Source organism: Rosa rugosa, chromosome 1, assembly GCF_958449725.1.
Source record: "Rosa rugosa chromosome 1, drRosRugo1.1, whole genome shotgun sequence".
Lineage (NCBI taxonomy): Eukaryota > Viridiplantae > Streptophyta > Magnoliopsida > Rosales > Rosaceae > Rosa > Rosa rugosa.
The window spans coordinates 20169235-20236873 of record NC_084820.1 but is presented as its reverse complement, the minus strand read 5'-3'; the positions used below and the strand labels follow the sequence as shown (position 1 = coordinate 20236873).

At 40.2% G+C, this 67639-nt stretch overlaps 3 protein-coding genes, 1 long non-coding RNA gene and 2 pseudogenes across 8 annotated transcripts; 3 read left to right on the top strand and 3 right to left on the bottom strand.

Annotated features, from left to right (window-relative positions):
- Nucleotides 1-24522: 24522 nt before the first annotated feature.
- Nucleotides 24523-30040, bottom strand: LOC133723003 (putative clathrin assembly protein At2g01600; annotated as a pseudogene).
- Nucleotides 30041-30869: 829 nt separating this feature from the next.
- On the top strand, nucleotides 30870-32455 carry LOC133722924 (putative UDP-rhamnose:rhamnosyltransferase 1; annotated as a pseudogene).
- Nucleotides 32456-44710: 12255 nt separating this feature from the next.
- On the top strand, nucleotides 44711-48303 carry LOC133727528 (uncharacterized). Of its 5 annotated transcripts, none has more exons than XM_062155123.1 (9): nucleotides 44711-44978; nucleotides 45058-45179; nucleotides 45766-45930; nucleotides 46458-46736; nucleotides 46901-47058; nucleotides 47134-47220; nucleotides 47319-47477; nucleotides 47892-48018; nucleotides 48105-48303. In XM_062155123.1, exons 1-5 carry the CDS (start codon nucleotides 44942-44944, stop codon nucleotides 46964-46966), a joined length of 669 nt encoding a protein of 222 aa, XP_062011107.1. In that variant the 5' UTR covers nucleotides 44711-44941; the 3' UTR covers nucleotides 46967-47058; nucleotides 47134-47220; nucleotides 47319-47477; nucleotides 47892-48018; nucleotides 48105-48303. The 5 variants fall into 5 exon arrangements, with proteins under 5 accessions (XP_062011107.1, XP_062011106.1, XP_062011105.1 ...); XM_062155122.1 differs by having other exon boundaries at nucleotides 45763-45930; XM_062155121.1 differs by having other exon boundaries at nucleotides 45733-45930; nucleotides 47436-47477.
- A 4252-nt stretch (nucleotides 48304-52555) lies between these two features.
- Nucleotides 52556-54874, top strand: LOC133727527 (uncharacterized). The gene is made up of 3 exons (XR_009855222.1): nucleotides 52556-53348; nucleotides 53452-53555; nucleotides 53734-54874. It is a non-coding gene; the product is annotated as an uncharacterized LOC133727527 (long non-coding RNA).
- Nucleotides 54875-57109: 2235 nt separating this feature from the next.
- LOC133722847 (putative UDP-rhamnose:rhamnosyltransferase 1) lies at nucleotides 57110-59695 on the bottom strand. The gene is made up of 2 exons (XM_062149733.1): nucleotides 59684-59695; nucleotides 57110-58777 (listed from the first exon to the last, which is right to left on the bottom strand). The coding sequence occupies exons 1-2, from the start codon at nucleotides 59693-59695 to the stop codon at nucleotides 57320-57322; spliced, it is 1470 nt and encodes a 489-aa protein (XP_062005717.1). The 3' UTR covers nucleotides 57110-57319.
- A 5255-nt stretch (nucleotides 59696-64950) lies between these two features.
- On the bottom strand, nucleotides 64951-65385 carry LOC133722767 (uncharacterized). Its single transcript, XM_062149663.1, has one exon. The coding sequence runs from the start codon at nucleotides 65383-65385 to the stop codon at nucleotides 64951-64953; it is 435 nt and encodes a 144-aa protein (XP_062005647.1).
- Nucleotides 65386-67639: the final 2254 nt, after the last annotated feature.

Genomic DNA, 67639 nt, shown 5'->3' with positions numbered 1-67639 from the left:
GTATATTCCACACCTCAAGCTTTGCTTTAGCTCTTATACTATGCTCTCAATCTCTCCGATTTGATTAGCCTCGCTTGAATTTGAGGTTGTGAGTTTTTGAGTTCATATTGTGGCTATGTTGTTGTAGATTCGGTACGGATTTTTGTGTTGTAGTTCATATTGAATGCATGCGTGGATGGTTGGAATTTTCTGTGATTTGAAGTAGGTGTGACTTTTTTGTTTGGTTGGTGAATTTTGTGGAAAGTTAAGGAGCAATGTTGGTGGGAAATTGAGGGGAATTTGGTTTAGGGATTGGATTCAAGAGCTTGAGGTGTGTGAAAATGCCAAGAGGGCGAAGGAGAATGATACAATTCAGTAAATTGTACTCGTTTTCGTGTATTCTGTCTTCTTTCGAAGATGTTCATGCCAAAATTGGGGATAGGGGGTACTCTAGGGTTGTGTATTGTAATGATCCCGATAATTCTGAGGCGCTGCAATTGATATTCATGGCACATTATAAATTAGTGCCAAAAACTTAGAGGGGAAATTAGGTCTCAAGTTTATAATTTTTTGTGTATTCAAGCTGTGGTGCAACATTTGATGTGTTGCAGGTGTTTGGCTCCAATTTTGCTGCAGCTGGTCAACAGTCTCTTTTCTTGCGCGGGCGTGCCAGCACCGTTCGGGTGCGGTCGTCGGGGGTGTCCCTTGACCTGACTTCTATCAAGCGATTGTAGACGAGGAGAGCACCAACCTCGTCGTGGGATTCTTTGTGCCTCGTGGTGAGGACTTTGCTGAAGTTTCTTCTTGTTCACAAGTCGATACTCAATATTGCAGATTGAGCAGAGCGAAATCACCGGGAAGTATTGAGATCTTGCTAAAGCGTGACTTTAGCTTGGCTGGGTCGCTAGGGCGTTACCCTTGCTTGACTGGTTCTGTAACCGTTGTGGTCGCGACACTACCGTCGGCTCCCGAGGAGACTAGGACCGAAGCACGTTGACAGAGGGTTTGGTGGCACTGAAAGTCGGCTTCTGAGAAGACTAGGACTAGGAGTGTGATCACCGCTAAGAGAAAGAGAAGGAGAGGAGTTGCTCTTAGAGAGGTTGCTCTAGAGAGAACTTAGATCATCTTAGAGATGTTTTGATGTTGTGTTGTGAAAATGTGTTTTAGAATGAGAGGAGAAGGTGTTTATATAGGGAAGAAAAAGAAGAGTGAAATGATGAGTGGAAGAAAAATAATGAAAGTAGATCTAAGTTCACTTGTAAAATATGGAAAAGATAGAGAAACGATGAAATGAAAGCAAAGCATGAAGGTGCAGCAACATGGAAGTGGTGATGATCTATTAAAGAGATTGTAGAAGAAAAATATATCCAAGGAAAAAGAGAAAAGCATCTAGCTTTCTTCATGTGGGTAGGAAACATGAACATGTGAATATTGAGCTGGTTTTAGGTCAGTTTCTGCCCCTTTATTCCTTCAATTATTTCTCCAACAAGACTTCATTATATGCCTTTGCCTTTTTCATATGAAATGTTCCACTATGAGTGTAGATCATCCTGACAAATTTTCAGATTTTTATTCCATGTGGTTGGGCCGAAAATGCTGCTGGACCTCTTACAGGTCCAGTTTTCCAGTTTTGCTTCTGTAGAAAATTGGGCTGATTGTTTGAAGGCCTTCCACTCAAAAAAAGCTCTTGCACTCTTCATAAGAAATGATCCTTGGGCTGTCTAGAATGGATCTGGAAAGTTTTAGCACATTTCGATTTCATTTGGTTAGTCTGCCACCCCTCCTTCCTTGTCTAGCTCGGTTTTTCCTAGCCGAAGTAGGAAAATATGCTAAAGTTGACTTGTCATACTTCCATAGTAGGCTTTATTTAGCCTCTAAATATATATTTCGAGCTTGTCGACAATATATAGCTTGAGCCACTGATATTGGCTCAATTTCTCCAAGACGTGCCTTGTCAGGCCAAAATGTTCATTTTGGGTCCAAACAGCAGGCTTTGGATGCTTGAGGAAATTGTTGTTGTAGTTCATGTTTCGATGGGTTGATTTGTGATAGGAATAGGTTATGTTAGTTTTGATATGTTCTTGCTCTGCTAATAGTTAAAGTGAGCTTGTTGATAAAGCTTCCCAAAAGGCCAGCGGGACCATTGTATTTGTTCTGATTAGTAGGCTCTCTGAAGTAAGAAGGCAGGATTCAAATTACTACTGGGTAACTGTTCACATCTCTTTCTATTGTTGGGTTTCCTTGTTATTTCAATGATGATCCTTCTCCTTAATTTCTGCACTAGTAGTAAATAGCTTATAGTTGATCAATTAGTTTCTTAATGTTATGGAAGATGCTGTAGGAATTTTATTTTTGCTTTGTGAACACTACTATAGTTTCTACTTCCCTTTTCTGATGAAATTATAGTTTTTTTTTTTATCTATCATAATTAAATTGTTAATTTGTTTCCCTATAATAAATTTAATGAGCTAATTTGTGTCTGTAGGTGTCCGTTTGAGTCCAGCAACTCTTGCAACTCAAGAGCTCAAAATCCATGTCACATTCATGGTATGTTAAATAAGTTTGTATACATGAAAAGGTTTCTTCTTTCAAGTATCTGGGTATTCTGATGAATGAATAATTTTATTAGTTAGGGTGGGGAGAGATTTTGTCAAGTAATAAAAAACTCAGGAGGATCTAATATTTCTTGCATTTTTGGATGGTTTGCAGTAGTAATGCAAAGAGTCAAACCTAACTGCTCAGTAACCTAATCTTTTATAAAAACAAGTAAACTACGTTTGCTCTTTCTGGTTTCCTCATCATATGGCCTGGTGATGCAATTTAGCTCCTTTTGGCAGTTTTTACAACAGACCACAAAAAATCACAATCCGCACCAAAGTTTATATGCTTTTATGCCATTGTACGTGCTAAGTAGAATCTAAAGTTTACTTTTGTAATGATGCTATCTATGGCATCAGTCTCTTTTGGGTTATAGTATATTTCCATTTCTCGGCAGTAGAGTGTTTTTCCATTTGAGTTAAATTGGCTCGCTTGAATTGGATGTTTAGGATTGAAGGAAGACCTCCAGTTATTACGAAGACATGTTCTGAGAAGATCACATTTGATATAAAGCTTGAGAAGTTTGACGCGGCGGCAAAGATCAAAATCATAAATGAGGGTAGGATTTTCACTGTTTGGAAGTAGAGGACGCTAAAGACTTGGTGGAAAAAGCTCATGTTGTGCTGAAGAAGGGTGTGACCAAAGAGGTGGCAGGCCTATTGTTGACAAGCTCAAGAAGTTGGGTGCTATACTGCTATGTGGTATTGAAATGAAATCAATTGTCTTTTCTTTTACTCTTTTTATTTTATTTTTTAGGTTCATGTAAAATAGTGATCGATAAGTCTAATGATAAATGGAGTGATTCTTTATTTCGTTCAGTTAGGAGTTAGGAGTTGGGACTCCTTTTGTTTTTATGTTAATTGGAAATTGGCTTTTGAATGAATTATACAGTGCATGCCTAACGTTTCAGAGGTTAGGATCGTTCCTAAATGTTCCCTTTAATTGTATTTTTTGGGTCCATTTCCACGTGATTCACCCTTGTTCTTATTGTATGCTTTTTATGCAACTAGTGGGAAAAGATTATTCTCAGAAACTTGTTATAGCCATGCTTGTTGATGGGTTTTTGTAGGTTCAAAAACCGACACGAGGTATATGTTCAAAAACCTACGTTGCATGTCACTGGCTATGACATTGACAATAACCTGGCTAGTGACATATCCAATAACTTGAGATTAACAGTGACTTGACCAGTAACATAGCAGTTAACAGTAACTTGAGATTAACAGTGACTTGAACAGTAACATAGCAGGTAACTTGAGGTTAACAGTGACTTGGTCAGGGATTGACAATGACATGACCAGTGACTTTGCCAATGACTTGAGGTTAATAGTGACCTGGCCTAGACAATGACGTGTATAACAGTTACTTGGTCAGTGATTTGACAGTTACTTGGTCAGTGACTTGACAGTTACTTGGTCAGTTACTTGGTCAGTGACATGTGTATAACCTTACAAACTGTAACCTGACCGGCCAGTAACTTGGCCAATGACCTAACCAGTGCCTTGAGGTTAACAGTAACCTGGCCAATAACCTTACAAACTAAGGACCTGGCCTAGACAATGACGTGTATAACAGTTACTTGGTCAGTGACTTGACAGTTACTTGATCAGTTATTTGGTCAGTGACTTAGTCAGTGACATGTGTATAACCTTACAAACTGTAACCTGACCAGTAACTTAGCCAATGACATAACTAGTGCCTTGAGGCTAACAGTGACCTGGCCAATAACCTTACAAACTAAGGACTTGGCCTAGCCAATGACGTGTATAACAGCTACTAATCTGGCCAGTAACTTGATTTTAATAGTGACTTGGCCATGAATTAACAGTGACATGCTCAGTGACTTTGCATCAAATGAAAAGGTTGTTAAGGAAATTAGAATTCTTCCCGTCAAGGCTCACAGAGTAGACTGATAGAAAAACAACAAACCACAAGACAAGCAACAAGAGAACACCGAGATTTAACGAGGTTCAGCATAAATCTATGCCTACGTCCTCCCGAGAGATATCCGTTCTTCACTATGAGAATAATTACAGTACAAGATACATTGAGCTAAATCACCATAACCCAAACCCATAACCCTTGTACACCCACACTCATAGAATTTCCCAAGAACTCACTCTCACCCAAGAGCTGTATTCACTCTTGACATCTCTGCTCCCTTACCCAAGAGATATACACTCTCTTGTTGATGATCGCATGCACCGACCATGCCTTGGTTTACTACCCATGCCCTCTATATATAGGCACCCCAATTATAATCCAATTGGTAGTAGGAAAACCAAACCTTCTTGTACAGGAGAAAGATCCTATTCCTTATAGGAATAAACTTTGACATCAACCATGTCCAATTAGGAAGACTAACCAAGTCCAACTAGGACTTGCCTTTCCTAATTAATTCTCATCACATCCTAACAATCTCCACCTTGATGAGAATGCCATGCAAAATTCCCTTGCACCATCTTTAACCATTGGCCTTTTTTTTTGTACCAGCAACACATAGCCTGAATCAATTGTGGTCCTCCCTGATTCGTAACGGCCAATCCTATGTGTAAATGCACCGAGTCAACAATCAACAGCTGACTTTGAAGAGGGACCTCAAAACAACCCCTTCCCTAGCAAGATTTCCTTCTCACCATCATCTGAACTAGGAAACTTGTCAACGACGTCTCTGCTGTACCCCTAAACGAGACTCGCCTATGCGCACTCTTGTTTCCCATTATCCATTGAGGTCTGACATACCAGATGATACCTACCACACTGTTCTCCCTGTATGAGGACCGTACCGCCATGTGTGATTTTTTCGGCTCCACCTGCTATAAACACTTATAGCCTTTGGAAACCAACTAGCTCCTGAATATCAAATTCCTCTGTAACTTTGGGACATTGTCACACCACCCAAAGTACGCCAATCCCAAATCTAATATCCAGTCAAAGAACATATGTCACCTATGAAAATTGTGAGAGCATCTCCATATGAAAATCAGTTTCTGCTACAGCAATGCCATCCAAGCCTTTCGCTTCATATGACCCTAGTCACGACTCTTGTAGCATCCCTGCCTCTGGATTTAGACCTGCTATGATCACTAAATCCCCGACAGTTTTCCGTGCATTATACGCTGTCTTCTCCGGTTTCACATCCTTTCCCTTCAACACTTTACTAACCCCCGTTGAACTAGGATGTCTTTCACTCACTTATACCCATGCAAAGAGTGAAACTTCCTTTTCTGTCAAACTACTCCACCTCAAACTATGAGGCAATACTTGAAGCCATGATGAACAACCACGATCAACATGCAAACCTTCGGCGAACGAATTCCACGAACGACGAACAAGCACGATCGCTGACACCATGAACCACCTTAGTGAGATATACACTCTCACCAACCATCATTCCCTTGAGTCATATCCTGGTCTCTTGCAACTCCACCTTTGATTAGGATTTTTCCTGAGTCTAGCTCGCACCACCTAGCCTCCGAGTCACTCCACCTATCGACTACCTTCGATTAGGACTTTCTTGAGTTTTTGACCCGCTCCACGTTGCCAGAAATTTTCCCCGAGCTGGCTCCACCTAAGGCACTTTGAGTTAACACCTTAACCATCTAATTGACTCCACCTTGAATGATGAGGTGTCCCAGCCGAACCTTCGGCTCTGATACCACTTGTTAAGGAAATTAGAATCCTTCCTGTCAAAGCTCACAGAGTAGACTGATAGAAAAACAACAAACCACAAGACAAGCAACAAGAGAACACCGAGATTTAACGAGGTTCAGCATAAATCTATGCCTACGTCCTCCCGAGAGATATCCGTTCTTCACTATGAGAATAATTACAGTACAAGATACATTGAGCTAAATCACCATAACCCAAACCCATAACCCTTGTACACCCACACTCATAGAATTTCCCAAGAACTCACTCTCACCCAAGAGCTGTATTCACTCTTGACATCTCTGCTCCCTTACCCAAGAGATATACACTCTCTTGTTGATGATCGCATGCACCGACCATGCCTTGGTTTACTACCCATGCCCTCTATATATAGGCACCCCAATTATAATCCAATTGGTAGTAGGAAAACCAAACCTTCTTGTACAGGAGAAAGATCCTATTCCTTACAGGAATAAACTTTGACATCAACCATGTCCAATTAGGAAGACTAACCAATTCCAACTAGGACTTGCCTTTCCTAATTAATTCTCATCACATCCTAACAAAGGCTACTTTATCTGTCAAGCAACCCTAATCAAAATGGAAACACGAACCAAAATAAAACTTATCCATTTCCATTGCATATACTATCGGCAAACACAAAGTACCAAGCAGTCAAATGGAATCAATAGATAACTAGACATTCAGCATTAATCCAACAAAACTTATGACTTGAGTAAACTAGAATGTATTTTTAAAAATAACACAAAAAGAGCAACTACATGACATGCTCCCAAATAGCCAAAATATGTTCATCAACGCTTCTTGGACACTCCAACAGTCTTTCCCCTGTGGCCAATGGTCTTGCTGTGCTGTCCAACCACACAAAGGCCCTAGTAGTGTCGAACACCACGGTGATTCCTGCACAAACAGAAAATAGCATCAGTCATGATATTCATAGAAACTCACCATGCAGATGCCTCAAAATAGAGTAAAACATGATGAGAAACCAGCAAGACTTGACTCAAACATTCAATGTTCAAAGCATGTAGCACGTAGTCATAGAATCTGCGTTCTCAGTAGCATGTAAAAGCTTTAAATCAACATAAACAACTGACGATTTATAGCAAAAAAATGATAAAACCCACAGATTCTTCTTATCAGGTAAAGAGCTTTGAACCAGTTTAAGGAAGGGGGAAAAAAAAGGTCTCTACATAGACAAGCCAAAATATATGACTAGCATAACAAACTGTAATAGGCAGCTAAATTTCTTCAAGTCAAAACCTGTTTGAGACTTTCAGAACAGCCATAACATACAATTGAACAGTAACCCTTACATCTCTCTTTCTGTGAAGTTGTAACACTCAGGTCAACGCAACTACACTGTTCCCAAATACTAAACAAAGGATAATAGACAACAGCCTTTTTATAATCTAGGGCAGCCTTTCTAAAGCTATTATTTCACATCTTACAACATTATAAACCAATTACAGAATACACTAAACTCTAAGCTTTTAAAACAAAGCCCAAATCAACACTGACACAAATTTTCAGAACACAGACCAACAGGATAAGAAAAAAGAAAGCTCATAGCAATAAGTGATTGAAGAATCCTTCTTTAAACCAGCAGGAGCTCAATTTTTAAAAAAATTATTTAAAGACCAAATACTTGCCAGAATCATTCAGCAAAACAATTAATAATAAAAACAACAATATCAAACTCATAGCAATAAGCGAAGCAGCATCAATATACAAGAAGCAAAAAACAATCAGCTTATGACTTCAAAATAAATTCAGACCTGATCTTCTTGAGCCTCTCGAGATCATCCTTGAGCTTCATATCCAAGCCATTGGCAACCACCTAAGAATATGTACCATCCTTGTAATCCTTCTTTGTGTTGAGAAACCAGTCAGGGATCTTGAACTGACGAGGATTTCCCACAATGTACATCAGGTTATTAATTTTGGCAGCAGTTAGCTCACCAGCCCTGCAGGCCCAATCAAAGCCATAATTTCAGCAATCAATTAGCTCACAACTTCAACAGTGAAATCCCAAACTCAACCAAAAACGAAAGGAAAGAATCGAGAAGAGTACCTTCCTGAACTTCCTCGTCGGCGGTCTATTCTCCAAAAACCTGAGAAAATTTCCAGTCGAGCGGCTCCATCGCAGGAGCCGCGAGCCCCTCTCAGCCACGTTCATTCTCTCACCACTACTTACAATCGCGAAAAAATTTGCCGAATGGTGAAAAGCATGAATCGGAAATCTTTCATGCGTCGATCTACAAACGAAATCGGACCTCCTGAGGATCTCCGAAGCAATTCCCGAAAATCGGCGCCGCCTCTACCAGATCTCTCCATCTCTACAGGGCCGATTTGAAGCTCCCTCTTCGGCGAACTAGACGCCATTGGAGAGAGAGAGAGATGAATGAGTTTGAATGGATAAGGGTTCACTGAACCCGGGCTTGGGTAATGGGAGGAAGAGAGAGATGTCAATGGCAGTTTTTGTAATTATTGTTATTTTTAGTGGCAGGTTGTAAGAAGGTGACCTTAATTATCATGAGGACATTTGTGTGTCCTGAATTATAATAAGACACTTCAAAATGACCTCTTTTATCATTGGCCCAAAAAAAAAAAAGCATTTCCCATCATTTAATGGAAGAGATAAATGCATTAATCAGATAAAGAGAAGATTTTTTATTTTGCATTAATGTGATGCTGAACATATAAATGAGTGTGGGAGTGCGGGAAATGTAGTGTTTGCAGTCTTGTATTTTCTGTACCTTGTGTAATGGTTAGACTATATCATGTACTTCTGCAATGTTACGAGCCCCTCTTTCTATCAAGATTTTACCTTCTGTTTTTAGCTAGTCGTGGATAGACTTTTGCATACAGCTATTTTCCCTTTTGCAAGATATATAGCTGGTATATGGTCAAACAGGGTAAGACGACTACATCAGGCGTGATTGGATTTTTTAAGTACGAGCATCTCTCCAAGGAAATCCTTAAACAACATTATCATCTACAATTGATTATACATATAGAATACAATAATGTTCTACAAACGAGGACACGTACTCCTATACAAAGATACTCAAAAATGGCATGGTGTTGCCCAAATCACTCTGGGATTGGATCTAGATCTATTTTCCTGTGTTGAATCTAAACCCAAGAAACGAACTCATTATTAAAACCGCGATTCGTTGCCAGCTGTTTGAGCCGAAACCCTCATTAATTGGTTCTTAAACTCGCGTTTTTTTTCCCCATCTCTATTTATTTGAAAATACACATATCACAAAATAGGAAAACATTCGGTATGCATGATTCTTAATTGGTGAGTTCTCATCTCACAACCCTCTGTACCTAGTGCGGTTGAATTCCAGTGATGAAGTCTTCTTTTGTTGATTGCCATACCCAAAACGACAGCTTCCTTTTCCGGTTGTGTATATTTTTTTTTTTTAGGGAAATGGTGTTTGGCTCCAATTTTGCTGCAGCTAGTCAACAGTCTCTTTTCTGCGCGAGCGTGCCAGCACCGTTCGGGTGCGGTCGTCGGGGGTGTCCCTTGACCTGACTTCTATCAAGCGATTGTAGACGAGGAGAGCACCAACCTCGTCGTGGGATTCTTTATGCCTCGTGGCGAGGACTTTTGCTGAGCTTCTTGAAAATCACAATCGATACTCGATGTTGTAGATCGAGCAGAGCGAGAACCACTGGGAAGTAGAGAGAACTTGCTAAAGCGTGACTTTCGCTTGGCTGGTTTGCGAGGGCGTTACCCTTGCTTGGCTGGTTTCGTAACCGTTGTGGTCGTGGTACTACAATCGGCTCCCAAGGAGACTAGGACCGAAGTACGTTGACAGAGGGTTTGGTGGCACTGAAAGTCGGCTTCTGAGAAGACTGGGACTAGGAGTGTGATCACCGGTAAGAGAAAGAGAAGGAGAGGAGTTGCTCTTAGAGAGGTTGCTCTAGAGAGAACTTAGATCATCTTAGAGATGTTTTGGTGAATGAATTGTTGTGTATGATACTTGTTGTAGCCTCTAAATATAGGCTACCAAGCAACACTATTTGGCTTTAAACAACTCATAATGGGTTAGGTTTTAGCACTTAAACATTTAATGGAATGTTAGGTTTGAATACTTAAACACTTAATGGAATTTGTTAGGTTTAAGTCATTTTCTGCTCCCTTATCCTTCAATTTTTATCTCCACTAAGAACTCAGATTCAACCTTTTATTTCTTCATTTGAAATGATCCACTATGAATGTAGATTATTGTGGTAAAATTTCAGAATTTATTTTCAAGTGGTTGGGCCGGAAATGCTGCTGGACCTCTTATAGGTCCAGTTTTCCAGTTTTGCTTCTGCAGAAAATTGGATTGATTGTTTGAAGGCCTTCCACTCAAAACTAGCTCTGGCACTTTTCATAAGAAATGTTCCTTGGGCTGTCTAGAATGGATCTGAAGAGTTTTAGCTCATTTAGTGTTCATTTGGTCAGGCGGCCGCTCCTTCTGTTTAGCTCAGTTTCTCCTAGCCGAAGTAGGAAAATGTGCTATAGTTGACTTTTCATGCTTCCATGGTAGGCTTTATTTAGCCTCTAAATATATATTTTGAACTTGTCGACAATATATAGCTTGAGCCACTGACATTGGCTCAATTTCTCCAAGACGTGCCTTGTCAGGCCAAAATGCTCATTTTGGGCCCAAACAAATGGAATCAGGTTCCAATATATTACGACGTCACAGCGTCAAGTTAGAGGATTTCAAGAAACCACTCATAGTACAAGACTACAAGTACAAACACAATACAGACTGCGCAAAGCAGCCAATCTCCTAACCAAACTGCCCAAAGCAGCCAAATTATTACTAGCCAAATCTAGAAAAAGAAAAAGCAACAAGTAAATAAACCCAACACCTATCTAACCCTAAATCAAAGCAACTAACATAACAAGCATGGACGCCTAAAACCTTCATGGTGTACATCGACACTCATCAAATCAGCACACAGCAACGATCAAGGGCAAAATAGGAGATGAGCCGAGCCTAGCTCAATTATTCAGAACAAGAAAATTGAAAAGCTACCACTCTACCAAAAACCTAAATAGACCTGATCCAAGAAAAGAAAAGTAATAAGAGAATGTGCTTGCCTAGCCGGACCACTAGGAGCGGCCCAGGCAGGCGGAGGCCCACTGGCCAAGGCCCATCTCCTATCCCTCTCCTTCCCAGACCCGCCCGCGTCGGGCTTCGGGAGAGCAGCCTCCATTCACCAGTCCGGTGGCCGGCTGTGGACCTCCACCATGGCCATGGTCAAGTCTGGACCAAACCAGTACTCCGACTTGGATCAAACGATCTGTACTCCGATCGCACAGACCGCCGCTTCCTTACCGCTGAGCCTGGCTGGACGGATCAAATCATGAACCCGGATCCAACCGTTAACTGGAACAGAGGCCGACACACCTGAAGCGAACAACGTAGTCGACCGCCCCAGCCCTCGTAACGATCAAAGTCAGACACCGTCTGAAATTGAAACCCCACCAGCACGATCTGAGAAGCTTCCAGACTAGGAAACCCCTCGCCGCACCCACGATCGCCACAGAGAACCTGCCCTGCGTCGCCGCCATCCACGATTGCCGCCTTGCCTGAAGGAAAGCGTCGCCGCCAGTCGAAACCTAGGTTTCGAAAATCAAGGTCACTCGTGATACATCTTCTTTTCCGCTTGTGTATTGTTTTTGAAAGTTAGAGCAAAATACAATGTAACTTGACATTTCAATTGCACAAAAGGTAGTAACAAATTTATAAACATAAAGTAACATATTTATAAAGGTATTTCGTAAATTTTAATGTACATACTTAGATAAAAATTAATTTGTTGTAAAACTTTCTTGATTCCCCATTTATAGGTCAAACAATACTCTTTTATGTTTATGATTAATTAAACATTATTGAGAATCAAATGACTATCTTTTAACTTCTTCTTCTTTTTTTTTTCTTTTTTTTTTTTTTTTTTTGAGAAAATAACTATCTTCACATCAAATCTTTTCTCTTGGTGTCTGAATTTCCAAGTCAGGGAAGTTCATGGATGGAGACGAGTTGGCCGGGAGTCGGACCATATTTCCCAAGTCATCAACTCGCATATAGCACAAACTATGATAAACATGTCTTACCATCAGGTTTCCTCCGCAATCTCAATTTAAGATATCATGTCTTGCAATCTATCAAATTGTACATACTATTGTCTCAGATATGTGTCAATGTGTTAAATGCTCATGGTAGGCTTTATATATACTAGAAATTGCCTACACACCTGATTTGTGTAGGAGTTGTGGGTGGTTATACTTATGTGAGTGAGTAGTTTGAGATAAATTTTTTAATTAATAATTAATTTTTTATTTTTTCTTTTGTTTTGACTTTTTAGTCCCTAATGTTTAAAATGTTATCCATAATTTTTTAGTCATTGAAGGTTAGAGAGGTAAAAAAAAAAATCGTTTATGGCTAAAAATATCACCTTCTCTTAGATATAATATAGATAACTCATGCATTTCGCTAGTCAAGAGAAAATTGTGCCTCTGCACATGATATAGATTGAGTCATAATATTGGTATTGAGAATAATGACACCCGGCAAGTATCTTAATTATGAGTCTTCTTAAATGTAACTTACAAATATCTAAATACACCTAACAAATCAATTTTGTATGAAAAACAGTTGTATCCCTATAAGAAATGACATTAAAAGTCATGCATGTGACAAAGAGAAATTTTATTCACACACCTCTAAATACTAAATACACATCCATTTTTTCACACACCCAACATCACATTTTATGGGTAAGTTAAATTACCAAAAGAGATATTTATATTAACAATTAATAAAGAAACATAGTTGGACTTAAGAAATATATGCAGTTTTTTTTTTTTTTTTGTTTCCAAGTCTACCGCAGATGGATATCATAAATTTGATTCTCAATAATTTAGCATGCATGGAATCGAGCCTTCTTATCAATCTAGTTTCGAAAATGTATTAACTGTCCAAATGATATGGTACAAGAGCAAGTGAAAACCGTTGAAAAATTCCACAAGAACTCTTGTGATGTATTGTTTTGTTTCGCTCCAATTTCATCATCAGTAGTTCACAAATCTCAACAATTGGCATATGAATATTTTCTTGGTCAAGTCCTCAATGACAAGCAATTCCCCATTGGCATTTGAGTATGTTCAACCCAACAAGCGAAAAGCAATTAAAACATTCTTTAGGTGCTATTGTATTAACTTTAGTGATGACCATGTGATTTACGGAAACTCTCACATTGAGCCATTGAGGAATTGATGCTCATGAGTCTTCTAGTGTAATATGCCATTCTTTGGGTCTCGGTTTTTTTTTTTTCAACTGTAGCAATGCAATAGGTAGTCTCTCTTATATAAGAAAAAAAAATAGGTAGTCTCTTACCAGATATTTATCTCAATTTATTTCAGCAAAAAAAAAAAAAAGGACATGTATTTAATGAAAAGATATTGTGTATTGTGAATGAGGGTAGTTTAGGAAGTTTGGGGTTGTATTTCTAGTAAAATATTAAAATAAAAAAGTTAATAGGTTGTGTATTAAGTAAGAGATGTGTATCTATCATTTAGCAATGTGTGAATAAAATTTCTCCATGATAAATTAAGATAATAACAAAAAAATCATAAAATTTAAAATTGTGTTTCTATTTGTAATTTTGCAATTTGAGACTAGGATTGAAACTTTGAAATAATGTCAATTGTAGTAGTACTACAAAACTTTTACCTATACAACAAATGAACTCTTCTACTAGCGCACTTGTCATTAATGTTTGTTTGAGGCATGGTGCAAAATTTGTGAGTTATTGTTGCTTTTCCTTCTTGTTCCTTTTGTTTCTTGGCTGGGTTCACCTACCTTGATGGTTTTGGAAAACTGATTCTTATGAAGTAGCTTTGCTGCATTGGTCAAAGATTCAATGTTTGCTTTGGACCCTTTAGGAAAAATATAGTCAAGCATCATGATCTTAGGGTGTTGCTGACATTTTGGAGTGTCCTGATCTTACGTACTTGAGGAGCCGAGAATGGCTCATGGCTCAACGACCTTGACAATAGGGTTTGACATGCATACACTTCAATACTAGGAGATAAAAACAACTCAGTGGAGAATGACCATGCAACACAAACTTAAAATTCAAGACTACAGATGGAGAAACTCATGAGTTTGGGACTAGATATTCATTCATCTCACTGGATGGACTTCTTTTTGGATTGAGTGTGATTCAGCGGTAGCAATTCACTTTCTTGTCAATAAAAATTGCTCAGTCCCTTGGCGTCTAAGTATTGATTGGGTCAATTGTTGTACTGCTCTCTCCTCTATGCAGATTCGATTTTCACATATTTATCGAGAAAGGAAGCAAGTGGCTGACTGCTTAGCTAACTATAAGGTGGATCATGAGGGGCATTATTGGTGGGACTCTTGTCCTCCTTGTGCTTTGGCTACTTTTGTTCACAATCTGCAAGGTTTACCGAATTTCCATATTAGCTAATTCTGATGTGCTTGATAGATTTGATGCAAAGGTGGGCTTGGGTTATGGTGGTTTTTGCTGCATGGTTGCTGAGGCACGATATGTGTGTTCTATATAAGTGGTTGCTGCGTGGTCACATACATATGCACTTCTTCTATTCATCAGCTTGTAACTATTTTAGCCTAATGCTCACCTTGAATGCTTTATTTCATTTTGTTCTCAAAGAGGTTTTGGTTCTTGTCCCCCTCTCTCTTCTTGTTCTTTATTTTCTTTTATTAATAAAATAACATAGAGGGATGGGCGGTGGGTTCCCGGTTGCAATGACCCCTTTTTTTTCGAGATTGTGGGTGGGTGCCAGTCACCCCAAATCGGCTATCGCAGAGGAACTAATATCGCCTAATCCTCTATTTAATTTATGAAAAAAGAAGAAGATCGAGGTGACATTAACAAAGCTTGGTATTTTTCATCTTAAAAGAACGAGGGACTCTGCTGGGTGTTTGGTACTCTTCGTCAGGGTGTGTGATTTATCGATCCAAAAGATCTTTCCATTCTAAAGTTCTGATGTTAATCTGTTCACATTCCATTTTCCATAGCTTTTCATGTTCTTGAACAACAGTTGTTCAAGTATTGTTACTCTCTACTTTCGGTCCTAATTTCTAGCAATATATAATGTGAAGCCAATTTTCACTGCTCTGAAAGACTGAAACTGAAGATTGATAATCTACCTCTCGCAATCGGGGGACCGGAACTTTCAGGGGAAGGGAAGTTTTCGAAATCCTAGGTTTATTCCATGCACCTTAGAACATTATATAAGTTGCAATTTCATTGCAGTGCATCATAATTATTCAAGGTCTCAAAACTGATATTTACAGTATGTGATGCCCATATTTTTTTTAGGACTAAATACTGTTTAGTCCTTGAGCTTTTGACCATAAAACACTTCAGTCCCTGACCTTCCAATTTCACACGTTTAGTCCCTGTACTTCAAAATTTCAGACCAATAGGTCTTTGCTGTCTAAAAGTCGCAACGAAATGTCTATTATGGCCTAAGTTCTTTTTTTTTATAATAAATTTATTCCTTTCTCTTTTTTTTTATTTATTATTTTTTCTTTATTATTATTTTTTTTCAAACAGAAAGTAAGAAAGGAAAAAAAAAACAGAAAAAAATAAACAGAAAGAAAGAAAGGGAAAAAAATCCTTTTCCAAAAAAACTAAAATAATTAATTAATTAAAAAAAAAGAACTGAGGGCTTAATAGACATTTCGCCGCGACTTTTAGACAGCAAGGACCTATTGGTTTGAAATTTTGAAGTACAGGGACTAAACGTGTGAAATTAGAAGGTCAGGGACTGAAGTGTTTTATGGTCAAAAGCTTAAGGACTAAACAGTATTTAGTCCTTTTTTTTATATCGTGAAAACGTGATGTAGTTGATTATTTCATGCGTATAATTATATCTAAAACACTAGAATAAGCTAATCCCCATGTCAATTAATATGTAATTAATTCATTTTTATTTATTTTGTAGAAAATAAACGAAATTGCAGAAACGATAGAAAATGGTGTGAAATTGGAGCAAATTGGAGTTTCCGACAAAATGACGAAATAGTCAATGCGGGTCAACATTATCAAGGGAGCAGAATCTAATCACCTTCGATAATATGTTGTGGAAGTGAATTGAGAAGAGAGAAGAAAGAAGAAAGAAAAAAATTGAGGAAAAGAAAGAAAAAGAAAAAGAAAAAGAAATTTTTTTTTGAAGTTTGCTGACGTCAGCATGGCTGATCCGTTCACCCACGTGCAGCCATTCCTTTCTTTTCTTTTCCTTTTCTTTTTCTTTTCCCTCTGTTCCTCTCAATTTTGACAATGTCCCTTATCTATCTTCTTCTTTTCTCTCACGACCACACACACCAATTAATCCCATTCCAATTGTCCCATTTCTTTTTCTTCTCGCACCAGACCACACCACCTGACCCTTAATTCCTTTCTCATCCTCTCCAGCCACACAGCCGAACACACCTCTCACCACAATTCCTCCCTTCTCCATTTTTTTTCCTTCTTGCTAAGAACCACCCCACCTCACCAAAATTCTTTCTCCTCACCAAGATCCACACCTCCTCACCAAGATCCACCTCACCAAAATTCTGTCTTCTCATCAATTTCACAAAATTTAAGGGGAAGCACTTCAAGCATAAGAGGTTTAATTACCACTTGGGTAAAGGGAGAAAGTATAATCCCAAGACTTGTTATGTATGCTTTTTAGCATTTATAGCTTGTCTTGGTTGTTCTCCCTCTTCTATACATTTTCCTCTTTTGTTTGTATGAAATTGATGGAATTGATGATGTGTATATTTATGGGTAGTGAGTAGAAATTTTGTTGGGGGTTAGGGTTGTGTACCCTAACCCAAATTTTATGTAAATGATGCCTATTTTAATGTCATGATGCAATTTAATTTGTTGGATGCTTATATCAATTTTTGTTGGGTTGAAATGCATGTCTAGAAACCTAGTCAACTCTAGGGTATGTATTTTGAGCATGTCTAGGACGGAACTAGAGGTTTGACCTCCTCTAATTCCTAAGCTAGAACCCTCAATTTGGTATTGTAGGGGTTATAAGCATGGTGATTTACACCTGCCGCGTGATTGCGAGGGGGAATCGCTTAGTGGTCTAATTCTTGAGCTTTATGCCAATTAGAGCGACTTAGAGACCCTTGAACCGGCTCTAGCTCTCTCTAATTGAGTTTGTGTGACCCTTGAAATGGCACATTAATACCGTAATTGAGAATATATGGTCCTTGAGCCTTGAACTGCCTTGGATACGACTACTGTCTAATCAAGAATTTTGCATCTACATTAGATAGCATCCGACACATAGGATTTGGGTGAAGAAACCTCCCTAGCACCTAACACTCTCTTGTCTTGAATTTTTCGCAAACTACTTTAGCATTACATTTTTCATTTTTAGCAATTTTATGTTTTCGGTTCTCAAATTTAGTTTAAGTCTTCACAATTAAAAATCACAATTTCGGATACTTTGTATTTGTGTTTAGTTGTCTGTGACTAAGTGGGGTTCCCTATTCCCTTGGGTACGATACTTGGAGCTTAATTTATTTACCTTAAACTTGATGACCGTATTGTATTACGCGTGAGACGCTAGTATATGCATCGAATTAGTAGCAATGAGGATCCGTATATTATTATCAACAAGAAGCTTCTTGAGTGAAAGTCACACAAAATATGAATCTGCCACATGGATCCATATTTAGGTAAACAACATTTAGCAACACACTTACAACTAAAATCCAAGAGAAATTATTGTTGACTCGATAGCGATCTGGTTTAAGGAAGGAGAGAGTCTTACGTACGGCACCGCACCACGTGGCAGTGGGGCGGGCCAATCAGTGCCCAAGCAGGGGGTATTTTGGGTATTACATATTAAAAAACAATGGCATTTTTTTAAAAAAAAGAAAAATTTGAGATTTTTGATTGGAGGGCCGCACAGCCCCACCACGTGGCAGCCCCTACCCAATACTTTTTCTTAAGGAAGTTATCTGTTTTGTGAACCAGTCAAATCTGTCAGCAGCAGTGCGGCTGATGACATCGATCGATTACGACTACTGCAGGCATTTTGTTTATTTCCTTTTACTTTTGAAGATACCAATTTTTGATTCTTTCCCCTTGCTTGGTCTATGTCGATCACTGTACCTGGAAGTTTTGAAGGTACTGATATCGTTATCATTAAACATGTGTATTTATGAAAGCTTCAGGAGAGTTGAATCATTGACTAATTTGTTGCACCTAACATGATATTGAAAATTATATTCGTTGACTACCTTTGGATTAAACAAAAAGGTAACAGTAAATTCAAAATGTACAATTGCATTTTGAATGTCAAGCATGATTACTTGATTTACATGTAAATTTCAGTTTTGAATTTTGATCATTTCGTCATATTATATAGATAAAAATGTTTGGAAATGGACAGAAAATCAAAAGCGTACGAGTTCAGTACGGATGATAAAAATTGTGGAATTCAAACACAAAGACGACCATCAGCAAAGCTATGCCCCTCTCACTAGGTTGAGAGCGTCTCTCTCTAGAATAGAGAAACCCCCACCCTCAACAGTGGAATCCCCGGAAATTTTTTCCGACCTCCCATATCAATGCTTCAGACCGGTGAAACCCACCCTGTCTTGTCAATCATCTCATCTCCGCCGTCTCCCTCCTACTATCACCCACCCAAGTCAAATCATAGAACCCAGTTTTTTCCTATCTACCCATTACTCCACACTACCATCTGGGTCTTCCCCAGATCCCAATCAGACCATCTGCTTCAAGATATCAATTTCCGCCGCGTCGCATTTACTCAAACCCATCCGGGTCATATCAACATTTCCAGATTCTCTTCACCTAGCCTTTACTTCCCCTGCAAGAGCTTGTACTTTCAGACCACCATTCTTCATCCTACAACCATTGTCTCACCTAGCTCGCGGCGAACACATACCTTCTGTCCCTTGTAACCCCACTCAAAATCCCCTGAACGTCGGTAAATATACCTTTCTCACCCCTTTCGGAACCCGACCAAACATCCCATCCCGGAGTTCATCCTTTATGACTTCCATTAATTACTCCGCCTATTTATTTGCCATTTCCGGCCCGGTTACAATCACAATTACCACCAAATCTAGACACAGCCAATTCACTTCCCCAGAAAACTTCTTCCATCTATCCCCTTTTAAGCCTACCTTTTTGCTATTTTCCACCATGGATCCCGACCAAAATGCTCATCCTGACCTGGGAAACCCAAATCCGGATGACCATGTTCTGGATCTGAACCAGCCTGATCCACAAGCAGTTCAACCCTTAACTCTTCTTGGCTTCCTCTTAGCTGACAAATTCCTCAATGTGGCGGCTGTTATCAGGATCCTCACTCGGGCCTGGGCTGACTTTGGGGAGGTTCACATTGAGGCTATCCGTGATCATCGGACTTTTACCATCACCCCTATGGAGGGGGAAACTGGACAGCAGATCCTGGACAAAGGTCCTTGGTCGGTCATAGGTCATACCATCAGTATAAATACTTGGCCTCTTGATGCCAGACTCGAGGATGTCCCGGTCCACTACCTCGCTATTTGGATCCAGGCTCACGGCCTACCCCGGGGCCAAATGACTCAGGAAAATGCTCAACTTCTTGGGGCCGTTGCTGGATCTGTTCTCACTGTTGAGAATCCCAATACCACAAATGGGTGGAGAGGCTTTCTGCGAGTCCGAGTGAACATCAACACTCAATTGCCCCTTGTTCCAGGGGTGTGGATCAGAGGTGGATCAACCCCCCCTGTATGGGTGGAATTTAGGTATGAAAGGATCTCTCTCCTCTGTTATAATTGTGGAAGACTCAGTCACAGCGAACGGTTCTGTAATCAAGTCCGATCAACCTGTGCCGATCGCTTAGGAGTTTGGATGATCACTCCGGCTGCCAGACGCCTATCACCAAGCCCCCAAACTGATGATGCTCATGGGTGGGACCGTTTCCAGCGACAATGTTTGAACACTAGACAGAACTGTCAGCAATATCCAGGCACTCAGCCCACGCCTCAGCCTCTTCTTCAAGCTCCGAATCCGAATAACCACTTCAGCAGGAATCATGGCAAATCAACTCTTGTAATTTCTGACAAAACACCATCACCTGAAAGGGAGTTCCACCCTCCCCAATCTCATCCCACATCTGGTGATGCCTCTCCCTCAACCAGATCCCGAGACAAAGGGAAAGCGAAGATTTTTTGTGAACCTGAACCCATTGTCGATGCTATCCCTCATGACAACATAAGCTTGGCTAACGGACCGGGTCCGAATCTCTATCCCACTTTGGGCCTATCTGGTGAACTCAACATGGGTCTTACCCAATTCATCTTTGATCATTCCATTAATGATTTTGTTCCACTCCCCCCACCTGTTTACCCTTTCCATCTCAATCAAATCCACAATCCAACTCAGACCCAAGCTGGACCGATCCACCTAACACCACCTTCAAGATTCCACACTCTACCCACTGGATCTCTGCAGGATCTCCTACCATCAAGTCCATATCTTCACCCCACTATCCAAGCCAACACATATTCTCACACAGCTCCATCTTCTGACAACACCACTTCTACCACTCCATCATCTGACAACACCATCTCTGGCATCGCAAATTTCCTCGATCAACTTCTCCTCAAGCGATTAGCCGATGACACTCCACCAGATTCTGATCGGAAAGGAAAGAAAAAAAAAGTGGGTTCTTCCTCTTTTACTGACCCGGGCCTGTCTCTGGCCCCATCTGGCAACCTAGAGCTCACTTGTTCCTTTCCTTCTGGCCCCCTTTTCGCTACTGATGGCCCTCCTTGCACCAACCCACCTGCCATTACTTACAGTCGAATTCGCGGAAGGGGTAGGGGCCGTGGTACCAGGGGAAGGGGTCGTGGTCGCCGGACAAATCCCAATGCTACTCATTCACCTGATTTTCAGAGAGATGCTCTTCTGAGGGAAACTCTGGCCACCACTGAAGGTTTATGTGCAGTCCAACTCATCTTAGCTGAAAACTCTCAAGCTTCTTTGGACCCAAACCGAACAAGTTTCCACTCCATCACTTACAATTCATCCCCTCCAATCTCAGTCTTGGATACTCTTCCAATTAGCCCAATCAGGGACCAGACTCAGTTACTCACAGGCAACCTCTTTGCTTCTGCTATAACTCCTCCTACTCTTTTGGCTCTTGAAGGTGTAGACACTTCTATTTTGGGAGGTAATGGCAGGGGATCGGATCAGGATCCTCATACTGATCAAGGCACCGGTGGCTGGCCTGATGCAGCCACGGGGTCTCCATGAGGCTGCTTTCATGGAACTGTCAGGGCCTTGGGGCGGACCTGACGGGGAAAACACTGCGACGTTTGGTCAAATGTCACAACCCCTCGATGCTTTTTATTATGGAGACTCGTCAGCAAGAGCCGGTGCTCAATTTTTTGAAAAAACAACTACTGTTTGATCACTTGTTTGTGGTCAATCCATCTCGAAATGGTGGTGGTGGTCTTGCTCTCTTTTGGAACAACTCAGTTCATGTCTCTACTATAACAGCCTCGGTTAACTATATAAATACTACTGTCTGTTTTACTTCTGATGCTTTCCATTGTAATGTTTCTTGGATGTATGGGAACCCCCATGTTAATCAAAAAGTAGCCTTTTGGCGTTCTCTCTACTCAACTTTCTCTGCTCATGCCCTACCTTGGTTGTGCTTGGGGGATTTCAATGAAATTTTGTGGTTGCATGAAAAATGGGGAGGTCTTCCGCAACCCCGTTGGAGGATCAACTTGTTCAAAGATTTCCTCAACCACTCACAACTATCAGATCTTCTTTTTCATGGTCCGGATTATACCTGGTTCTGCTTTCATCATGGCAAGATTGTAATCAAAGAACGGTTAGACAGAGCTCTGGCAAATAATGAATGGATCATAAGCCAACCCCGATCTCAGGTATTTCATTTACCTTTTCTTGGATCGGATCACCGCCCAATCATGCTCGATACAAATCCATATGAGTTGAAGCCTCCCCCAATCTTCCGCTTCGAGCACCTGTGGACGACTCATCCAGCAAGTTTTGACTTAGTTCGCTCTTGTTGGCAAGCTACCTCATCGATTGCAAAGCCCGCTGCTCAGATTTGGGCAACAAATCTTGATAGATGCAAGTCTGCTCTCTCGCCCTGGGCAAAGAACACTTTCCCAAATTTTGCTCAACAAGTTGCCGGCTGCCAAAAGAGAATTCAGTCCCTACTAGAATCAGATCTTCCTGATGCTCATCAGCAGATTTCTTCTGCTGCAGCGGATATTAATTCTCACTGGTCTCTGGAGGAATTATACTGGAAACAGCGTTCAAGAGTTTCTTGGCTTGCACATGGTGATCTCAACACTCGTTACTTCCACCAGGCAACTATTATGCACCGTCGAAGAAATAAGATTCTAAGACTCAAGAATGAATCCGGTATTTGGTTAACAAATCAGAGTGCCATTGTTAATCATTTAAATCTCTTCTTCCGGGAGATATATGCGGCTTCTCCCACTGATCACATGCAAACTGTCCTTGATTTTGTTGATCCAGTCGTCACTGTGGAAATGAATGCGGCACTTTTGGCTGATATTTCCATTCAGGAGGTCAAAGAAGCTGTTTTTGATTTGGGTGCTTTAAAGGCCCCGGGTCCCGACGGTTTCTCCGGAACCTTCTACCAAACTTATTGGGACATTGTCAAAAATGTGGTCCATGAAGCTACTGCTCAATCATGTGCCTCTTCCTCAATCTTGGAGCAATTTAACTCTACTTTTATTGCGTTGATTCCTAAGGTGGAAGTACCCCAGTCTGCTTCCCAATTCCGTCCCATTGCCCTGTGTAACTTTGCCTACAAAATCTTGACAAAGATCATGTCCAACAGATTGAAACCTTTTATGCCACTACTCATTTCGGAAAATCAGTCCGCATTCATTTCTGGCCGCCAAATCCAAGATAACATCATGGTGGCTCATGAACTTTTTCATCACCTCAAGTTGCTGAAGTCAGGATCAGGGGGGGAATTTGCAATCAAACTTGATTTGAACAAGGCTTATGACCGTGTGGACTGGCATTTTCTGGAAGCGGTTCTCCTCAAAATGGGCTTCCATTGAAACTGGGTCAGGTTAGTTATGTCCTGTGTTACATCTGTTTCATTGGCTATCCTTGTTAATGGTGCTCCGGGTCGAAAATTCAAACCATCTCGTGGACTAAGACAGGGAGACCCTCTGTCCCCGTTCCTGTTCTTATTTATTAATGATGTGTTGTCCACTATGATAAGGAAGATTTGTGAGGCTAATCTCCTGGATGCGGTCAAATTGAATTCCGATGGACCGTTGGTTAGTCACCTTTTCTTTGCGGATGATTCGACCTTTTTCCTCAAGGCCACTTTGTATAATTGTGAGGTTCTATCAGATACTTTACATCACTACTGTTCAGCCTCAGGTCAATCCATCAATACACAGAAGTCCTCTTTATTTTTCAGCCCCAACACTCCCCCTAAAATTGTTAATCTCATCAGTATGGTTTTGGGTATGAAACCCGTTCTTAATCCGGGTTTCACTAGGCCAATTTTTCAATCAGACGACAGTTTTTCACTGTCGTCTGATTATAGAGGTTGCTGTTGTCTATCTCAATACCGTCTGATACATGAATCAGACAATACCACAAAACTGTCGTCTGATAATATTTAGTACAACAGCAGTTACTATCCTGTCTGTTGTCTGAACACTAAGAAGAACAACAGCGGCTTATATACTTGCTGTTGTCTGAAGGCTGTGCCAGACAACAGGGGCTTATATGCTTGCTGTTGTCTGAAGGCTTTGTCAGACAACAGGGGCTTATATGCTTGCTGTTGTCTGAAGGCTTGGTCAGACAACATGGGCTTATATGCATGCTGTTGTCTGAAGGCTTGGTCAGACAACAGGGGCTTATATGCTTGCTGTTGTCTGAAGGCTTGGTCAGACAACAGGGGCTTATATGCATGCTGTTGTCTGAAGGCTTGGTCAGACAATATGTACTTGTAAATCCTATTGTCCATCCATTATTGATACTATAGATTTCTCCAAAAAAACTGTTCTTTGTTGTTTTACTGGACAATGACTTTCTCGTTCTTTTAGTCTTTATAGTATTGTTAGATGGCTCATACAACAGTTTTTGTTAGGCATTTTGTGATGATCAATTATTGGATGGATTGAATGGTCTGATAGACATTCAAAATGACATCACATCCAAAACACATTCATTTATATAAAAATCCGATACATTCATCCATATATCCAGCAAAGTGATTACATCTACAGAACTAGTTTTCTAACAATATTTAATAAAATGTTGAAGAAGAACACACTTTGTGATGACAACGAAGATGCCAGCATAAGCTGCATCAACAACAGCCTTTACTTTCGCTGTCACTCCCCTATGCCTTGATGCCTCTCCTTTATGTATGTATGAACTCCCCTATGCCTTGATGCCATAGGGTAAGGGAGTCCAACCCGCCAGCCTGAAAAGGATTCAAACCATCCAATTGATTACACAATGATATACAGAAGATCCCGGCTACACTGATATACAAAAGATTCAAAGCCTGCCATTTATGTTGTTAGTGGTTCACTGGTTCATAGTGAAGAAAGTACATAATACACAATGCCCAGTCTAAATTAGTTGCCAAATCTGAGACTCAACCAATTAATGATGCCTAAAACATGTCACAACACTAAAAGCCCCAGGCCAAACAAATTAAAATAACAGTAACATGGATAACAGAAAAAAGGATAAAACAAAAATTATATTAAGCATATGATGGGCCTACCAATTGCCTGTCATTAGCTGATGAAATGTCGGTACTTGGAGTTGTGACTAGGGCAAGTTCCCATCCACTAGGATCAAAATCTTTTGATTGCACATTGAATGTTGGAGCTGCATTTGTTAAGTGGGAGACAATACAAAGCCACAGAATCAGATATCAAAATAGCATTATTTGACGAGTGAAGACAAAATAAACAAATAAGAAAAAAAAATGATTACCAGTTTCAGATGGTACTATGGCTAGAGCCAAAGCATTGCTTTCCTCAATGGCAGATGCATCACCTGTAGCAAAATCCAATCCCTGCACCCACAAAAGGAGTTCGGAGAAGACAAAATGGATACAGAAAGTAAGAAACTTCAAAGAGCAAAAAGGAGCAGAGCATAAAACTTTATAGTGATGACATCTACCAGTAAATCTCCAGTAGCCAGGTTACTTTGAGGAGCAGGAGGAGGAGGTGGTGGTGGTGGAGTCGCAGTCTCAACATCAGATTGAGCTAGAAAGTCGGAAGGTAGCTGCTCAGGTTCATCACTAGATAAGTTTGTGTCTTCAGGTAGAGGCTCTTCTGGTCTATATGTCAAAAGAAGCTGTTCATATTACCAGGTATTAGTTTTATATTCCATCTCAATGACTGGATGTTAAATATAATTATACTTCAGTTGCATCAAAATTCAAAACACTTGGGAAACCCAAAGAAACAAATCGATTAGCATCATTTTGTTCAAGAAAGAGAGCAGGAATAGATATAGTTTTACCAACAAGTTTTCCTGTTTTGGCAAAGAAACATAGAAGAAGTATATACTAACCAATGGCTCAGTTGGAACACTAACAGCCTGCGGTGCTTCTCTTATATATTCTTCCATTGTTGTAAGGAAGGACTGAGGAGGCTGATAAATGAGAATGGTAGTTAGAATACAATGGGAAATGGGAAAAATAGGGATTTAAATACAAGCCAGGGGTTCCCTGTAAGACCTCTCTCAAGACAGGAAACTGGAAATTCCTAGCAAGTTCCAACCCTTTGCAAATTTCATAAAAATCAGAGAGACTGGCAGCCTGCAGCAAAGAACAAGATATGATTAACAGAGCAGTAAAAATTGAAACTTGACCTTAAATCATCAATAACTGATGTTGAAGTAAACCAATTTACGACCAGCCCAAAAAATTTAATCAACTTATAAACAAAATCAAAATGAATGCATATCATAACCTGTTGGCCAGCTCGCTTATAAACATCAAGGGCTTTAACCGCTTCATGTCTTGGCATCTCAAAAAACTGCAACAAAAACCAAATTTCAGAACTTAAGAAACAAAAAGCCATTTGTTCACTTGGTATATGCTTACATAACATAACCAAACTACCTTATCAATAAGATTTATAATTCCACCATTGACAGCACAATATATTTTAAAGCTCTCTTTCAGTACCTGAACATTGCAGATTCAACAGTCAGATATAAAATCAAATATATTCAATTGTCTGGTATTCTAGATTTACCAGTTTGATGGTTAAAGCGTCTTTCAGTACCCTATACCCTATTAAAATAACAATTTTGATATCTAAGACTATAAAAAGATTTAAAAAAAGGGGTGATTGTGAGACATACCAGCGCCAGTGCATACTGTATAACATAATTCATGACAGCTGCTCCTTCTGGCTGCAAATTCAGAATGCATAATCAATTTTTTTTTGCACATAAACTTTCTACACATATACATGTATATACACCATACAGTATCTTGAATATCAAGATTCAGAACATGTTTGGGTGAAGTAGACAAAGCACAAGTTCAAGATACACTACCCGACAACCAATGAGGCGATACGACAGCTGCTGTAAAGCAGGCAAGTGGTCCAACAGTTCTTCACTATCCAATTCTCGAGTTGTATCCCTGTGAGAATAAAAGAATGGCAATAAGCAAACAAAAAGAATGGAATTGTGATTCTTCAGCAATAACAACCAGAAAAATCCCAAAATACTTTAGCATTGCTGCCACATCAATCAACAAAACTTTCTGTTTTATGCCGAACTAATGCTCCCACATCAATGAGGTTTGGGTTACCTAATGAGTTACCTAAAAGAAAATGCTTCTATATTATCCATTGTCATAAAAAAAGGTACTATAGCTCATATGGTAAGTAGTTAAGTACCTTCTCCTGTGCCTGGGCAGGTCTTGGAAGACGTTCAGCTTCAATGTCATACTTCAGAACCCTAAAGCATTCAAGTCGTTCCTCTAAAAACAAAGCGTATGTACGCACCCAGGCAGAGCAATCCCAAGCTACAAAAGGGGGAAAAAGAAACCAAACATAAATTCAAAGTTATAAGCATATTTCTACTTTGTACAATTTGGAATTCAAAATCAAAGTGATCATTTCAAGTACATGAATTGATAGCTAGTAGTGAAAGGCAAAATAGAAGGACAGAAAAATGAGAGAGATTAAGGGTGTTGAAACTCACCAATGGGACTGGAGTCGTCTTTAAAATTAGAAAGCTGGAGAATACGTCCTCTCTGAGAGAAATTTACAAGTTCTTCTCTGAAGGTAGGATCACCCTCCCTCAAAGTCCTATGAATAACTATCAGTGTTTTTAAAGCCACCTGCCAATGCCAAGCATGGAAATCAAACAAAATGCAAAATGAGGATGACATATGCAGAAATCTTTCGCAAGTTGCGACTACACAACGACATCATTAACTAGCTACACACACTAGACTAAATGGAAAAATGAAGAACTGGTGCAACAATAACTACAAAAGTAAGGTTCATAACTGCTAAACCTATCACTACTTCAACCGACATTAGCATATAGTGTGCACTAACTTTGATACGTCTGCGAGGATTCCTAAACCTATCACACACGAGAACATGTCCTATTCCCAAATGAAGTCCAAGCAAACCACATTATTAAGTCCAGTACAAAACCGAAATCAAAATGTATCACATTGCAATCAAAACAAGGCAAAAGCAGCAATACCGTCCAATTGTGAGTCTTGCTCAATCATCTCGAAAGAGCATGAATGCAATAAGCAACATCTGCCCGGGGCCGAATCGCCGACGTGGCAAACAGAATTTCTGCACCACCACACAAAATTCCTCAAAATTCAACCAAGCACAAAAGAATCGAAAATCGAACGGATCTGAATGAAGAACAAGAGAAAACCTACTTCTGAGGTGTCTCTCCTTGGGAGGACACTCGACGTGGTTCGTCTCCTTCACTATAGCAACATCCTTCACTATAGAAACAAGAACTCATATTCGTGGAGGAGAGAGAAAGTGGATCTGGAGGACTCTCTCTCCTCCGTCACGATCTCCAACCACCGGAGTGGGCTCACCGTAGCCACCATCTTCTTCGCCTTCCTCCAACGAGTCAACGCCAGGCTACACCTCCGAGATGAGCCACAAAGAAATCTCTGCGAATTCGTTTTCTAGGGTTTTGTGGTTCCGGTTCTATTGGGACGCAGGGGGGGAGATGGAGAGAGAGAGAGAGAGAGGAGGAGAGGGATAGGGTTTCGGGTAAGGGCGAGAGAGATGGGCGCTGTGAGAAGAGAAAGGTAGTTTTGTTGAGTGGAAGAGAGAGAAAGCTGACAGGTAGAGTGGGAGAGATAGATGGCTGGTGAGCTCGGGGAGATGAAGAGTGATTTTGAGAGAGGGAAGCGCGAGCGCGAGCTCGGGTTTTGGTCGAATGGTGGGAAGTGAAAAATTGAAAATTTGGCCAAGTGTTAAAGTCAATTAAGAAGGGCGCCAGCATTTTCCTAAAACTCAGACAACATCAATTCAAGTACATTGTCTGATGGAGAATGGCACAACAGACAACTAAAAACTGTTGTGTGAATTAACAATCAGACGACATCTATTTCAGCCATTTTCTGAATTAACAATCAGACGACATCTATTTCAGGCATTGTGTTAATAGTAATTGCACAACAGAGAAGTAATAACTGTTGTGTGATTAAAACAATCAGACAACATCTTTTCTCAACCATTGTGTTAATCAATCTTGGACAATACCAATGTAATAACTGTTGTCTGAATTGATTGATTCAGACAACATAAAAAAAATAACCATTGTCTGAATTACAATTGCACAACAGCAATGTAACAACTGTTGTCTGATTCAAAAATTCAGACGACAGAAAAATTCTTGCTGTCGTCTGATTATTTCAGACGACAGTTAAAATGTTTGCTGTCGTCTGATATGTGTTGTCTGATTGATTTTTTGGCCTAGTGTTTATACCTTGGGCTGCCTACAATTTGGGGCCGCTCAAAGGTGTCAGCTCTTGCCTATGTTAAGGAAAACATTGAAAAGAAGATCTCTGGATGGAATGCTTCAACTCTCTCCCAAGCTGGAAAAGAAATCATGATCAAATCAGTGGCCATGGCAATCCCTGCCTACCCAATGTCAGTTTTCAAATTCCCTACTACTCTTTGCAACCAAATCAATTCCGCTTTTGCAAACTTTTGGTGGGGTAATGATACTTCTTCGGGCATCCACTGGAAGAATTGGTCTGGAAGGTAAAGATAACTCCACGCATCAAACATTTCATGTGGCGAGCTCTCTCAAATGCTTTGGCAACTAACAACAATAGACATCACAGACACCTGGCTTTGTCTCCAATCTGCACACTCTGTGAGTCGCACCCTGAATCTATTGAACATGTTCTGTTCCTATGCCCTTGGGCAATGAAGACATGGTTTTGTCACCCTCTTTCGTATAGGATAGATCCCCAATCCATCACATCCCTTGATCGGTGGATCTTTACTGTGTTTAATCTGAATGGGATTTCTTCCCCTGCTGATATGGTTTTCCAAACCCATGCTCTGTTCTTACTTTGGTTCATTTGGAAACACAGATGCCATTGTATCTTCAATTGTGAAGCTCCGTCCTCTATCTCTGTTGCCTCAAGAGCCTTTTCTGCTTCAACGGAATTTCTCATGATCCCTCAAAGGGTTCTCTCCCCCAACTTCATGAGGCCAACTCTTGATCTGGCACAACCTGCAAATTGGAAAGCTCCCGCCCCAGGTACACTGAAAATAAATACCGATGCCGCTTGGGATCCCATCTCTTTGGCTTGTGGGCTGGGAACCTTGCTACGGGATTCCAATGGAAACATTCTCGGAGGATCTTCCAAGTCAACTCATGCCTCCTCAGCTATTGCAGCTGAAGCCATGGCGATCAGACTCGGTCTTTCTCTTGCATCCTCTTTATCCCTTTCTTCTTTTCAGTTGGAATCTGACTCCTTGGTCTTGATTTCAACTTTTTAAAACCCCTTTTCGTCGATTGATTGGACTGCCACGCATGTTGTTGCGGATATTCGAGCATCGGCTAGTCGTTTCGATCGAGTTAACTGGCTTTGGACCAGTAGACATGCCAACGCTGCTGCAGATTTTGTCGCAGGGATGGCATCGCGCAGGGTGTGCCCGGCGGACTGGGTAACCAATCCCCCTCCCTCCCTTATGCGCATCTTACTTTTCGATGCAAGTGGACCTCCTCCTTGAGTCTTCTCGGAGCTTTTTTAATTTATGTTCTTTGCTTTCAGTTTTTTCTTTCTGTTTTTCTGGGTTTCTTTCCCCTTTGTATTCTCTGTTGTAACCAAAAAAAAAAAAAAAAAAAAAAAAAACACAAAGACGACCAAAACTGATATCGAGCAGAACTCAGAAAACCAAAAAATGGAATTGACCTCTAGCTATCTTGTTAGGCCGAAAATTATGACCTCGTCCATTGTTCAATTAAGTCCTAGGAGTACGACCTGGTCCGTTATCCATAAACTAGTGCTTGAAGAGGACAGTTTATTTGCTTGTATTGTAGTGTATGTCAATTCCAAATCTAACAGTTTTGCCTATAAAGCTCAAGAAGATCGATAGCATAATGTGCGCGGCCAAACCACCCCAACTCATCACCATGAGCTCCACCACTGATCCCAAGCAACTTCACATAGCCTTATTCCCATGGCTAGCCTTTGGTCACATAATACCATTTCTTGAGGTTGCAAAGTGCATAGCTCGAAGAGGGCATAAGGTTTCCTTCATCTCCACCCCAAGAAACATCCAACGCCTCCCCAAAATTCCTACAAACTTAACCCCTTTGATCAATTTAGTCCAAGTCCCACTTCCACAGGTCGAAAACCTCCCAGAAAACGCAGAAGCCAGCATGGATGTCCCATACCACATTATCCCATACCTCAAGCTAGCACATGATGGACTTGAAGCTGGTATTTCTGAATTCCTACAATCTCAGACTCCAGATTGGATTATTCATGCATGATTATTCCCCTCACTGGTTGCCACCAATAGCTACTAAGCTAGGCATATCACGAGCCTATTTCAGCACCCTCAACGCTGCCACTGTATGCTTCTTGGGGCCAACAGCACCTGATGTAAAAGATCGCTATGCTCCTCGAACACGGCCAGAAGATTTCACTGTCCCACCCGAGTGGGTTCCTTTTCATAATTCCAAATTGGCTTTTAAGCCTTTCGAATCCAAGAAAAATTTCGAGGCTACTGTACAAAACCCTTCTGGCTTTTCGGATTCGTTACGCTTGGAGTTCACGACCAAAGATTGTGAACTCTATTTAGTCCGAAGTTGCAAAGAGATCGAGGGTGAGTGGCTGGATTTGGCTCAGGATATTCTTCCAGCACCTTTAGTGCTTCCGGTGGGGTTGTTGCCACCAATAGTAGAGCAATCTGATGAAGACAAGGAGGATAAGAGCTGGTCTATAATTGATGACTGGTTGAACAAGCACGAGAAGGGGACTGCTGTCTGTGTTGCGTTAGGAACTGAAGTGAATCCAAGTCAAGAAGACTTCACAGAATTGGCTCTGGGATTGGAACTTTCTGGGTTGCCTTTCTTTTGGGTATTGAGGAAATTACCAAGTGGTTCAGGGGATGGTAACTTGGAGATCAAGCTACCAGATGGTTTTGAAGATCGAACCGAGGGACGGGGGCTTGTTTGGAGAACTTGGGCACCTCAGCCCAAAATCTTGGCTCACGAGTCTATTGGCGGTTTCTTGACTCACTGCGGTTGGAGTTCACTCATAGAGGGACTCTATTATGGACATCCTCTTATGATGTTTCCATTCTTATATGACCAAGGGCTAAATGCTAGGCTTTGGGACAAGAAGGTTGGAATTGAGGTACCAAGAGACGAACAGAGTGGATCGTTTACGAGGGATTCGGTGGCCAACTCACTGAAATTGGTTATGGTGGATAAGGATGGGAAGGCTTATAGGGATGGGGCTAAGGAATTGAGTGCAACATTCAGAGACAGAGAGCTTCAAGAAAGATACATGGACACATGCTTAGACTATTTAGAAAAACACTAGCCTCATGACCTTGCGAAACAACTGTTATAATTGAAAACAGAAAAAACGTGAAAACTTTGTTGCACCAACTGTCCAACTTCTTCTACTTTTTTATATTAATCTATGTTATTTGGTTTTTTGTTTTACCATTACCATAATAATTTTTTTGAATGATTTCTAATAAGTTCTTATTTTTTATTCAGAAAGGCATTATAGGCAACTCACATTTTGATGTCGCTTTTTAACACAAAAACTCTTGCCTTGACTTTATAGATAGATAGATAGATAAGAGAGCAAAAGTGTTTGATCAATAAGATAGAGTTGTGTTAGTTAATAAAGAGAACATTAGAGAGAATATGTTGATATATATAACAGACTTTTCCTTATATTAGAAGTACTATCATTTATAATTACAATTAGTTTAGGGAATTGACAACAAAATTGTGAGAAAGGAAAATGAATTTTTAACATCATGGGGATACAAATTGTCATCACTAAAATAACTAATTCTGAAGCTCGAATGACTCTTTGAGATTATCGCATTCCTCTTTGATTATGTGAAAGAACATCAGCACAAGCCTAATAATATTTGATTTAGTGACATTAGAATTTATTTTATAAGTAGAAGGATCTTGAGTTTGATTCACGGACTAAATTGTGGTACATTATCAGTTATATTATTATCAGTTGTCAATGAAGTTTCTACTAAATTATAAGCATTTTACAATTCATATAATTATCTGACCTAGCGCTCTGCTAGGGTTTTCTCGGCGTTCTTCTACCGTCGACAAAACTTCTCAAATTTCCAAACCTTGATGGCGAAGGTCATCAGTCATCACTAACCTTGTGGTTAACTGTCTTAGCCTGCTTGCTGTGTTCGTTTTGTCATCTGGAGAGCCGCCTTGGTCTGGGGCTTTTCTTTCTTCCTCTGTCACTGATATGGGTTGCTTACCAGCGCTTCGACTGGAGGATGATGTTATGGTGGATGGTTTGGTCTTCAGACTTTCCGAAGAGCATTCACTATGGCTGGGTTATATTTTGGGGAGAAACTTAATGGTAGATCCATCGGTGCTTGTTGAGGTTTGGCCTGAAGATTTTGTTGGTTCTCGACGGGGGTCGGCCAGGGACGGCGGAGGTCGGGGATTAAGTTCTATTCAGATTGCTGACATGGGTGAGGCTGGTTGTAGAGATCTGCTCCGCTTTGCTTCTGATAGCGATTGGGAAGGCGTCGCTCGAGAACAGGGTAGTGGAGGCTACTCGGCTGTAGTGCGTGCTCTCGGTGGCCGAGGCCTGGCAGCGGCGGCGAGGGTTCACGGTGTTGGTGGCCGGAAACTGTTTGGAGATGGTGTTGGGGTGTCCATAGCAACTTCCATGCATTGGGCTCTTTGGGCCTTAATTTGGGTTAAGAGTTGTTGGACCAGATTTTGGGTTCCAGAGTTGTTGGACTTGGGATGGAAAAGCTCATGGTTGGGGTTATTGGGCCCGAGTTTGGATGTTGGGGTCCTTGTGGGCTGGATATTGGGCTGCAAGGGTCTCTTGCTGGGCTGAGGCTGATTGGAACTTCTCAATTGGCGCAGCTCTGATGAATGAAGACGGAGTGGATGGTGATACGTCATCCTCTACTCCAACTGTTTTTTAATTTTTGATCTTGGTCTCAAAGACTCGTAGCTCTGAGGGTTTTTTATTCTGCTTCGGAGTGCCTAGGTCTTTGTTTGAAATAATGGTGCGTGGACTTTCTAAAAGGTGAGTGTACTGGGAGTATATTAGGTTCTTGTTCTTGTTTAGAATAGGAATCTCAGGGTACTCTAAGAAACGATTCTTTATGTCGACCCCATAGGGGTGTTTCGTTTTTGTACTGCTTGTTGAATCTATATAATGGGTTGATCTCTTTTGATGAAAAAAAAAAAAATTATAAGCGGCAAATTATTATACACCCAATTCCTAAAAAATCTAATGAAAAAAAATCCACCTGTTATTTCTTTTCAATCTACACCCAATTATTGCCAACTAGGATAAATATTAGATTTTGTTTTTCGAAGAATTACAGATATTGTCATCATTTATATCTGATAAACATAAGCCAACTAGCAAGATTAACATTTTTTTTTTGATCAAGAAGAAACTTCATTAATAATGAAATGGGTACAATGAGTTTTGTCATCATCTCAAACACAGAAATGGCCACTGGACTTCACACTGGAACTCCATAATGACAGACTAACGGAGCCAACAAGGCCCCGACTCAACTACAGACTTAACTTGCACTACAATTAAAAGGCAAAGACAAGATGCGCAGGTGCAGTGAATTTCTTGATACACAACTTTGTCAACACTAACTCGCCACCCAGAGTCCTCCTGACCTGCCTTTGATCGACCAAGTCTACATTAGTTGTGACTTCGAACCCGACCAAAAAGAAATGCTGGACCATCAGACCTGAGACTAAAATTAAACCCAAGACCATGGCCACCTTAATGTCAACACCGTCAATCCACAAATGCACCAAATCGCCATCACCTCCGACTCGAGATCAGATAGGAGCAAACCCACTAGAAGGCCAAGGATGATTGTCTATGCCACCGCCAGAAAATTTCACCACCACTGTTGACCTAACTCCAGAACAGGAATGACCTCTAGACCTCCGAATAGAAGATTGTCTATGCCAAAATTGCAGTGCACCCGACCCAACAACTAAACTTAAAGCAAAACCTTGATAGTAACTTATTGCTAAAAAACAAAATAAAAGAAACCAAATCCTAATTTAACATGCAAATAACATAAAATAACCCATTTTGGGACTTGAGCCCAAACACAGACCCAGGCCCAAACTCCATCTAGCCCCTGCCCAAACACCGCAGGCCGAGACCCAAGCAGGAGAAACTTCACTAGCAGGCCGAGCTTGGCCTAAACCCCCCACTGCCGACGGACCACCGACTACCTTGCCCTGTCAGATCCGCCACCCATGACGACCATACTAGTTCATGCCACCACGACCAGAGCAAATCCAATCCAGTCCAGACGGCGCCCAAACCTGCTAAGATCAGATCCCTCCCCAGGGAAGGAGGCTCGCACTTGTCGCTCGCTCTCCCCAGTTGGCTTTGTCGCTTCACCCCGCTGCAGATATGATCTGTGGTGATCCCCAAAAATCAAAACCCAGCCATCTCAACCATCCTCCCCGCCAATAGAACAACGCGGCTTGAAAAAACTCCTCCGAGAACCCACCTGCTCCGCCGCCTCCTATCGACCCCTACCACCGCAGACCATACCCAATAGCACCGCAAAACAACACCGCCTTCCCACCCAGCGCCGGACGCTCCTGCTCCGGATAAAGATCTGCACCACTCGACCCAGACCGGAACCACCATTAGCAAAGCCGCCAACCTCAATCAAGGCAAAGGAAAGTCGCCTGCAATGCTTCCGCCTCCACCACCTCGAAGACACCAAATCCCCGTCCGGCAACAGCCACCATGCACCGGCGAGACCAGAGGCCCACGCCAGAGCCGGGGCGCCGCCGGACAAGATCACGCAGCCAACACCGAGAAAACCCAAAGTCTCAGAGGAAAACCTAAGACCTCCGATATTTTTTGACTTTATATAAAGTTGGTGTGATAAAGATAGCAAGATTAACATCATCTTTAAATATTATGGAGTTTATCTTTATATAATTTTCTGAATTCAAAGGTTATATAGATTTAAGTAAATTTACTTTTCGGTAATTTAAACTTTCTATTTTACTTGCAACCTAGTGTAAGATCAAATATGGACATAACACATATCATCATAAAGTAATTGATGATTAGCTTAATATCAATCCTAGTTTAACATGGATACAAACAGTAAATCAATACTAGTAACTTAATGAATAGTGTATCAATTCATTAAGGATAGTAATCCATTGCTTAGTCGACAAGAAAGGCTACAAGTTGTGATACATTAGGAATCTAAGAGTGAAACCTAAACCGACAAGGAATGCTTTAATGGGAAGCTTCTTGAGGTTTAAGTCTCATATATATACAGATGAATTGGTCCCTGATTACTACCACGACTATTGCATATTGTTCTGTCCATTGAGAAGCAAGTTGGTAAGTAACAGAAGACCATATTCAGTGATCGTGTTTAGCAGCTGCATAAGATGGAATCCATGACAGTGATTGCTGAAGGTAAGCCTTAATCCTATTATGATTGTTGTGCATATGTTGTGAGCATGTAACTATGGTTTTACAATTGGTATCAGAGCATAGGCTCACAAATATGAAAAATCGTTTTAGGGTTTTGCAAAACAAACATAAATTTTTTTAAGGGTTTTTGCTTTACGGGTCAAGTAACTGATCAGATTATTGACCAAGTCACTGGTCATGTAACTGATCAGGTACCTGACCAAGTAAGTAACTGACCAGGTAACTGACCAAGTAACTGGTCAGGTACCTGATCAAGGTAAGTTACTTAAGTCGACTGCTGCATCTGGTTAATTATAAAATTCACGCTTTCGCTATGATTTTTTAGCAGCAAATTGGGGAAAAAGCAAAAACAGGTTTTTCTGTGAAAATTGTTTTCGATTCATAGCATGATAATTAAAGTTTTGATTGTGCCCAAGAACCCTAGTAGCATTCCCGGCGTGCGTTAGGCTAGAGTAGATGGTGACCGGATGAAATTTACAATTTCTTGATTGTTCTGTGGTTTCTTGGAATCGAACCAATTTTGGTTATGCTTGAATATGCATGTTGAATTGATTGATGATGTGGTATTGTATCTGTGATTGTGTGAACTTGTATGAAGAACAAAAATCTCCCAGATTTTGTTTACACGTTATTAAAATTGACAGATACAAGAGCTTAACTTTCTTACAAGGATGAATCTGGATAGAATGTAAAGTAAAAGAGCTCATATGTTTTGTGGTTTTCTGTTGGCACAAGTGATTATGATGCACAAAGCATCCTTCATTGATGTTGGCAGAAAACATTGATCAGGTACGTGTAACTGGTCAAGTAACTGACCAAGTAACTGTACCTGATCGAGTAACAAAACTGAAATTGTGTTTTGTGTTTTAAAACTACGCTTCAATTTTATCTTCCAAAGAAGTGGTCAAGTGTGGTTTTAGAATACAAAACAGCAGTATGCATGCTTGATGAAAATAAATTCGGATACTTAGAAATTTTTCTTCTGTCTAAAGATGTGGATAAATTTCTTTGGATAACTTGTTTTCATTGAACATGGCATATTGATAAAGAACTCCAGGATATTAAGTTTCTGCTCAAAAGTGATGCTTAATATTGTTTTTGTTATGGACTGACATGAATGCAAGTATGGTTGTTTAGGTTTTCTGTATGTTCTTGTTTTGGTTACTTAAAGCTAAATAAAACACAGAAAACTTAAACATATTTTCTTTACAAACTGAGAACTCACTCGAATTTTTGTTTTGCTCCTTAGGTAACTCTTACATGAACTTGAACAGTGTCTTGATGTTAACTGGAACCAACTATAGAGCTTGGCTAGACTCTGTGGAAAATTATATGGGAATGCATGAGAACATAGACTACTGCTTTACTGAGGATAAGCCTGAAGAGTTAAATGAAAAAGCACCAAGAAAGATACTGACCTTTACAAGAAGTGGCATAGATCCAATAGAATGGCTAAGAACCTCATCAGAACATCTATGTCTAAGACTGTCAGGGGAAGTATAGAAGAGCCTGAGCTAGCATCAGATTTTCTGGAACTCATAGGTGCTAAGTTTAAAGAAAGTGAAAAAGCAGAAGCAGCTAGGCTAACCAAGGAGTTTCATGATTTGAAGTACATGGGTTCAAGGGGAGTTAGAGAACATATTATGAAGATGATCAATATAAATGGCAGACTCAGGGAACTCTTAATGGGGGTTAGGGATGAGCAAGTAGTGCATTATGCACTACATTCCTTGCCTAACAGTTTTAGTCATCGTAGGACCAGTTACAACTCTCAAAAGGGAAACTGGACTCTAGATGAACTTATATCCATCTGTGTGGATGAGGAATCTAGGATCAAGGAAGAAAAGGAACCTGCTACAACCATTAACCTCATTGAGAAGCCTAAAAGGAAAAAGCCCCAGAATAAGCTCAAGCCTACCAAAGCCATAACTAAGAGTTCAACAGCTGTAGTGGCCAAGGAAAACAGGCCATTCAGGTTCAAGTGCTACTTTTGCAAAAGAGTAGGACACATGAAAAAGGACTGCACTGGCTATAAGAACTGGTTAGCCAAAAAGGGTAAGATTTTTTCTAATACAGTTTTTTCCTTAGAAATTAATCTTATAAATGTTGAACCACAGTCTTGGTGGATAGATTCAGGCTCACCTATTCATATTACTAATTCTTTGCAGGGATTCATAAGGAGGAGAATCCCAAAAAGTGATGAAGTGAACCTGTGTGTAGGAAATGGCATGAGAGTAGCAGTCAAGGCTATTGGAACCTTAAAGCTCGATTTAGGATTAGGAAAATTATTAGTTCTGGACAATGTTTTTTATGTACCTTCCATGAGAAGGAATTTGGTTTCAGTTTCTCTTTTAGTAAAATCTGGTTGTAGACTTGTTATGGATAGTAATGGAATTCTTATTTCTAAAAATTCTGTTCAAATTGGTTCTGGTGTTATTATGAATGATTATTTACAGTTAAATTGTTCAATGGCTCAACAAGAAATTTTACTTGTTGAAAATAACACTAACAGTACTAGCACTTTAACAGGTGTTAAAAGAACCAAACTAAATGAAAAGTCTGCATTTTTATGGCATAGAAGACTCGGCCATGTTTCAAAAGAGAGACTGAAAATTTTGGTGAAAAACAACATCCTAAATGAACTTGATTTTTCTGATCTAACAGACTGTGTTGAATGCTTTAAGGGAAAAATAACTAATACTAGAAAGAAGACTGCATATAGAAGCCAAAATTTATTAGAACTCATACACACTGATATATGTGGACCATTTAGGCATCAAACTATCTGTGGAAATGTGTATTTTATCACATTCATTGATGACTTTTCTAGATACAGTTATATTTATCTACTTTCAGAAAAGGCACAAGCATTGAAAGCCTTTCAAATCTTTAAGTCTGAAGTAGAAAATCAACTAGAAAAGAAAATCAAAACAGTAAGATCAGATAGAGGAGGTGAGTTCTATGGCAAGTACACTGAATCCGGCCAACAAAAGGGTCCATTTGCCTTGTTTTTACAAGACAATGGAATTAAAGCTCAATATACAACACCCTATAACCCACAACAGAATGGTGTTGCAGAGAGAAAGAATAGGACTCTTTTGAACATGGTTAGATGCATGATGTGTACAACAGGTTTGCCTAAATTTCTGTGGGGTGAGGCTTTAAAAACTGCAAATTATATTTGCAACAGAACACCTAGCAAAGCCATAGAAAATACTGCTTTTGAGCTTTGGTGTGGCAGGAAACCTAGTCTTCATCACTGCCATGTTTGGGGATGCCATGCAGAAGCTAGGATTTATAATCCAAGCTTGAATAAACTTGATCCTAAGACAGTTAGTTGCTATTTTATAGGTTATCCAGATAAATCTAAATGCTATAAATTATATTCTGCTTATCATTCACCTAGAATTTTTGAAACACATCAAGTAAAGTTTCTAAGTGAAAAAGTTCACAATACAAACCTTGAGGATTTATCCTCAGATTTTGAGGAAATTGTGTCGGATGAGAATATAAGCGTAGCATTGCCTTTAGAACAAGAAGTAACTGATCAAGTCACTGGTCGAGTAACTGACCAAGTAACTGATCACGTACCTATAACTAGTCAAGCAACTGACCATGTCACTGACCGAGTAACTGTCACTGGACAAGTCATTGACCATGTAACTGGTCAAGTATCTGACCAAGTCACTGGTCGAGTACCTGTAACTAGTCATGTCACTGACCAAGTAACTGGTCAAGTACCTGTCACTGGTCATGTCACTGACCACGTAACTGACCAAGTAACTGTCACTGGTCAGGTAACTGACCACGTAACTGACAACCCTCAGCCTAGAAGATCACAGCGAGCAAGAAAACCAACTTATGGGGGGGAAGATAGTGACTACATTGTTTATCTGCAAGAAGCAGAAATTGAAATAGATTGTGCAGAGGACAATGATCCAACTACATTTAACCAGGCCATTGAAAGTAGTGAATCTCATCAATGGCAGCTAGCAATGGAAGCAGAAATTAATTCCATGAGTCAAAATGCAGTTTGGGAATTAGTTGAACCTGACCCAAATCAGAAACCTATAGGTTGTAAATGGGTTTTCAAAACCAAAAGAGATGCAAATGGCAATATAGAGAGACATAAAGCAAGATTAGTTGCCAAGGGTTTTACACAGAAGGAGGGCATTGACTTTACTGAGACTTTTTCTCCAGTTTCTACAAAAGACTCATTTAGAATAATCATGGCTTTAGTTGCTCACTTTGATATGGAGCTACACCAAATGGATGTTAAGACAGCCTTTTTGAATGGTGAACTAGATGAAGTGATTTATATGAAGCAGCCAGAAGGTTTTGTGCAAGCTGGAAGTGAAAACTTAGTATGCAGGTTAAGAAAATCAATTTATGGCCTTAAACAAGCTTCTAGACAGTGGTACAAGAAATTTGATTCTGTGATTTCTACTTTTGGATTTACAGAGAATCTTGTTGATGAGTGTGTTTACTTGAAGACAGTTGGGAACAATTTTATTTTCCTAGTACTTTATGTTGATGATATACTTTTGGCTAGCAGTAACATTAAACTGCTTAAAGACACCAAGAGCTTTCTGTCAAAGAATTTTGACATGAAAGACTTAGGAGAAGCATCCTATGTACTAGGCATTGAGATTAAAAGAGATAGAGCACAGAGACTACTTGGTTTGTCTCAACAGAATTATATTACCAAAGTTTTGAAGAGATTTGGTATGGAGAAGTGTGCAACTGGAGAAGTCCCCATGTCCAAAGGAGATAAACTAACCAAGAAGCAAAGTTCCAAAAGTGATGTTGTGAAAGAAAATATGGAGTCAAAGCCTTATGCTAGACTTGTAGGAAGTCTCATGTATGCACAAGTCTGCACTAGGCCAGACTTGTCTTTTGCAGTAGGGATTTTATCAAGATTTCAGTCTAATCCAAGCCATGAACATTGGGTAGCTGGGAAGAAAGTGTTGAGATACCTGCAGAAAACTAAAAGTCACATGCTAGTTTATAGGCAAGTGGAGGATCTGAACCTCGTTGGATTTTCAGATTCTGATTTCGCAGGGAATTATCCAGACTCCAAGAAGTCAACTTGTGGATACGTGTACATGCTAGCAGGAGGTGCAGTTGCTTGGAAAACCATGAAGCAAACTCTAGTTTCAACCTCCACCATGCAAGCTGAATTTATTGCAGTATATGAAACTGTGTGTGAAGGACTTTGGATCAGGAATTTCTTGATGCAGACCAAAGTGTTAAGTCACATTGTGGCAGACACACTTGTGATTTATTGCGATAATGAAGCTGCAGTTTTCTTTAGCAAGAACAGTAAAAGATCAAATAATTCTAAGCATATTGATTTAAAGTATTACAGTGTTAGAGAAAGGGTTAAGCATGGTGAGATAGCTGTTTTGAGCATTGACACGAATTCACAGCTAGCAGACCCCTTCACCAAGGCATTGTCAGTAGCAGCATTCCAGAAGCATACAGCCAACATTGGAGTTTTAGCTAGTCTAGATGCTTAGGTTCAGTAGAGAGTTAATCCAGTTGGAGCAATTTAAATTTCTAAGGTTTTTGAGTTCTTGTATTTTTTTAGTTGTGGTCTTTTGACTTTATTTATCACAACTTGTTTGTAATGACAGATTTTATTATTATCAATAAACTTTTGAGGTATTTCCAGTTATGATTTTGCTGCAGCTTTATTGTTTTATTTTGGAAATTATCATCTTGTTTTGAATATCATACTTGCTATCAGATGGCTTAAATCATGTGAAGCATGATGTTAAGGTTCAAGCAATATTTTTAAGCCATCAGTGTTCAGTGAATTTGCTTGAGTTTCTGGATTTAGAAACATAAAGTAGGACCTAATATATGTTTACTTGTTGATACACATTAACATATATTGTATCACTTCTGGTTGAACATATGTGGATTGCAGAAGCTTATGTTAGTGGTTTTGAAACTCTGCATTTTTGTTAAAATGTATATTGTTTCTTGCTCTGCATAAATAACTGTGATCTGACCATGTTGGAATGGATTTTCGATTTGAGTTTGTTATCTGGCGCGCACTTCAGTAAGTTAAGTAGGTTTTGATGTTCTCTGGTGCAAATCATCGAGCATGATATGTGTGAGTCCAAGGGGGAGATTGTAAGATCAAATATGGACATAACACATATCATCATAAAGTAATTGATGATTAGCTTAATATCAATCCTAGTTTAACATGGATACAAACAGTAAATCAATACTAGTAACTTAATGAATAGTGTATCAATTCATTAAGGATAGTAATCCATTGCTTAGTCGACAAGAAAGGCTACAAGTTGTGATACATTAGGAATCTAAGAGTGAAACCTAAACCGACAAGGAATGCTTTAATGGGAAGCTTCTTGAGGTTTAAGTCTCATATATATACAGATGAATTGGTCCCTGATTACTACCACGACTATTGCATATTGTTCTGTCCATTGAGAAGCAAGTTGGTAAGTAACAGAAGACCATATTCAGTGATCGTGTTTAGCAGCTGCATAAGATGGAATCCATGACAGTGATTGCTGAAGGTAAGCCTTAATCCTATTATGATTGTTGTGCATATGTTGTGAGCATGTAACTATGGTTTTACACCTAGTACATGCATGCTTGCCCCCTGCCCTTTCTTTCAAGCAAGAAAAATATTTTCTCTCAGTGTTTGAATCAAAGTCTCTTTCCATCTTTTGAAACAATAATTGATCCCGTCAAGGAAAAGAAATTTGAGATTCTATTCAGAAAGAAAATACCTACATATAAGGAAAACAAGAACTAAAATTTGTGTTGGAAATGAAATACTATTGTAATGAGCATGTACAGAACTATATACTCAAGTCAGTAATCACAATATAAAGCAAGGAAAAAATTAAGGACGTAATTGATTATGATAAAGTCAAAACGCATTGATTTTTCAGCTCAATATTTCAAATTCAAATGGATGATAAGATTAAGGAAGATACTTGATTTAACTCTCAACATTCAGAAGGGCAAATTAGATATATAAAAAAAATGAGAAAAACTATTAATTATAGACATATACTCTATATGGAAGGTTTGCTTATGTAGAGTGGGTGTAAATTGAAAGAAAAATATACATGGATTTTTCCCAATAGAAGCTTTTATTTTTTGGGTTTATATCTAATTTTCAAGCACAAATTACCTTTTCTGACAACCCTTGTTGTGGTAGTTTTTTAGTACTATAAGTTTTTATTTATTTATTTATTTTTGAATTGAAAATGTCATCCATTTATGCGATTCAGCAAGCATTACAATAATGACTTGTTCAAAGCGCGAACAAAATAAGCCATTACAAATAGCATACTACACTAAGAGCATCTTTAGCAATGCTAGCCATTTTTGAGTTAATTTTTTGCCACAGTAGCTACAAAATCATTGTGGCTAGCCACTTTAGAAATACGTTTGCATCAGTGCTCTCTATTTTAGCTAGTTTTAAATTTTTATTATTTTTTAAATAAATATTAAATAACTTAAATGTATTTATAAATTACTTAAAATACTCAAAAAAATGTTTTAAATTATAGAGGCCCTCATCTCGCTCTCTATATTAGGAGCGAGATAGATAAAAGTTATAATGGAGAGCCACTTAGGAGTCTAGTGCAGCTGCTAAAATAGATAAAAAGCTAAACATGTTCTCCAAATATAGCTAAGGAGCCAAAACAGAGAGTCTGCTAAAGATGCTCTAATCACTATGCCAATAATGCCTTCAGACGACACATTTCAGACGACAGAATTTTTGTTTTCTGTCGTCTGAATCTTTTAAACTTATTTAGACGACATATAAATTAATTCTGTAGTCTGAATAGCATGAGAATCCATATTATTTCAGTTTTTTCATCTTTTTAGTAAGTTAGAAAATTGAGACGACAGATATCTGTCGTCTGAAAGAACTGAAAAATTCGCATGAAAAAGTGGAAAGTTAGGACAACATTCATATGTCGTCTGAGTAAACGGGAGACAAGTGGAAATTTAAGACGACATTCATATGTCGTCTGAGTAAATGGGAAACAAACCCTAATTAATCTATAGTATTCCCTCCCGTATTTGATTGAACCGCTATTGTTTCCCTCTTTTTAAAGTTTGCTATGAAAACCCACGAGATTGAGCTGAAAAAAGAAATGAAAAAAACTCTCCCAAAGCCTGTCTCTCTCGTCCTCCCTCTCTATCCATCATAGCAAACACCCAAATTCACCTACCCATGTAATCCTCGGATCTTCCACCTTCGAATTTCCGATGGCGTTTCCCTACACAAACCTCATGCTCTCTCTCTCTCTCTCTCTCTCTCTACCTCTCCCTCGCCCTCTCCGCCTTCATCCTCGCTGAATGCCGTCCCATTGGTGTAAAGGAATCTGGTCATCAGGTGAGTGAGTACTTCTCTCTCATCTCCCCCAAAACTTAATTGGAGCTTGTTTCTGATCTTTTTTTTCAAATTCCTTCAGATCTGAGGAAGAATGTGCATCTGGTGTTGAAGAAGTGTGAGAGCCCATCACCACGGTCACCTCCTCGGACTCGACCTTGGCCGCAATGGTCGTCGCCCATTTCCTCATCTCCGCCTGTGCAGGTAACTATTTGATTCTTATTCTGATACTTTCAGCGTATCTCTCTGTTGCGGCCACCAAGATGAAGGCTTTTCTCTGTTCGATTTCTCCTCTCTCTCTCTCTCCTCTTCCTGGGTATCAGATTCTTCTTAGTGGGTTCTGAATGGGAAAACTTAAGACCACAAATTAAGCATCTTGTTTGAGCCGAGCAGGTTTAGGTGTGTGTGTGTATATTACAGAAATTAAGATGCTTGTAACATATATAAATGTATATAGAAGTATTGGCTGTATTGGCTGTGTGCTTGCCTTGGATGAAATTTGAATGATTAGCTTTTTCCTTGTGCTGTATGGAGTTCTTGTGTTATGTTCAGTCATAGCTTTCTACATTTTCTGCCTGCTTTTCTTCTTGTGATGCAACTCAGTTAGCAAGAACTAAATTAATGCAATTCTGATTCACAAAAAGCATTAGACTTTGTGAGTTTCCAAGGATTAGTCTCTGACTTTTCTGTTTCACATCTCTGATTGCATATTTCTTTGGTCATGATCATTATTTCTTTGGTCTTTTAATCGTATTAGACATTGATTTTCTGTGCCATGATTTGCAAGAAGGAAGATATCTTGCCGAACTATGATTTCCAGCCCATCCGTCCCATCACTGGAGCCTCTTCGCAATCCCCAAGTTTTGATGCTACACCTAATCTCGGAGGTGGAGGAGGATCCACTAGGGCTTGGAACTCCCAAGAGTCCAAGTCCAACACCAATACTCCCATCAGAGTAATTAACCCCTCTCTCAGAATCTCATTCTTCATGGTGCTAGTTTCTTAGTTCTATATGCAGTGAGATTTTGCATAATCCGTTTTGCTATTAACTTAATCGAAAATTTGTATGTTATGCTTCTGGAAGTTGCAATTAAATGTTTAGAACTAGAGAACTGTACTGAATTTTCCTGAGGGCAGTGTGTGAACGAGCATGATAATGTTTTTTAGAGTATTAATATTTACCATGGTGGATTTTTACACATGTTATTGTTTGAGAGTAGGCTGACTGAAGATTATGCTTTTGAGAGTATTAATATTTACCATGGTGGATTTTTACACATGTTTGTAAAAATTTGAAAAGGTACAGACCAAAAATCATAGGGCCTTATGGTGATTGTTCTACCCTCTTTATATTCCTTTTTCAAATATGGCTATGCGTGCTAGACTTTAAGTAGACGTCGTTGATACTTAACCTTATGAGGTTGGCATTTGTCTCACTTCCACTAGATGGTGATAGTGTTTCCATTTTTTTGTTTTATACAGAATTATGGTTCTGTGGATTCCTTCAAACGTTCAAAAGATGTTGTGGAGAAGGACCGAAATGTTCCTGATGCTACAATCATATCAGAGATTGACCACACCATGAAGAAGTATGCTGATAATTTACTTCAAGTTATGGAAGGTATTAGTGCACGACTAACACAACTTGAGAGCAGAACCCGCCACCTTGAGAATTATGTTGATGATTTGAAGGTATCTGTGGGAAACAATCATGGAAATGCTGATGGAAAGATGAGACAAATGGAGACTATTCTTAGAGATGTATGTTGCCACTTTACCTTCTTATTCCTGTGGATTTGTTTTGGCTGCCTTTGGCATTTTAGTAAAACAAATGACTATGAACTCTTTTATTTTTTTAATTACTGTGTTAATGCTGCCTTTTCATTTTCTCTGATTTATTTGGTTTTTGTTAACATCATGCACAGGTGCAAACAGGTGTTCAGGATTTGAAGGATAAGCAATCAATAGTAGAGGCTCAGAAACCAATCTAGCTGATGTCTTTAAGATTATGGAATGCTTTCTTTCAGGCTGGTAAATATGCAAAGGAGATGACACAACAGAAACCAATCTAGCTAAAAGAGAGGTAACAATTCTGAAGCTTAAAACTTTTGTCTAGATGCATGGTTTTAGGGATTGATTTCTATGACTCTCCCAACAGGTTTCTGTTCTTGAAAATGTGTATTGGAAGCAACTTGGAATTATTGCTACTGAGTGGCTCATAATACTTGGATTGCAGATTGCCAAGGTCTCTTCTTTCCTTCTTTCCCTTTTTTTTTTCTTTTGGAATCTCCTCTTAACGTTTATGCATTAAGAAATCAATTTATGTTTTCTTTTGGATTGCAGATTACGGCTTGTTTTTTTTGCTGATCCCCAAAAAAACTGCTCTTATAGAAATTGATTTAATTTATGTAGAAGTAAAAGTATTGCTGCCTGATTTTGGAGGTTGTGCATATTGAACAGGGAGAGGTATGAAGTGGTTTCAAAGATCTGGCATACACAGAGGTAAAGAAGATGAATTTTCTCTTACGAATTATTGAGATAGAATGATATTGTTCATGTTGTTGAGATGGTTAAGTGGTATATGTGAAATTTACCTGGTCTAGAAGCATAACAATACTTTAAGTTTTAATTTGCAGATATATACTGTAATGGTTCCTATATTCACATGATGCATAATTACATATTCGTTATAAACTCAAAAAGAGTGACCATCCTTGACTTTGTCCTATGAAATGTTCTATCATATATATATTGTTTCTGTTAGTTGAAGCTCTCTTTGTTCGAGGCATTTAGGCTTGGTATAATCAGTAGTTGAGTAGATAAAAGGTACTTAGATAAGAAATTTCTGTGAATAATATAGTGCATGCTTTGTGCATATAACTTTCATATTTAATTTGCTGCATTTCCTTATTGCAGTGGGGAACGAGGTCAAATTTGGTTTACACAGACAAGGATATTGATGAGATCCGAGCGGAATGGGCTAAGCATGTTTTGAAGTTCCTAGAAAATTAAGTATCAGCCTATATAAATGCTTTTGTTTCTGGTAGGTTATGAGCAGTAATAGTGTCTACGAACTGCTTTTGTGCATTTTGACAGAACTGATGGAAAGTGTTGAACAAATGCATGCAGTTGATGGAAAGTGTTGAACAAATGCATGCAGTTGCTGTAACTACTCTATGGATGCTACTAGGTTTTTGTCTTAGTTAGATTAGGATCCGTGCAACAATGGCAGTAATTAAAATCAGTTAATGTAAAGGCTAGCATGCTAGCTAGTTTAGTATTATGCTACTGATGGAAATGTATTTTGGTGGGTTAATTTATGCAATGAGGAATTTGCTGATTTCAGATCTTATAATTAATCTGCCTTTTTGATGACTACTGTACAGAATGAAGTTCAATTCACTATCAAACAACATAAATACTTCTAACAGACAACATAAAACTGAAGTTCAATTGATTATCAAACAACAGAAACGCGAAGTTTTATTTTCTATCAGACAACATAAAAACTTAAAACTGTGGTTGGAATACAAGACAGACGACGTCAAAATAAAGTCTTACAACTATTTAGACGACAGATGAGCATAATTTACCCAAGTATAAGTAATTTACAAACAACAATTAAATGTCGTTAAAAATGCATTCAAACAATAGATTGTCAAACAAGTCTTTATTTTGGTAACTTCAGACAACATATATATGTGTTCTTATTTGTTTTCAGACGACAGAGGTTTTATTAAAACTGTAGTTTGTACCTCATTTCAACAACATTAATATGTCGTTGTATGTGATTAATAACTACAGAAAGTTCCAAATCCTTCAAAGTTGGGTTGTTCAGACGACAGAGCCTTACGAAACTTATGTTGTCTGAGTGAGAACAGACGACAGAGGATATCTGTCGTCTGATGCCATAAGAGATGACAGCTGGATAGACTACAGATAATTTGCATATCAGACGACAGATATCATCTGTCGTCTGAAGCTATTATTGGCATAGTGAATACACCCCTCACGCAAATATACTACTAGCCACACCCCTAGCACACTAAATATTTTTTATTTATTTATGCAATTCAGCAAGAAGTATAATAATGATTTGCTCAAAGGGCTAACTGAAGAAGTCATTACATAAAGCACACTACACTAATACACCCCTCACACAAGTATACTACTAAGCACACCCCTACCACACTAACTTTTTCTTATTTAGTGCAAAAACGATACTTATTAACTCCGAATCAAATAAATGACCAACAAAGCTACTAGTATCTTGTTGATCTTTACCCCTAAAAAAAAAAAAAGTACAGGCCCATCATCTTTTTTTACAAAAAGATAAAGACCCAAAACTAAAATAAAAAATAAAAACAAAAGGACTATGACTTGATATATATTTACGCAAGCGTACGTATCATTGTCAAGATAGAAAATATCATGCCAAAAATTATCGTATTATGGGGATTAGTCGTTAACCCATAATCCTTTAGTAATTAGAAATAAAGACACTTAGCAAACAAAATAAAAATAAATAAAAATACTATTCTAGGGTACAAAAGTCTTACATATTTACGCAAGCGTACGTATCAGACGACATGGACCCAAAGCTTAGCCCAAATAATTCCTAATTCTATCTTGGACCCCAAGAAGCCCAATATGGAAAAACTCTAGCCTACCCGGCTGCCACACTACACTATCTCATCTTTTATGGGTATAGCCTGCTATCACCCCCTAAGTAGTTGTTGTCGTCTCTGGAGAAGCCGTTGCTGCCACCGTGGAGGCCGCCGTTGCCCGAGCAAATCCACAACCTCAACCAGGAGCAATGGTCAGCAATCAAGCTTGAACCAGAGCAGACCAACACTGCCGATCCCGAACATAACCAATCTGACATCACACCAACGGACCCGGAGTGATCACTATCTGATTTTCAAAAGCAGAAAACAATTCGGCGTCGTAGTCATCATCAACAACCTATGGATCTGATCAGAAATGCCATGTCTGATTCAATCTTGACCAACCCAGGACTTGATCGCCTCTCCTCCACCACCTGATGCCTTCCCCACAAACGAGAACCCATCTCTAACATCACCGCCAAGTCTAGCTAGTCGTAGTACCCACATCAACAACGTCCCCAATCTCGAAACCACCACAAAACCAACACTACCCAGGGCAACGAATATGAGAATAAGTAGCCTAAGATTTGTCATAGCCACCATTGACGAGCAATAAAGAAAATACGAGAAGCCACCGCCCTAAGGAGGAGGTCTCTCAAACCCTAGCAGAGCACTAGGTCAGAGAAAAAAAATTAAAAGATGATTTAGTATTATAATTTGGGGAGAACTTCTAATGAGGACCAGTAAAATGAGGACTTTCTAACCAATAATTTAGGAGAACAACTTTTCGACCACATTACCACAAATCAACCATTAGATGGTTATGTATGCATTAGTAGACTTAAAGTACCAAATTAGATCAAATCAATGAAAGAACTAAATTTATCAACTTGAACCGTTCATGTTCATAAATGATAAATCACGATTATGAATGCCGTAACGATTTCAATTTGGTTGAAAATTTGCCAAAATGATCTACACATGAATATCTAAACATGTAAAGGTTGATTTGTGAAAATGTGATCGAAAAATGGATCTCAAATTAAATTCCTTATTTTAGTGATTTTCATTAAAACTCTCCCTTATAAGTTGTTTCACCTCATTTTTTATTTTCCCCATCTATTTATTTAAAAAGATAACTAGAGATTTTTTTTCTTACATTACAAAGCGCTCTTCTTATTTTTGGTTTCCAAAGAAATTCTGTTATATACGATAAAATTTAATAAATAATAACATGCATATAGAATGAGCCTCCCAACTTGATTAGTTCCATACTTCATTATTCAACCAAAAAAAAAAAAAATCTGTTACATTGCCTTGAATGGAACCCAGTTGAATAGCTTCATCATAATTCTATAAAGCTCAATACACTAGGCCAAAAATTCAATCAGACAGCACATATCAGACGATAGCAAACATTTTAACTGTCGTCTGAAATAATCAGACGACAGCAAAAAAATTTCTGTCGTCTGAATTTCTGAATCCAACGACAGTTATTACTTTGCTCTTGTGCAAATACCTTTCAGACAATGGTCGATATTATGATGTTGTCTGAATGGATCAATTCAGACAACAGTTATTATTTCATAGTTGTCCAAGGTTTATTCAGACAATGGTTGGTTTTTGATGTTGTCTGATTGTTCAATCACACAACTGTTATTAGTTGTCTGTTGTGCAATAACCTTTAAGTCAATGGTTGCCAAAAGATGTTGTCTGATTTCTGTTTTCACACAACTGTTTTTATTCGTCTGTTGTCTCATTATCTTCAGACAATACACACTAACTGATGTTGTCTGAATTTAGTTTTTTTTTTCCCTCTCCCGATACAATATATCTAGGGTTAGATATATGACTTTTAACACTTTGACAAAATCAAAAATCAAACTATTTCCCTCTCCAAAACACCGGAACTCCCGCCTCTCTCTCTCTCTCTCAAAATCACTTTCAATCTCATCGGCCCTCAGTCCACAGCCCTCAGCGCTAAGACCTCCTCTCTCTATCTCTCTCTCTCTTAGATAGACCGTACTCTCAGCCATCTCTCTCCCACCGCAGTGATCGCCAGTCGACCACTGCCGCAGTGACCACCAATGGTCGCGAATCAGTCGTGACTCCTCTCCAATACTATTCCTCTCCGATTCGGCAGCGAAGTAGTTCTACCTATCTCCAAACGTACGGTCTCATTCAGATTCAGTTCTTCCTTTTTTTTTTTTTTTATTGGGTTTCTGAATTGATTGATACCTGTTGAAATTATTTGGGTTTCTTGACTGGTTTTTTGAAAGGGAAATTCTAGTGTACTGGTGGGTATCTCATACCCACATTTACAAAAGTGAGAACAAATTTTGTTATCAAAGTTGTAATTTGAGTCCTACTTTGTGTAATCTTAGTTCTAATAATGGTAATTACACCTCTTACGACATTTTACAAGTTTTTGAACAAATTTGTTGTCAATGTTGTAATCTTAGTTCTAATAATGGTAATTACACCTCTTACGACATTTTTACAAGCTTTTGAACAAATTTGTTATCAATGTTGTAATTTTTGTTTAACTATATGTAAATAGTGTAAATGAATATGGTAACTTTTGTTCTCAATGTTGTAATTTTGGTTCAAATACTTGTAAATTTTTGTTCAAATAGTTGTAAATGAGGGTATCTCATACCCACCAGTACACTAGCTTGTCTCTATTTGAAATTGTCGTTTCTTATTGATTATGTTTCTGAAATTGATTGTTTGGGATAGTGTGTTTGATTCGAAGCAAAAAAGAAGAAAAATGCACTGTCTTGGTTGAGAGGGTAAAGCTGCTGGTGCAGTAGTTATTTTTGTGTTTTTTTTTTTTTTGGATAAGGGCTTAATTGAGTCTGGGTTTCGATGTTTGGAAGTGATGAAAGATGACTTGAAAACTTTTCTGTGATGGTAAATTTTTGTTCTTTTTTCTTGTACAAGTTGAAAAATACAAGGCTGCTAATCAAAAGACAATATTTACATTGGAAGAGGTATGTTTAGAGTCTTGCTACGTTACCTGTGTATATATGCCTATCCTTTCCTGCATTCACGTGAATTGTGGTTCAATTGAAACAAGCCATTTTGGTTTATGTTGTTGTCTTAGTTGCTGGAATTAATGAGACCATATATAATATTGATTCCTTAACGCTTTGACTGACTAATAAAAGTTGATTGTGGCAAAGGCTTTTTCTTTATTAATAAGAATCTGATGCAATTATTAATTGTAGACAATGAAAGATAATTATAATCCTGAATTGTTATGGTTACTATGTCTATGTTTGTGTTGCCAGTGTGATATCAGCTTCCTAGACGTTACAAGTTTACAATTATAAGCAGTGCTGCCATTAAAGGTGTGATTACCTTTGTATAGTATCTGGATTTGAAGAATTAATGATCTTTAAAGGTCGTGGCTTAGGCTCTGCATTTGGGAAAACATGGCCAATGTATCTCGGTTATTTTCTGTTCTTTTCATGCAGCATCTATAATATTTGTTGCTGTCGGACCCTGATCTTAGTAACCAGTTATGAGACATGTCAAAATTGTTAACATCATACTTGAAATTGGTTTTGCAAAAAAAGAAAAGAAAAGAAAAAACTCTGTTGCAAATGATAGAAGAATTAATAGTGAGTACTAATTAAAGGGTGTGGCTTATCTCTATGTTCCATTGATCTTTAGCCTTCGGCCTTGCAATTTGGAAAAGGTGGAATGGTTATTTTAGATGTGTGATGTCCTGATAGTCCAGGAGGCAGTGTTGAAACTGAAGGTATTTTTACTTCCTTGTTATGCTTTGCTTTCATACTTTTGTATTGAATCTGAAAATGGAGAACTAACTACCTTAAAGCTTATGGCTTTCTCTATTATATCAGGAGCATTACATTAATCATCAAAAACACTTGGTTTCTGTGGCAAAATATAGCACATGACCAAAGAGTGTTACACCTTGAATGATAAGAATTGCCCTTACTGCCATGTAAGATCATTTCTCTTCCATATCTATCAATTGCTAAGTTTTGTTAAAAGCATGTACTTGGTGCTGATTAATTCATGTCAAAGAAAATTAAACATAGTGTTAAAAATGAATAAATAATAGCATTCTAGTTCCAATTGGTCTTTACCCTTAGCCCTGGAATTTTTATGCTACGTTGCAGGGCCAGATTTGGAAATGGCAGAAACGAAGTTCCCATTTTATAGTGACTACTGATCAATAGTTTCATATATAATATGATACTTGAGACAAATGAAGTGCTACATACCCATGTCACTTTTCATTTTTTGTCTAATAATTGGGATGGCTATGGCAATTACAATGGTGCCAGAGTGAAAAGGGCGAAGATTGGCCCAAGATATGATATGCCAAATCAAAATCATTCAATTCCCTCTCAGGTAATTTTCTGCAAAATCTAGTGCCCTGTTGTCATTGTTAATCAAATATTGATTATGTATGTGCTTGTACTGGAGGTAAGCATGGTCCCATGGCTGACCAACAGGGGAACATTTTTGATTTTAGAGTGCCATTGCTTATGTCGTTTTGAATTAGTGTCTTGTAACTTGGCCAGCATGCTCTGTTTCTTTTCCAAATGTAGTGAATTTCTATGCCAGTGCTTTGCTAATGTTTGGCTGAAGATAAACAATGGAGGTACTAGCATTGAATTTCTACTTTCCACTTTTATGTGCCAACTTCTGGATCCTCTTTTGATCAAAGGCTCAAAGCATCTCTGGTTGTTATGCAATACTGCCAGCCTGCAACTGAAGGTATTTCCATTTTGAAGTCATTTTGCATATAATCTGAAAGTGAAGAATGACCTTAAGGGCCAACTTGTCTACTGTCTCAGGAGCAATAAAGTAATTGGCAATAACTTCAGAGTTATGTGGGGGAAAAACATATGGCATATGGCTAACAGTATTGCATCTTCATATGGTCCCGTGAGATTCTTAATTTCCAGTTTCCAGGTCATCAGTTGCATATATTTACTTCTAATTATGGATGTAGGTTGTGGAGAGCACCTGTGGATTCACTTACTCTTACAATAGTAGACATGCTCAGTGAATAAGTTAAAGTAAATCAAAGCAGGTCCTGAGCCTTTGTTCTCTGTTAATTATATGCAGCATCTCAGCAAGGAAAATTTCTATTCTAGGTCAACTTTAGGCTGTTGTTGATGCTGCTTCTGCTAGCATCCTCATTATCACCACAAAGTGTTCTTCAAGACTTGGTTGGTTTCAACATGTCACTAAATGTTGTTAGAAAACTAGTTCTGTTGATGTAATGACTTTATTGGATATATGGATGAATGTATCGGATTTTTACATGAATGAATGTGTTTTGGATGTGATGTCATTTTGAATGTATATCAGACTATTCAATCTAGCTAAAAACTATTGTGCAATAATTGATCATCACAAAATTCCTAACAAAAACTGTTGTATGAGCCATCTAACTATAATACTATAAAGACAAAGAATGAGAAAGTCATTGTCCAGCAAAACAACAAACAACAGTTTTTTGAAGAAATCTATAGTATCAATAATGGATAGACAATGAGATTTGCAAGTACATATTGTCTGAACAAGCCTTCAGACAACAGCAAGCATATAAGCCCCTGTTGCCTGGCACAGCATTCAGACAACAGTAAGTATATAAGTCGCTGTTGTTCTTCTTGGTATTCAGACAACAGACAGGATAGTAGCTGCTGTTGTACTAACCTTTATCAGACGACAGTTTTCTGGTATTGTCTGATTATGTATCAGACATCATTGAGATAGACAACAGCAGCCTCTATTATCAGATGACAGTGAAAAACTGTCGTCTGATTGAATTATTGGCCTAGTGATACTTAATATTATGCCTAGGAGGTGGGACCCACATAATAAAAATCGTCCTGTTTATGAAACAGTCTAAAGATTAAATTTTTTTTGTAAATTCTTTTTGTAAACTTCAGAACATCTTGAAATCCTAATTGCATGGTTCCGAAAATATTGGTCATAACTCTCACCAGCTACTATGAGGAAGTAAAGAGACTAAGTAAGAGCAAGTTTACCCGTTGGGTCACTAGGTCATATACTATTCACTATTTTTTTCCACCCTTTGGGTCAATTTTGTGATTTACAAACTGACTTGGTCAGTTTTTTAAGTTTACCCGTTGGGTCACCAGGTTAGTTTGTAGGTCACGAAACTAACCCAGAAAGTGACCCAAGTCAGTTTAGAAACTGCGCTAGTGACCCAGAAGGTAGAAATTTTAAAAAAAAAAAAAAAAAATAGTGAATAGTAACTGACTCAATGACCCAACGGGTGAACTTGCTCTAAAGGAAAAGTTGGTGAAACTAGGGCTGGGCACAGTCCCAGACCGGCACTATATTTACAGGGACCAGGACCGAACCCGACATATTCGGGCCGGGCCCAAAACGTGATATCCATACTTTGGGACCGGAGTACACCCGAACCGAAATTTTTCGGGTCAGGTTTCCGAGCTTTCGGGCCTAAACACGCCATAGAAAAGAGAGGACGAGGAGGAGACTCAGTGCCTCAGTCCGACGGAGACCATGGTCAGATTGCAATTGGAAGTGAGAGGAGACCATGGTTGAGAGGAGAAGCGAGACAGAGAGGACGAGGAAGAGACCTCAGTGTTTCGGACCTCGACACCACCACCGCCGCGAGCCCGATCTATCGGATCCAGCCTTCGTCACTCCTCATTGCTTATTGGATCTATCGAGGGATCGAGGGATGCTTGAGGATGTTTGGATAGAGGAGATTCAGAGAGATTGATTTTCGAACTAATGAAGGTTGGAATTGGGTTTTCAAACTGATGAAGGCTGGGATTGGGGTCGCTCGGATTTGATCGTAGACGTTGATTTCGTGGCAGGAGGCGTTGTAGAGGCGGTTGTGGTGGACGGTGAGGTAGGTGAGGGATCTTTCGATCTGGGTTGAAGAAGATGAATGGTTTGAATTGGTTTTCCGGTGAAAGATTTGATCTTTGTTTTTGGTTTTCATCGGTAAAAATGGACGGATTGAGAAAAGGGAATAATAGAGAGAGAGAGAGAGAGAGAGAGAGAGAGAGAGAGAGAGAGAGAGAGAGAGAGAGAGAGAGAGAGAGAGAGAGAGAGAGAGAGAGAGAGAGAGAGAGAAGAAATGGAAGACCCGAGAAGGTGAGAACACATAGAATATCCCATAAAAATGGAATAAAAATATAATAATTAATTAGTTCGGGCCCACCGGGCTTTGAAATATCCCAAAACGTAGAACCGGGATCGAACCGGATCTGAAGTGGTTCGGACCGAACCGCCTTATTTTTTCAATTTTTTTGGTAGAAACCGGACCCGGACCGGCCGATTCGGATCGGTTCAGGCCGGTTTTTCGATTTTCCGGTTGTTTTTGCCCACCCCTAGGTGAAACTATCCGCAGTTCTTCTCTGACTACTAGTTGTCATCAGATTAAAAATATTAATTAATCCCCAAAAATATTAATTAATCCCCAGTTTGTGATCTTTAAGCTAGGCAAAGATATGTTCCCAATGCAGATTGCTTCAAGAATGTAAAGAAATGCTCGCAGGTACACAAAATAAGAAACAAGACTACAAGAGACCAAGTATAACACTTGATATTGTAGCAAATCAACAATACATATAGCCTTACATTGCATCTTGACTCTTGAGTATGGACCATTATTCATAACTTGGCCTAAAATAAATCCAAACCAAGGCACTTGCAAACCAATTAAGCCTAAAATGCCTTATTTTCCATTCAAACATTAGTCACTTTGTTTTCCAAATACTCCACGCATTTGTCCATGTATCTGTCATGGAGGTCCTTGTCTCCAAATAACCCACTGTACTCTTTGGCACCATCTCTGTAAGCCTTCCCCTCCTCATCCTTGACAACCAGACGCACTGACTCAGCCACCGTGTTCCTGGTAAACGATCCATTCTCTTCGTCTCTCGGTACCTCAATCCCAACCTTCTTGTCCCAAAACCTAGCATTAAGCCCTTGATCATATAAGACTGGAAACATGATAAGTGGACGTCCATAATGCAGACCTTCTATGACTGAACCCCAACCACAGTGAGTCAAGAAACCGCCAATCGACTCGTGGGACAATATTTTGAGCTGAGGAGCCCAAGTTGTCCAGACAACGCCACGACCATTTGTTCGGTCCACAAACCCATCCGGTAACTTCACCGAGTCACCATCCTCACTATGTGGTGATTTCCTCAATGCCCAAAAGAAAGGCAACCCAGAAAGCTCTAACCCAAGAGCCAATTCCGAGAATTCTTCTTGACTTGGATTAACCTCACTTCCAAATGCCACATAAACCACAGTCCCCTTCTCCTGCTTATCCAACCACTCGGCGATTCTAGGGTCTTCTTGATCTTCACTCCTCTGTTGTTGTAACTGCGGTGGGAGCAGACCGGCCGGAAGCACTACAGGTTTTTGGTGGAGGTCTTGGAGCAAATCAAGCCACTCCCCTTCGATCTCTCTACAGGTTCGAATAAAATAGACCTGACAGCCTTGAATAGTTGAGGTCATACGAACCCAATCGTTAACCCCGGAATCAGAGTCAGAAGCAAACTTTGGTTTCACAGCATGGAACATTCTCTTGGTCTCGAAAGGCTTCATAAACTGTTTCGAAGGAAAGGGAATCCATTGGGGAGTGACAGTGAATTGATTGGGCAGTTTTCTAAGACCATAGCGGTTTATTTGGTCCGGTGATGTTGGTCCAAAGAAACATAGAGCTGAGGCGTTGAGAATACTGAACTGGGCTCGTGAGATGCCTAGTTTGATAGCTAGTGCTGGTAGCCAGTAAGGGGTAAAGTCGTTAATAATCCAATCCGGAGTGTGAGTCTCGAGGAAGTTGGAAATACCAGCTTCAAGTCCATCGTGAGCTATTTTGAGGTAAGGGATTAGGTCAACTGTTACATCCATGGTGGCCTCTGCGTTTTCAGGAAGGTTTTCGACGTGGGAAAGTGGGATTTGGACCAAATCGATCGAAGATGCTAAGTTTTGAGGGATTTTTGGGAGGCGTTGGATGTTTCTTGGGGTTGATATGAAGGAGACACGATGACCTCTTTGAGCAATGTGTTTGGCAAACTCGAGAAATGGGATTATGTGACCAAAAGCTAGCCATGGAAAGAAGGCTATGTGAAGCTTCTTGGACTCTGTCTCAAAGCTCATGTTGATGAAAATACAGTGAAGAGACCCGAGCTAATTAGTTAAGAAAGAATTCGATCTACTTGTCTATGCTTCTAACTTTCCTATCTCCTCCTACTTTATATTGTAAATGTTTCTGATAAAATAATTGTACATTGCAACTATATGCCTTTGTCCAGAGGCTATCATATGAATCATTATACGACTTGAAGTTTTATATTTTAATTGGATGGTCTGCTCTGAGGACACGGCAGCAATGCTTGTCTTCTTCATCAATAAGAATTTCTGTCAACCTAATTATCAGGTAATTTGTATAAATCCTTAGCTTTTCTCTGCTTCATGCGTCTACCAGTAGAAAAATAGTAGTTGGACTTGCAATAAATTTCGTCCTAAAATTGAAGAAAATTCTACACGGTACCAAAATTTTGTTGGAATATATGATCATATATTGTTCAAGTTTTTATTGTTCATGATAGTGTATGACGGACAACATTGTCAAAAAAACTGATCGATATGGCAACACTATTACAAAAAGGGCTTAAGGGAACATATGCTTATTTGTTCACGGGACAACATTGTAGAGAAAACTGATTGATATGACAATTAACCTCCAGGAAATTGAACTTAGAGCTTCCAGTATAGTTCTACTAATTTTTTATACAAAGGTAGGTTATTGGCTGTCTCTAACTTTTGGTTTTTCCTGGATAAGTACAAGAGGGTACGTGTTGCTGGTTCCCAAACGTAGGAGAGAAATACATAACATAAAAGCCAAAAATAAAGGACAGCACTTGTAATTATTGAAATTGGCTCATTGTTTTTGGAAAAGATAATTTGTGTTTACAAAAGAAATTTTCTGGGGTCGTACAGCGAGATCGCCGGCCAAATGGTTAGTGAGATTCTGCTAGCTACGTTTTATGATATTGCTTTAGACATGCAAGTTTGATACGGCAGATATTATACCATTAACATCATATTTGCAGTGGCTCTGCCACTAGGAGGCCTGCAGTGGCCCTTGCGGCTTATTTGCAGATTTTTTGTCACAAATTTCTATCGGCACACTCCCTACAGTAAAACCCTTATAAATGAATAATGTTGGGCTACAAATTATTACTTTGGAGGAGTTATTATATTATCAATAAATGAATAATTTATTCATTATAGATAAATGAATATTTATTATTTTATAGATAGATGATCAAGATCCAGAAGACAGTCGTGCTCTACTAGATCGATGTTTCTTCAAAAGATGTATTTCATGCAGTGATAACTGTTTCTGGTGGCTTTCTCCGGGTACCTCACACAGAATGCTATACCACCTGGGGTACCGATCCAACTCCCAAATCCTGTACCAAGAACACAGCGTTAGAGGGGTAAACCGTACCGGACGGTTTACGTCTCTCCGATGCCTGAGTAAGATACAATTATATAAATGAATTATATATATAGTGGACAAAGGAGTTATCACCCGTAAAAGGTGGTTGTGCTGATGCCTTAGTACTCAAGCATGGGAAGGGAGTTTATCCCATCTTCGATGTGGGACGCATATTGTCCCTTTGTAGCTATATCAGCCTTCTAGCATGTATTTAGGTGGACTGTGCTGATCAGGTTTGGACCCTTTTGTGCCCAGGGTGCCGTCCCAGATGCGAACCACCATGGTGGGATGTGAACCCAGCCCGTGGCCTGGTACCTGGGTCTTCCTACGGGCCCCAGTTGATGGTGCCAAATCTAGTGAACTACCAACTAGTATGTACAAGTCCCCTAAGTTCCCGTTCAAGATATTTCTTGGGTGGGGAATTGATATTTTTGGTCACAAGGTTTGGCACAGATGTGCCTGTAGGGAGTCCCCCAAGTGCACATGCAAGGGATGTCTTGAGCGGGTTACATTGCAGGTAGCTAATCTACAGTGCTCCCAATTTAACCTGTAGGGTTGGAGATAACCTCTGGTACGGTTGGAGCCTTGAGCCTCCGGTATCTGATAGGGGTGAAGGAGGGCATGAGCCTCTGGTACCCGATAGGGTTGAGGGAGGGCTTGAGCCTCTGGTACCCGATGGGGTTGAAGGAGGGCTTGAGCCTCTGGTACCCGATGGGGTTGAGGGAGGGCTTGAGCCTCCGGTACCCGATGGGGTTGAGGGAGGGCTTGAGCCTCCGGTACCCGATGGGGTTGAGGGAGGGCTTGGGCCTCCGGTACCAGATGAGGTTGAAGGAGGGCTTGAGCCTCCGGTACCCGATGGGGTTGAAGGAAGGCTTGTTCCTCTGGTACCCGATGGGGTTGAGCTCAAACTCATATGCCTAGCAGAGTAGATAGGCTCTAGGGGCTCGTGTACCCGATGAGACTAGTGGGCCTCTGATCCAGGTGGGATTGAGATCGTGATGTCTCCTACCCGATAGGGTATTCCTAACCTTGGGCCTTTGGTATCCGGTAGGGTTGTTCGTGCATGTCAGCCACGTGGAGCTTAAAGAGTGGTGGTGCAATAAATGCCCGTCCCATCGACGGACGGTTTTGAGGCGTGGATAGATGCGTGGGACACGTGTAGTGATCCTACGGTTGAAGGCCTTTCGTCTTCAACAGCTGTGATTTCTTGGAGATTGAATTTAAGAGGGAAACCGACTGTTTCCCTTCACTTTTCGCAGAAACTCTCAGAAAACTCTGCCGATTTGCAGTGAGGAGGCGAAAAATCAAGGGGAGAAGTGCTGGTATTTCTGGAGTGGGCGATCGATCGACTGTTGAAAGAAAGGTAAGAATCCTCGTCGCCCTTGTTTGTGAGATTTGATTGCTTGTTTCCTCGCTTTTTTCTGGTATGGATGTTTTTTGGTTTTCAGTTTACCTCTGGCTAGGTTTGTGTAATGAAAAGGAATAGGAATAGGAACAATGCTGGTGTGGGTTTTTGTAGGTAGTGACTGAGGGAAACACTCGGTTTTTCTAGGGTTTTACTTTTCTATAGCTTTTTGGGTTTGGTTAGTGTTTCTGGGTTTTGTTTGATTTTGTGGGTTTTGGAAGTGGGGAGTGATCCGCACTTCAACTAAGTCGTAGATCTAGACTCAGGCTAACCCTTGTGTTTCTGATTCCAGATAGCGAATTTGAGGCCCAGGTTGAAATAGTTCTAGGATGGAATCAGAAACCAAGGCTGGGGATGCGGGGTCGTCGTATTAGTTTTCCGCGAGACAAGCGGAAGCGGATATTGACCGGTACCTGGCTCGAAGTAGTACCCGTGTGGAATTAGCGGAGAATACCGGATCCTCGACTGGGGTGTTCTCGGAGAGTAGCTAGAGTACCGACGGAGGTGAGAGCGAGGATGACTCTGTGGAGGCGCAAGTAGTCACGGTGGCTATTCCCGAGGGCATACCTAAACCTAGGTATACGCTGGTGGACGGAACTGTTTGCGACGAGCCCGGAAGAAGTATGACCATGAAGGAGATCATCACGATGAGATTGAAGTGGGGAATACCGGACGAGGTAGCACTTAGGCCTTTGAAGGCTGGGGAGATGGCTGCGAATCCTCGTCCAGGATGGGTGGCGCTACATGAGAACCAACTCCACCAAGGGTTATCATTACCGCTGCCCCGGTGCCTACAGTATCTCCTGCGGATGCTGAACCTATCACCGGGGCAGTTGACTCCGAATGCCTGGCGGCAAATTTTGAGTATGATGGCCATGTGGGACTTGTGCCAGCAAGGGTGGCCCACCGTTAACGAGTTCCGAGTCGTGTACCGGGTCTTATACTCGAGGAAACAATCTTGTCAAGGTACCGTGACGTTCGCTGCTTGGGACTACGAGCCCCTAGTTACCGATATGCCCACTTCTCAAACCAAGAGGTGGAGAAATAAAGTGTTTCTTGCTGGAGGACATTGGCAGATTAGGAATAAGAAATGGCACTTAACGAGAACGTTTCAGGCCATCGGGGACCAGTCTTACTCGTTGTCCGAGGTTGAAAGAAAACGGATAGCCCGGGTATACGCTGTATGGAGCGAAGAAGAAAGAAGCTCCTATAGGTTCATTCAGTACTCCATACTAGATAGGCTAGGCCTAGGGAGACTCCCCGGTGAGGCTGGTTTTCAGTGAATATATACAGTTGTTTTTTTTTTTTTTTTTTTTGTAGCTGAATATTGACTTTCCGCATTGTTTGCAATGAAAGTGCCGAAGAGGAAACCCCGGAAAGGTAAGGAAGAAGACAGGATGAACGACAACAAGTTGATGGACATGCTTATGAGCCAAGGAGAGGACGCGCTTCACATTGACGTTGACCTGGGGTCGAAAGCTATGGGTCGCTCGATTGAAGAATTTCTTCTCGAGATGCCTGATGAAGGGTACGATAACCCTGACCCTAACGCCCCCATCACCCTAAGCGAGCAGCCTACTGCCGGGGACGTGGTTACGATTGCTGATCCTGGGAGAGAAAAGGCGTCGGTATCTGGCTCTGTCTCTTCCCGCTCTGCTGGGTCAGGTGGAAGCGAGGAGGTCCTGCTTCCAGGCGAGAAGAAGAGGTTCCATAGGCATCGCCATTGGAGTGGGGATAAGCATGAGGTCACCTACACCAGTCGAGATATGACAGGGACGGTACCCAAGAGGCAGAAGAAAAGTCATCCGGGACCAGAGCTGTCTCCCTCACTTGGGATGCTATCTCCGGCCATCCTGTTAGTCCCCAAGAAGCCCATAAAACAACTGCTGAGCGAGTACAGGGTTGATGATGAGAAGTTCGTATGGTCTATGCTGGCCGACCTGAAGGACATAGACCTGGACCGGGTACGGGCGAAGGACAACACTCCCCAAGAGAATCGGCGCATGGCCCGGGAATCAATGATGCGGGTACTGGTCTTTCTATATTTTTAAATTACTTGCCTACTGTCATCACCATTCGTGTGTACTAACGTGGTGTTACAGGCATTATTCAACGTGTACGCGATTGACGCGAGTGAGGAAGATACGCACTTGAAGGAAGAGGTTAGCAGTCTCTCCGGGCAAGTGAAGTATCTGCATGGGGAGAAGGCAAAACTGGAGAAGGAGCGGGACTCCTTGAAGGGGAAGGTGGAGTCCTTAACTCCCATGGTGACCGAGCTGGAGGCAGCAAAGAAAAGGGTCGCGGAGCTCGAAGGTTCCCAAGAGCTTGTCGATATGCTTCTTGCCGCTCAGGATAAAGCCGTGATTACCAACTACAAGGAGTGGGTGGCGGCCGGGTACACAGACGAAGCCAAATTCAGGCGGGAGCTGCTGGAAAAGAAGAAGAAAGAGCAAGAGGCCAAGCAGAAGGGACAGGGAAGCCAGAGTGCGAGACCTGAAGAAGGGGCAACTGGTGGCCCTTCCGATGGTGATAGTTAGGAAGTTTGCCTTCCGGGGCCTTATTTTGTTGTACCCATTTTTTGAACAATGGCTTCGAGCCAGTATTGGGGTTGGGCCTTAATTAAATTCATTTGCCTCCAAGTATGGGGCTGCTATATATATATATATATTGAATGGAAATGTTAAAAGGGATTAAAATTGCTTGTATTTTACGCCTTACCGAAGCGTGTATGTTTAAATTACTCATTACCGAAATAAAGTAACTAACAATATAGCTTAGTTGTCCGGTACGTCCGGTTACTAAGGCCAAATGTAAGCAATGGTCTGAATAATCCATTTTTCCATTCAAAACAACGCTAGTGGCTTACAAAATGAGTACCCGATGGGTAGCTTGCCATAGCTGGATGATCAAAAGCTAAGGTAAGATGCTCCAGGGGCTACTTGTAATAGTACCGGAGGCGCTGTGTATTCCATGGATGTCGTGAAACGACCCCGTCCATGTCCCGGATGTAAAAGGTCGTGGGACCTACCTCCTCGACGATCTCGTAAGGGCCTGTCCAAGAGGGATCCAGTCCCCGGGGCTCTGGGTAAACCGGTTTCATGACCCAGTCCCCCAACTTCAGTGTCCAGGATTGTACCTTGGCATCGTAATAACGAGCTATTCTCCTCTTGTTTGCGAGGTTATGCATGTGCGCCACATCCCTTCGTTCTTCAAGCAAATCAGCATCGAGCTGTAGGCCCTCCACGTTGGTATCCGCGTCGAAGTACTCGATCCTAGGACTCTGGATTTGCATTTCAATAGGGAGAACCGCCTGAGACCCAAAATCCATACAGAAAGGGGTCTTTTCGGTGGCCTCCGTCGCCGTGGTCCTGATAGCCCACAACACCTTCGGGATCTTAGAAGCCCAAAGACCCTTGGCTTCATCGAGCTTCTTCTTCAGTATCTTCTTGATTATCTTGGTGACAGCCTCGACTTGACCGTTGGTCTGGGGTGAGCCGGGGATGCATAGAGGATTCTAGTGCCCAGGTTCTCGGTGTAAGCCCTTAGTTCATCATTGTCAAACTGGGTCCCATTGTCCGTGACTATGGTGTCCGGGACTCCAAACCTACAGTAAATGTTTTTACACAGGAAGTTCTTCACTTTTTCTGTAGTGATAGCGACGAGAGGTTCTGCTTCTACCCACTTTGTTTGGTAGTCAACAGCTACAATGGCATACTTGAATTGTCCCATCGCTGTAGGAAGCTTACCGATCAAATCTAAGCCCCATTGGCAGAAAGGCCAGGGCGCGAGAAGTATGGAGAGCGCAATAGACCGTGCCCTTGGAATGTTTGCATACATTTGGCATTTGTGGCAAGAGTTTGATATTGTTTGAGCCAGGGCCGACATGGTTGGCCAGAAGTATCTAGCCCTTAGGGTCTTGTGTGTGATGCCCCAGAAATTCGTTATTATTTTCCGGGGATTTTCCGGAATCTAATTTGTGGTTATTGGACGGTTTCGTGGCTCGTAGATGAAGCGGAAGTGTTTCGGACGAATTTTTATTCGGAAAATATGACTTTAGGGGTGGCGCAAAGGTTGACTTTTGATAAGTTGAGATTCTCCGAAAACTTCCTTCACGAGAGTTGTAGAGCGCGTCGATACGAGTTCGTGGACATGTGGTATGCGTCAATCGGAGTTCGTATGAGAAAGTTATGGCTATTGGAAGAAGTTTCCATTTTAGTATAAATAGGGAATTTCCGGAAATATTTTCATAATTTCATATTTCCATTTCCGGAAGGTTTCCTTTCTCTCTCTTCTCTCTCGGCTGCTACCCTCAGAATCGAAGAAACCCGTCTGACCCGACCTGGACCCGGCCGACCCGACCTGGCTTTTCCGGCAAACTGCGGCGGTCTCCGGCGACGAAACTTTCCAGATAGGATCATCTCCTCCGTCTGGCCGTCCCTGTGGTGTCCTCTAGCACCGATTCTCGGTGGTGGCGGCGGTAGAAGGCGGCGCAGTTGGGTGTTTTCAGACCCGATCGGTTCTCCAATCTCCGACCTCGGCGGGGCTTCAAGCTGGGCTTGGGGAGCTCAGAGCAGCCTCCTTGATCGATCCTTGGTGGTTGTTTGGATCGATTCACGTAAAACTTGGTTCAACTCAGATTGGATTACTGTTCACGGCTTGTGAGGTAGTTTTCGACCCTTTATGCTTGTTTTCTGACTTCGATCTAGTTATGAAAGTTCACAAGCATGCTTAGATGAAGAACTTTGATGTTGGGAGTTTTGTGAAATATTGAGTTTTGGCCGGCGGCGGTGCCCCACTGCCTGTGGCGGTGTTCCGGCCATGTATGGGGCTGTTTCTGGTATTATATGTTTTCTACTTGTCGATACGAGCGTTTTGATATATAATACGCATATTTTGGAGTTCGTATGAAATTGTTATGATTTTTACGATTTCATACCGGTTGATTTATTCGATCCGTGAGGATTCGAGCGTCCGATCGACTTGTGGTTTGGTCATATCAATCGTGGACGTATTCCAGAGACTTTGGGAGGTCTCGGATGTGGTTTTGCCTCGATTGGCACCGCTTTGGGGGATTTTAGTTCAAAACAGGGGTTTCGGACTTAAATCGGTTGTGAATTGTTACTGAGTGGAAACCGTATGTGATTAGGTACTTGACGAAGTATTTTGGACGGTTGTTTTGGGGATTGGCTGCTTTGTTCTTGGTTGAAGACGCAGCGGGAGTTTCGAGGTGAGTAATCTCGCAAGGTTCATTTACGAACGGAATACCTTTATCGTTTTGAGAGTTATTTAGTAACTGTAAACTATAGTTGGTATTAGTAGGCATTCCTGAGCGGATGACTACGTATATATATATTTACGTGAAATATATATGTTTTGGTGGTTTGTGGATTTATGAAAACAATAGGCATGAGTGATGCGTTTTATTGTTTTGGGTTGTGGCTTTTGGAAAACAAATGATTGTGGAATTGTTGATTCGATTTGTTTTGAAAAGCGTTGAGTTTTGGGAAAAGCTTTGAGATTTGTGTATGAAAACAATATGCATGGAATGATGCTTTTTATTGTTTTGTGTTATGGCTTTTCGGAAAACAATGATTATGGAAATGTTGATTTCGATTGTTTTCAAAAGCGTTGAGATTTGTGTAATGATTTTGAGTCCAGTGCGACTGCTTAATGATTTGCTCCAAGGGACTGTGCGGCCCGAGGATCGAAGGTCTATGACCTTGGGCAGAATATCAGGTAATCACGTCTTTGGCCGGACGAGTGGTTACGTTTCAGTTAGAGCTCTTGTCTGTCTGCCATATAGGTAATTCATGGGGTAACGGGAGTTGGTTATTGATAACTTATGACATTACGTGTTTTTAGGGAACAAGGTGTGAGTTGCTTCCTTATTAACGGTTTTTAAGGGGACAAGGTGCAAGTTGTTTTCCTTATTAACGATTTGGTACGATTGATAGAAATCAAGGTGTGAGTTGCTTTCTATGGTACGATTTGGTACGATTGATAGAATTCAAGGTGTGAGTTGTTTTCTATGTTATATTTGATAGAAATCAAGGTGTGAGTTGTTTTCTATGGTACGATTTGGTACGATTGATAGAATTCAAGGTGTGAGTTGTTTTCTATGTTATATTTGATAGAAATC

What these genes read in the sequence shown, in the direction of transcription:
- LOC133727528 (XM_062155121.1), top strand. Translation starts at nt 44,942, where the DNA reads ATGCCGTCCCATTGGTGTAAAGGAATCTGGTCATCAG. An exon ending in TAAAGGAATCTGGTCATCAG is followed by an intron (nt 44,979 to 45,057) that starts GTGAGTGAGTAC and finishes AAATTCCTTCAG; the next exon opens with ATCTGAGGAAGAATGTGCAT. An exon ending in CCTCATCTCCGCCTGTGCAG is followed by an intron (nt 45,180 to 45,732) that starts GTAACTATTTGA and finishes TAATCGTATTAG; the next exon opens with ACATTGATTTTCTGTGCCAT.
- LOC133722767 (XM_062149663.1), bottom strand. Translation starts at nt 65,385, where the DNA reads ATGTCGGCCCTGGCTCAAACAATATCAAACTCTTGCCACAAATGCCAA.